At 42.1% G+C, this 56,970-nt stretch overlaps 1 protein-coding gene across 1 annotated transcript; it reads right to left on the bottom strand.

Annotated features, from left to right (window-relative positions):
- Window positions 1-7,156: 7,156 nt before the first annotated feature.
- Window positions 7,157-40,058, bottom strand: actr5 (actin related protein 5). Its single transcript, XM_043710734.2, has 9 exons — window positions 39,359-40,058; window positions 36,268-36,491; window positions 34,984-35,153; window positions 26,623-26,840; window positions 22,913-23,095; window positions 16,440-16,565; window positions 14,114-14,262; window positions 12,448-12,580; window positions 7,157-7,487 (listed from the first exon to the last, which is right to left on the bottom strand). The coding sequence occupies exons 1-9, from the start codon at window positions 39,746-39,748 to the stop codon at window positions 7,302-7,304; spliced, it is 1,779 nt and encodes a 592-aa protein (XP_043566669.1). The 5' UTR covers window positions 39,749-40,058; the 3' UTR covers window positions 7,157-7,301.
- Window positions 40,059-56,970: the final 16,912 nt, after the last annotated feature.

Genomic DNA, 56,970 nt, shown 5'->3' with positions numbered 1-56,970 from the left:
CCCATTGTTGGGATGTTGGTGTCACCAACTGGACCAGCATTTATTGCCCATCCTTAACTGTCTTTGAGAAGGTGGTTGTGATTGCCTTCTTGAATCATGGTACTCCATGTGGTAGGTACAGTTAGGTCTTCTATAAAGCATTGGTTGTGTACTTGTGCAATCCTGCATTATAGAAAAAGTGCACTTCAGAAACAGTGATTAAAGTGTTGGCATTATATAAACAGTTGCATTATAGCCAACACACATTTTAAAAGTTTGCACTTCAGAAAGTATCCCCAATTTGTCAATCATGTTGCAGCAAATTCACATTAACAAAACACAAGTTATAGCAGAATGACTTATAGACACACAATTAGGGAGGGAATTCAAGGATTTTGACCCAGCAACACTGAAGGAATGGCAATACATTCCCAAGTCAGGATGGTGAGTGTCTTGGAGGGATACTTGCAGATGATGGTGTTCCCATGTATCTGCTGCCCTCTCCTTCTAGATGGTAGTGATTGTAGGTTTGGAAGATGTTGCTTACTATCTAACCATCACGTCTTGACATCCAATGGCATTACCATCACTGAATCCCTGCTACCAACAGGCTGAGGGTTACCATTGATCAGAAACTGAACTACACTAGCCATATAAATACAGTGGTAATGAGCAGGTCAGAGACTCAGAATCCTGCAGCAAGTAACTCACCTCCTGATTCCCCAGAGTTTGTCCACCATCCGCGTGGCACAACTCTGGAGTGTGATGGAATAATCCCAATCTTCCTCGATGGGTGCAGCTCCCAGAAGTTTGACACATTCTAGGAGAAAGCAGTCTACTTGATCAATATCACATTCACAAACATGCAGTCTCTCCGCCACCCCGGCTCAGTAGCAGCAGTGTGTCTAAACACACAACTATTATCATGGCAATGGATAAGGGCAGCAAATACATGGGAACACCATCACCTGAAAGTTCCATTCCAATTCACCTCATCATCCTGGATTGGAAATAAGAGCATTATTTATTCAGTATCATTGGATCAACATCCTGTAACTCCTTCCCTAACAGCATTGTGGGTCTACCTACATCAAATGGACTGCAGCGGTTCATCAAAGCAGCTCACCACCACTGTTTTAAGGGTAACTGGGAACAGTTAGTAAATGCTGGCTCAGCCAGTGACACTCACGTGCCATGAATTAATTTGAATAAACAAAACACGGCAGACAGTCTCGTCAATATGAAGACAGGACTTTGTTTCCATAAAGACTGGGCAGTGGTCACTCCTACCAATACGATCATGGATATATACATCTATAACACGCAGATTGTTAAGGATGGGGTCAAGCATGTTATTCCATCTTGTTGGTTGCTTCACCACGTGCCACAGATCCAATCTAGCAGCTAAGTCCTTTGGGACCTGACCAGCTCAATCAGTAGTGCTGCTGCTGAGCCACTCTTAGTTATTGAGGTCTTCCACCCAGAGTACATTCTGTTTCCTTCTATCCTCCAAATGGTGTTCAAATTAGGAGAGTACTGATTAATGGAGCAGCATTCAGTGGCAGGATGTGGTAATCAGGAGGTTGCCTTGCCAAACAAAAACAAATTGCTGTAAAAACTCAGTAGGTCTGACAGCATCTGTGGAGAGGAAGCAAAGTTAACGTTTTGGGTCCAGCGATGGTATGGCAGTACTATCCCTGAACTATTAATCTAGAGACACTGGTAATGTTTTCGGGACCTGGGTTTGAATGATGTCATTACAGATGATGGAATTTAAATTTAATAAATATCTGGAATTAGGAGTCCAACAATGACCATGAAACCATTGTTGATTGTCAGGAAAACCCATCTGGTTCAGTAATTTCCTTTAGGGAAGGAAACCTCCATTGTTACCCAATCTGGCCTACCTATGACTCCAGACCTACAGCAATGCGGTTGACACTTAACTGCCCTCTGGGCAATTAGGGATAGGTAATAAATGCTGGCTGGACCAGTAACACCCATACCCTGTGATGATTAAAAAAAAACTCTGCAGATTCTACCAGTCCTGCTGAGTTTCAACAGCAATTTGTTTTTGTTTTGAAACTGCAGCATGCACAGTTGTTTTCTTTTTAGTCTTTCCTTGCCTATATTTGACCTGATACCATGTGACTTCATTGGGTACAGGGTCAATGTTGAGGGGTCCCAGGCAGCTCCCTCCAGATTGCATACCACTGTACTGTCACTTTTGCTAGATCTGTCCTTCCCGTGCGACAGGGCATACCCGGCAATGGTGATGGTGTTGTCTGGATATTGTAAGAGGGCATTTGGTCCAATTTGTTGCCACATCGAGAATACAGAGTATTTGATGATGTCAGGTTGTGCTTGACTAATCCGAGACATCGCTCCCAATTATGGTACATGATCCCCAGCTAAGAAGGATTTTGCAATGGCTGTGTTTTATCATTCTCCCCCCCCCCGCACCCTCCTTACTTATCTCTCCACCCTTCAGGCTCTCTGCTTGTATTCCTGATGAAGGGCTTTTGCCCGAAACGTCGATTTTACTGCTCCTCGGATGCTGCCTGAACTGCTGTGCTTTTCCAGCACCACTTTAATCTAGACTCTGTGTTTTATCATTGTCATTTCTAGTGCCTAGGTCAGTAGCAGTTGGTCGGTTCAGTTTTGTTCCCTTATTGAGACATTTTAAGCAGTCAATAAAAGTGAGTGGCTTACTAGACCATTTTGGGAGGTCAGTTATGACTCAGCCACATTGCTATGGATGTAGAGTTATGTGTAGGCCACACCAGGGAAGGATGGTAGATTTCCTTCACCTAATCCTGCCAACAGCAGATAGTGGAATTTGAATTCATTTAAAACAAAATCTGGAATAAAAAGTCTAATGATAAGCATGAATCCATTGTTGTCATAAAAACCCTCCTGGTTCACTAAGGCCCTTTAGGGAAGGAAACTGCCATCCTTATCTGATCTGGCCTACATGTGACTCCAGGCCCACAAAAATGTGGTTGACTCTTAACTGCCCTCTAGACAATAAGGAATGGGCAATAAATGTTGGCCTAGCCAGCCATGGTCCCATCCTATGAATAAAAAAAGGGCTTTTATAACAATTGACAATGCATGGTTGTCATTAGACTTACAATTCCAAATATTTTTAAATCCAAAAATACACCATCTGCTGTGGTGAGATTTGAATCAGATCACCACAACCTGGGTCTCTGGATTAATAGATGAGCAATAATAACATTACGCCATTGGTTTCCCTTATAATTGCGTGCACGGTTGTGTATTGGAATGATGGGGGAAGAAATTAATATGCATTTAAAAAGGGATGGTCATTTATATTCCCAGGCAGATGATGAATGCAAGCTAGATCCCTCCTCACCCCCATCCTGCCTTTACAGCTGATTGTCAGTCACCCTGACATATTTTGTGTCTCGTATAACCCTCAGCTCGGAACCCAGCTCTTTACAATTCAACTGCTAATCTCCTTAACCCAAGTGAGTCAGAGGGGAAACTGGAATCCACCTCTAGGTATTTTCCCTTAATGGAAAGTTCAAGTTGCAAATAGCCTCTGAACAAAGATAACAGGTTCTGAAAAGTATTATCTTTCTCCATAGGTGTCGCTTTAAGGCTGAGCATTTCCAACATTATCAGTTTGTTTTCCAAATTACATTGTTATTTGCTTCCCCCTGCCCCACTCCTCCACCTAGGCAAGTTACATCATCTACACAATCGCCATGTCTTTCAGGGGATGTCTCCTAATATTCGCAGTGGTCCTTAGCTATTTTATAGTGTTTGTAACCATGTGACACCAAATGAGTATATAAGGAAACTAGCTATGGCCTTTGCCAAATAAGAAAACAGACAATAAGTAAGAAACTTTCATCATCCCCACACATTTGTTACCAATAGACTTACAATTTCAACTTACTGCTGATCTTTCTTATTCTACTCTCATAAACTAGAGGTCATCTGAAACTCCATTTCCCATGTCCTCTGATTACACCCCACTCACTCATCACCCCAGGGCTCACTGGTCTCTGAGAGATCCTGGTCAAGCAACATCCCCAGGGCATTTCTCCTCCCTATCTCTATGATATCGTTCCGTCTCTCAATGCTCTGAGGTACATAATTGTGGCCTCTTGAGCTTCCCCAATTTCACTTGGTTGGAGGTCAGAGCCTGGGCATATGTTTTTGCAATTCATTTCACCCTCTCTATCTCCTTTAATATGGACAAAGTTAAAAATCACACACCAGGTTATACTCCAACAGATTTATTTGGAAGCTCTAGCTTTCGGAGCCCTGCTCCTTCGTCAGGTGGTTGTGGAGCATACTCAACCACCTGGTGAAGGAGCGGCGCTCCAAAAGTGCTTCCAAATAAACCTGCTGGACTTTAACCTGGTGTTGTGTGCTTTTTAAATCTGTCCACCCCAGCCCAACACTGGCTCCTCCACATCATTCTTTTAATATGCCCCTTAAATCTACCTCTTTCACTCTTCATCTGACTCCTTGTGAGACTCAGTATCAAATTTTGCCACATGAATCACTCTCAATGTTTTCTCATGTTCAAGACATTATTTAACGAAAAGTCATTGAATTTTTGGGTTGTTTTATTCAGCCTCCCTGATCTTGTTCCAAGATTTTTAAAATTGAATTATTTCACCATATGTTTGAATGTTGACCACTTTATATTTCCTTTCACAAATCTGGTAAAAATAACATGCAATCAGCTCTGTCTCACTTGAAAAGAAAAAAGTAAAACAGCCTGCTCTATATAGCAAGCCACTAATAAATGGTATTTGCATGGCCAGAATGAACATTGTAGTAATTTTACTGTAATCAGTAATCTGAAACATAACCAAGGTGAGCAATGCATCAACACAATTCAACTTATTGAAAACATAGTTCTTAAAAATTCCATGGAATACAGTTGCTTAAAAAAAGCACATTTTCATAATGGGGAGGAGACGGCAACAGAAGAGATGAAATAATGTAGATAATCAGACGCTGGCCCAGAATTTCCTGCATTATTTGTGCCCAGATACACATGCTGTTGATACCCAAACAAAAAATGCAGACAAATGATGCCTAAAACACACATATATAAAAATATTAAGAACGCAGTGTTCTTTCCTTTGTAGCAAATACACTTTGTCCATGAGGAACCAACATATCCAACAGCAATGTGACAATTTAACATTAAATCACTGTAGTACACTCCATTTAATCTCATCCACAACATGGTGTTTGTGAAGAATTGGAGAACTTCCCATACTATTTTAAGATGTATTCATCCTGCCTGTAGTCTCAGTAGTACACTAGGCTTTCTGAATCCTTTGAAGATGAGCTTTTAAATAACTTCAGCCGGCAGCAACAGAGGCACAAGCTGTGAAAATTAACAATTTCCATTCCCAATGGCCATCCTTATTCTTTTACTTCACTTTTAGCCAAAGGTTTTAGCTTTTTTGATGCATTTGTTACGACAGAGCTTGGGTCCCAGATGTATTAAGCCTTTAAGATTTCCAATAATTCTAACACGTTATAAAAATCATGTTGTTCAAGGTTTTTCCCTTGGGGAGTGGGTTGTTTGGAAATTACTCTACCATATGTTTCTTTTGTTCCTGTTTCTTTCATGATCATTTTAAATGCTTTTCATCCCTCATTTTTGAAGGGTTTGATGTGGCAATAGATACGCTGGTTCAGTTGGTAAGCGTTTTCATCTTTGAATAATAGGTTTGTATGGTTCAGGACCTACACTTGAATGTATAATCCAGGTCTGACATTCCCAGTGCAGTACTGAGAGATGAGACAATAAGCCGAGCCCCCATCTGTGCACTCAGATCGACATAAAAGATATCATGGCACTAATTTGTCAGAGGGGAGAATTTTCCCTGGTGTCCTAGTCAAGATCCTGGTTAATCAACTTAACTAAGAAGTGTTAACTGATCGTTTTCACATTGGTGCTCACTGAATCTTGTTATGCTTAAATTGACTGCTGTGTCTCCTACATTACAATAGCGACAACATTTCCAACTTTATTGACTGTATTGCACGTTGGGGTGACTTGAGGTTGTGAAAGGTGCTACAGTAACCCAACTTCTTTCTTTTTTATCTTGGCTGGATCTTTATCCTTTGATACAAGGGAGGGAAAAAATATGCGCTAAACACAAACTTTGCTTATCTACTGTTTCCCATCCCTCAGCCTATTAAATTGACTTTCACTAGTCTTTCTGAAAAAAGCCCATCTTCCACTCATCCAGTCTTTAACTTTTCTAAAGTCTCTCTGGCAGCAGCAATGGAAACACTGTGCTACATTAGACAGTGGGGTTAAAAAAAAGCTGGTGATCCAGACCTGAGTTACCCTGAAAATGTTTGGCTGTCTAGACTTATTAATGAAGCATTGTTACTTGCAAACCGAGAAACAATTCTAACAACAAGCTAAATAAAACGTAGCCCAAAGAAAGCCAGTGGCTTTAGGAAGTAAAAATAAAGTTTTTTTTTTAAAAATCCCATTTAAATGTTTTAATTAAACAAAAATATAATCAAATCAAATATAATATTTGGTCTGCATTCCAGGTAAGCAATTCTGAGATAGGAACATGATTGTGATGTTGATAGCTCTGTATAGACTTACTGTATTCTGCATCTTATAGAGGGCTCACGGCAGTAAGTGATAATAGTCAAAATCAAAGATTAATCTAAATTAATAAATAAGTTGAAACACAGCATTTGGTTTGAAGTTTGGATATGAAGCTTCACTTTCTCCATCTTTAAATATCCTGTGATTTCAGTACACCTAGCATGATCCTTCAGAACATGTCCAAACCAAATTGTGCAAATGCTGAACAAAATCTCAACTTTCATAGCCATTTGTGACTGTTTGTGACTGGTGGATTATGCGTCACAAGACCAAGGTTGGAGAGGAAGAGTATCTCCACATTCAGCACCAGGGATGGCCATTGAGTGAACACAATCAAATTCATTGGGATGAATTTCATCTGTTCCTTGTTGCAACAAACAGCAATAGTGATTTGTTCCATTCCATGAAAAGTGATTAGAAACTGGCAAGTATAAAGTTTTTCTCAGTCTCTTCATAGACAATCTAAGATGTAGCACTGAATCATGAATCATAGGATATCTAATATTTCTGAAGAGTATAAAATGTGAGAGCAGAATAGAGTTGTTACAAAAAGTATTTATTTTGTACACTCTCCAATATACTGAAAGTTTCAAACCTTTGAATTAAAAAGGCCTTCTTTTTCTTTCCAGCAAAAGAAATGTCAAGAGCTAAATGTGTCCGGGAGTCCTTTTACATATCAGCACTCTTAAGTTGGTTTCGTAAGGCTCATTGGCACGTAAACATTGGAAGCAACATGTTCACTTAAATACTCTCCTCCCTTCTCTTCATAGTCAGCTAAGGTTATCCAGCCCTCAGCTTGACCCTTATACTCAGCAGCCCAATCCCGTGCACCTAACCAGCTATCCAGAACAGGATCGGCAGCCATGGTTACCTGAAAGACATGAGGAATCCATATTAATATAAAACATTTTTGTTTGGTAATCCCAGTATAGAATTATCTCAAAGGGATAAATAACTTAATAAGTAGAGTCATAGAGATGTACAGCTCAAAACATACCCTTCGGTCCAACTCATCCATGCTTACCAGATATCCTAACCTAATCTAGTCCCATTTGCCAATACCCGGCCCATATCCCTCTAAATCCTTCCTATTCATATATCCATCCAGCTGCTTTTTAAATGTTGTATCTGTATCAGCCTCCACCACTTCCTCTGACAGCTCATTCCATACTCTCTGTGTGAAAAAGTTGCCCCTTAAGTCCCTTCTAAATCTTTCCCCTCTCACCCTAAACCTATGCCCTCTAGTTCTGGACTTCCCCCACCCCAGGGAAAAGACTTTGCCTATTTACCTCATTATTTTACAATAGACAATAGGTGCAGGAGTAGGCCATTCAGCCCTTCGAGCCTGCACCACCATTCATTATGATCATGGCTGATCATCCACAATCAGTAATTTTGATCAGAATGGTGCTGGAAAAGCACAGCAGGTCAGGCAGCATCGAAGGAGCAGGAAATTCGTCGTTTTGGGCAAAAGCCCTTCATCAGGATTCCTGATGAAGGGCTTTTGCCTGATACATCGATTTTCCTGCTCCTCAGATGCTGCCTGACCTGATGTGCTTTTCCAGCACCACTCTGATCTAGACTTTGGTTTCCAGCACCTGCAGTCCTCACTTTTATCCACAATCAGTATCCTGTTCCTGCCTTATCCCCATAACCCTTGATTCCACTATCTTTAAGAGCTCTATTCATCTCTTTCTTGATGCCTTCTGGAGCAGAGTATTCAATATATCCACCACTCTCTGGATGAAGAAGTTTCTCCTCAATTCTGTTCTAAATTGCCTACCCCTTATTTTTAAACTGTGTCCTCTGGTTCTGGACTCACCCATCAGCGGAAACATGCTTCCTGCCTGCCGAATGTCCAATCCTTTAATAATCTTACACATCTCAATCAGATCCCCTCTTAACCTTCTAAACTCAAGCGTATACAAGCCCAGTCGCTCCAATCTTTCAACATATGATAGTCCCGCCATTCCAGGAATTGACCTCATGAACCTACACTGCACTCCCTCAATAGCCAGAATGTCTTTACTCATATTTGGAGACCAAAACTGCACACAATATTCCAGGTGTTGGCTCACCAGGGCCCTGTACAGCTGCAGAAGGACCTCTTTGCTCCTATACTCAATTCCTTTTGTTATGAAGGCCAGTATACCATGAGCTTTTTTCACTGCCTACTGTACCTGCATGCTTGCTTTCATTGACTGATGGACAAGAACACCTAGATCTCGTTGTACTGCCCTCTTCTCAGTAATCGGAAACTGTGAATCAGCAACGTTACACCATGCTTCAGAAGTTAATGTATTATTCCTCGGGGACAAAGATGGAGTTCTAGACCTGCATTTCTAGTAAAGAAACTTGCTATTTCATGGTAGAAAAGCAATGAATGGAAGCAAATGGGTTTCCAATAACATGGAAGACATACCTACTAACGTGAATTGCTCCTAGATATTTTCTTGTAGTCAGTTATACAGACATTAATGTAGCTCCCAAAGACTACTCTTTATGCTGGTGCAAACATGTGGGAATTGACACAAAAGAGAACCGACATCCTTTGTGGAAATCTAAGTACCTTCGATTTCAATGAAAGAATTGACAAAGTACTGTAGGTGACAATTAGTGACCAAGGACAGAAATAAAACCATGTGACGGTCTAGTCCCAACTGCATTTGTTTATCCCCATAACAGCTTCATGTCTCCTACAGAGACCTTCAAGGCTGGGGTATTAAGTGTTTTCAATGTTGAGATAGACAGATTTTTAATCAGTGAGGGGATCAAGGATTATGGGGAAAAGGCAGGAATGTGGAGTTAAAAATGATCGGATCAACCATAAAAATCACACAACATCAGGTTGTAGTCCAACAGGTTTAATTGGAAGCACACTAGCTTTCGGAGCGACGCTCCTTCATCACCTGATGAAGGAGCGTCGATCCGAAAGCTAGTGTCCTTCCAATTAAACCTGTTGGACTATAACCTGGTGTTGTGTGATTTTTAACTTTGTACACCCCAGTCCAACACCGGCATCTCCAAATCAGATCAACCATGGTATTAATGAATGGCCTCTGTTTAATGGTCTAAGCCCACAGCTCACCCTGCTAAACTTTAATCAAAACACAGCAGCAGCAAAACCTTGCTATAAACAAAGATACATTTGTCAAGCTACAGAAAATATTAAAGCTGAGGAGAGTTTTACTGCGTGGATTATCTAATATCACTGCAAGGAGGACAGTTTGTATTGAGGCAGCTGTGAAAAATGAACAATATTTAGAAACAGCTTCAAGGTTCATATCAATAGCTGGAACAATTTACACAGGAAAGCTATTTCCTTTTTTTAAAAAAGTACCCTTAGAACTAGCAGGTATTTAGCAAAATCTGCTGCGCAAACTGTCATGATTCACGGTTGTTTAACCTGAGAAACAGGAGGTGTTTGATGACAATGAATTTCACACTATAGAGTGCTATTCAGAGTGAAACGTTACTCATAGAATTGTGATCCAATAATTTCTCTTCAAATATGCAGTCTAATTTACTTCTTCAAATAGAAACAGAAAGTTTTCCCAGCATTTCGGCCAATATTCCTCCCTTAATCAGTACCATCCATATCAGTTTAACTGGTCATTCATCCCATCTGCTTCTTGTAGCACCTTTCTGTAGACAAATTGGTTGCCAACTTTGCCTCTATAACAGTGCCTGCACCTCAAAAAATAATCAATTGACCTGCAAAGTATTTAGGACATCTTTAAGACATGATGAGATGCAATATTAAAGCAAGTTTGTCTTTTCTTATCCACAAGTCTGGATAAAATAATTTACTGCAAGTGGTCTCTGTAGCCCATCAATTGCAACATTTAAGAGAGAATCATAAGAATTCAAAGGAAAATGTCCTTGAAAGAATGTAGGGACAAACAGCAGTACAGTATTAGGTCTAATATAGGGTTAAAACATGTTCATGTAGGATGGCTTCCACTTCTGTTAAAATTCCAAACATCTACGAATAACTTAGATAAATTCATCATTAGCAATCACTGGTTTGCTACTGGCCATGGACTCCATGGACCCTCATATGGCTGGAATGCCCAATCCCAGGGCCATGTCTCCTGCTTCACATTTGTCAGGTGATCCCAGGATGTGGAGGGGCTTCTCAGCCAGGAGATCATTGGCATTCCCTTCTCCAGTTCCTTTTCCATACTTCCTTTTGTCAACCGGTGTTTGTGACGAATTGTGTCCCTTCAGACAAAAGTTTCCTTCAAGTCACTTCCTTTTGAGTGTGGATCTCCCACGTGTTGACATCTATGTTGCATTTCTTGAGGGAAGCCTTCAAGGAGTCTTTGAAATACTCCTTTGTCCTCCTGTCCTTAGAGTGCCTTCCTTGAGCTGGGTGAAGATGATTTGCTTTGGCAGTCAGAACTCAGGCATCCGAGGCACATGGAGAAAGTGAGGTCTGCAGATGCTGGAGATCAGAGCTGAAAATGTGTTGCTGGAAAAGCGCAGCAGGTCAGGCAGCATCCAAGGAACAGGAGAATCGACGTTTCGGGCATAACCCCTTCCTGAAGAAGGGCTTATGCCCGAAACGTCGATTCTCCTGTTCCCTGGATGCTGCCTGACCTGCTGCGCTTTTCCAGCAACACATTTTCAGCTCATCCTAAGCACATGGCCAGTACAACGGAGTTGGTTTTGGATGGTCATGGTTTTGAAGCTCATGCTATTAGCTGCTTCAAGGACGTTAATGTAAGTAAGCCTGCCCTTTAGCTGATGCAGAGAATCTGTCTCAAACATCATCGATAGTATTTCTCAACAGTCTTCAGGTGGTGTCTATAAGTGCTCCGGATTTTGAAACCATATAGAAGAATGACTGCCTTAAACACAAGGATCTTGGTATCAGAACAGATGTCACAGTTTACGAAGACTCTCATCCTTGGAGTCCAAAGACATCACTCGCAGATTGCATATGCTGCTGAATTTCTGCACAGACGTCAGCCTTAGAGGAGAGACAGCTCCCAGGCCAAGAAAATATTCCATGTATGAGAAGACTCTCTATTGATCTTAATGGACCGGAACTTGACCTGGGACGGGTTGGTAAAGTCTTCTTGAGGTTGAGACCAACTCTCTGGGATGCTACCACAAAGGCATTGAGGCAGAGATGACATTGTCATCTACGTACTGAAGTTCCACGAGTGAGGTCAGTGTTGTTTCCTTCTTCAATTTCTGCTGGGTGAGGTTAAAAAGTTTCCAAGACCATTACACGGGACCATTTTTCCCATTGAGATTGTGCCATTTCTCTGCAGCGGAATCCACTCTGTGCAATTCCCCCTGCTCTTTACCTGTAACCCTGCATGTTTATGTACCTTAATTGCTGATCCAATCATCTCCACTTCCAGCATCCTCATAAGCAGAGAGTTCCTTGTTATTGTGGCTTATTGCATAAAGGAAATTCTTCCTCACAAACCTGTGCCTCTCTCTGTATGTAAATCTTTTGAAACTGAATGGTCAACGAATTAATGTCAAATTGGTTATCTCAAATGAAACTGCCACAGCAGTAGAAAGCAGAAGGTGATACAATGAAAATGGAAATGATTACAGAGTCAGAGATCTGCTCTGTATCCCAAGCTTTCGGCACTACTCATAAATGACATAAAGGTCGTCCTAGTATTTTGTTTTGAAATGTGCAAAGCTGTGTTTTAATCTAAGTGAGACTAGCATTGAAAATTATGCAACCTCTGCCCTTTCACATTCAGAAATGAACACTATGTAAATAAAAATCATCTCCTTTTTCACGTTTGTCATTACTGTTCCTCCCCACAGCCCACACAAACATCACTTTGAATTCAGAGCACCTGGAAAGTGGATTGAAATGGTCTCATGGTAAGTAGCTCCCTCTCCATCCGGGTCTTCATCCCAGGGTATAGGATGTTACCACCAGTAAGAAACACATTTTGTACAAGCTCATCCTGTTGATCCTTGGGATATCTACAGAATCAAAACAAACTTGTTCTTTAGAGAGTTAATAAGAGAAAGTTAACTGGTTTTCTACATCTTTCTCAACTCTTCTTCAGCCTGGTGACTGCAGCTGGATATGAATCAGCTTCAGAGACTGAGATGGAATCCAGTATGGGTTTGCAGTCCATTAATGATTGTTTCAAGCTTCTGCTTACACTGCAGTTTTACCCTATTCCAGGGCCATCAACACCTTATGGAAGTGTCCACTGCAGTTCCTGCGCAAGGAAAGTCAACTTGCTGGGCTCTGTTCAATCTAGAGCAGAAATGGCCCACTGTTTTGACAAGTATTTGGATTACATACTAGCCATGATTGTCTAAATATACAGGGGGGATACAAGAGGGAAAGTATCCTGCTCTCATTGATGGCAAAATTGGAGGTGGGAATTACAATTATTTGGGGACAGATTGGGACCTGAACCCTGGCTGCCTTCCTCTCTCCACCAGAATTACGTCCCGGGCAGGGTGGCCCACAAAGCACACCCTCCAGCCTCACTGCCAAGTGAGGCCCCTAAATGGCCAATTCATGACCATTTAAGGGCCTGCTGCCAATGGGAGTAACTGAGCAGCAGCTGGGTTCATCGTCATGTGCTGGGGACGGCAGCTAAATTCGTGTCGCATCGCGCCATCTCCAGGAAGCGGATGTCCCTGCACCAAAGGCATCAGTGCCCGAGCAAAGGACTGGATATTGGGAAGAGCAACCCCTTAGCCCCATCTCCTCGGGATCCCCACCCGAGGACACATCTTCCCCTCCCCCCCCCCCCCCCACCTTACACTCCCAATCCTGTGTAAGTTATCTGCAGCCTGTGTCACTCCGCAACATGGAACTCTGTCTGTAGCAGCCATGGCTCCTGAGCATAGCTGTTGGCTGTCTGCCCCTTGTGTCTTCATTCAGGGGAAGGTCCACCACAGGTCCCAGGCATCAGCGTGCTAGTAACATTGTGTATAGTTGCCAGGTAACAGAAGCATTCGGGACCCCTTGTTCTCGACTTCAATGGCATTATTATCTTTCTAAGTGAAGGCATTTTAAAATTATGTATGTCTCTGTTCTGGAGGACCTGTATTGGACTTTTAAATAAAAGATTTTGACACTATAGGAGGGAGGGAACAATAGTTGATGGTTATGAATTCTAAGGATCAAAAATAGAACGGGTTAAAACAAAGTATTGCAGAGTTAGTTTGGATTTCAACAGAGTGAGGGCAATTGTTTCCCCTGAACTGGACAATGTGGGTAAGGAATGTTGTGAACCCACATCCCATTAGTTCATGGGAAGGTTCATCAATGTAATCAAGAGCTGTGCTGCTGGTCTTATCATAACGCACTACTCAACACAAAGTTATGGGAAAGAATGTGACCGACGCATTGCAGAAGAAGGGGGAGTGCAGTTTCTGGTGTTTACCATGAGTATACAGGTAACATGTAGGATTGACAGTGGAGAAGGGAAGGGATTTAACAGATTAGTTACCAAATGTAAGCAAACTGCTGAAAGACTCCTAAGGCCATACCTGTCCAGGACATATTGCAGGGTTTCTGCTATACCAGCCTGCTCTTCACCAATCAAAGATGGTTGAAAGATAATCTCAGGAACTCGGATTCGCTCACTGCCCAGGTGCAGCTGATGGTATTCAGCTAGATTGAACATCTGTCCAACTGGCTGAATCAAACAGGATTTGTTAAGAAAAGGAAAAAAGAATACTGATTATAGTCGCATTCTGATATTATCATCCTTTCAATTGACTAACTGATTTACTTGTTACATAGTTATGAAATTTGGAGCTCAATGCAGCAACACACTAACTTGAGGCTGTTATGGGCTGTTCTGCAAAATATTTTTGACTATGTCAGATTTCTCATTCTCAAGCTGTTTGAGTGTAAATTGAGGAATAGAAATCGGATTGTAAACTTCAATAAAACAAAGCAAGCCATTCGCTGCAAAAGGAATACTCAAGACTGAATGCACATGCTTGAACTTTGTGGGATATGTGTAAACATTTTCAGACAAGTCTATCGTTTTTCAGATGTCATGCGTTATGACAAATTGCAATCAGTTTCTTTTGATGTTTACAAGAAGTCAAAGTCAAACATTTCCTGTTTGCTTTCCTGACCATAAGATAATTTGGGTTCTTTTCAAAGAGGAAGAAAATAACTATTAATGTAGAATTCTTTCAAAAGACACAGTGATTAGCCTCCCAATGATCATAGGATACAGTTAGTTAAGCGACCTCCACACAGGGAATGCCCGATTATTGACCTTATTGCTAGATGATAAAAAGTCTTTGACCATCTTAGTAGTTACATGATGCAGTATAGTAGAGACTATTGACTCTTTGCAATCAATCTCCATCAATTTCCCTGCAAGGGACCCTCCATATGACACATGGAGAACCTCAGTAGCAGAGAGATTTTGGAATTAAAAGTCCAAATTCTGTAGATTAACCACACCCTCAAGGAAGTATCAGCTGCAATTTTATGCTCCCTTGCTGGCAAGTATGAAGTCAGGGAGGGGCTCTCATTAAATGGCTGCTGCCTTCCCAATCTCCCCCTCACCCTATTCCCCTTTTTTGCAGTGGAACAATGGAAGTGTCCAGGAGCCTGTCTGCCCTGTGGCTCGTGTAGTTCCTTAATTAATGGCCACATAAGTGCCTCACCCCATGCCTGCTTGTTATTTTACCCTTGTCAGGAAAGGTCTATAACCAAGTGGGTAGCTCAGTAGCATTAGCAGTGCAGACTGGTGTCAAACAAGAGGTGGGAGGGACCTGCGTAGAATTGCTGACATCCATCAGAGGCTCCTTTGTCACCTCCCAATAAAGTTGTATACCACCTCCCATTAACCAGTCCCCCATCCCCACCCCATCCCCAATCACTGTAGCCCACCTCTACCCCAAAACTGGACCGAAAGTTTCCCTCTTAGCCAAAGGAAGTGTTAATTGGCTGTGGGGCAGCTCGTATCAACAGGATGTATTCCCTTCCATCTTGCCAAGTAGCAGCGCATAAAACTCTGCCACATAAAAGACATCATGACCTTTGCTTCGTTGATTAGTTTTAAAACAAAACACTGCTCCCAAACAAACTTCAAACTCTCAGTCCACTGTCCTGGACATTAAAAATAGTTAGCTATGTGAAACATCTAACTGCCGAATATGGGAACTAAGCTCCAGAACAAACATATGGTACAGTTACATCAAGTTTGTAATCTTATCTTCAATAACTATATGAAAACACATATTCTAAAACTCTCAATGAGATTTACAGTTTGTGACCTACACCCAGCCATCCATTGTTCTATATGCAGAATCAGAGAATCCTTACAGTGCAGAGGAGGCAATTTGGCCCATCAAGTCCACACCAACCCTCTGAAGATCATCCCACCCAGGTCTATCCCTGTAAGCCTGTATTTCCCAAGGCTAATCCACCTAGCTTGCACATCCCTGAACACTATGGATAATTTAGCATGGCCAATCCACCTAACCTGCACATCTTTGGATGTGGGAAGAAACCGGAGCACGCAGAGGAAACCCACACAGGAAACGTGCAAACTCCACACGGACGGTCACCTAAGGCTGGAATCAAACCCAGCTCCCTGGCACTGAGAGGCAGCAATGCTAACAACTGAGCCACTGTGCCACCCAATAATTGTAACTTCCCAAAAATCCAAGGTAATGCTCAAAGACTTTTTAATCACAAAGTAAATTTCTGCATGCATATTTTTGCTGTCATCCTATCGTGTTAGTAGCCTAGATTTCAGTTTCAAAACTCGAATGCAACTTCCAGTCAGCTTGGTAGAATCAACGGTGTGTTCTCACAGAGCAGCAGTTCTACTAAAGATAATACCTGAACTACGTTGGTTTGCTTGCCAAAGTCATTCTGATATTCAGGGAAAAGTTGGTCCAGCTCATTCACTCCTTCCAACTCGTCCATTGACTGATCACAACTCAGCACTTGATCCAGATCAGAAACCTGTTCATAAAATAATCATTACAATATGGGAATAAAGCAATTACAGTACACCTCTTAATAAAGGCTCTGTAACATGCCCATCCTATTAAATTACCCTTCAAACAAGCACACTCAGGACAGTACAGTTCAAACTTCATGGGAATAAAATACAAACAAAGAAATATTGAATCTGTGGAGGTATTTCAGGTAAACGGCAAAAGGTAAGAATTTACTCAATCTAATTTTATGTACAAACATCAGCCAACTCAGCAAGGGATAGGGATTCAACCTTTAGATTAGTAATACATCCTTCTGTGCACCTATGTAGAAGGGGAACCCACACTAACGTATTTTCCTGACTCTCCTGCTCTCTATACTGAACTAGGCATGTCTCTTTTTACTCACTCCCTCTAATGTACCTTGCAGTATCAATGGGTTTACATTCCACCCCAGAATATTCCAGGTTTCTTCTCAATAGCTACTCAACCACATTCTTCTGTTCTTCCCACTCCTCATGAATAGCATGTCAGTCCCAAATTGGTTCTCTCTCCCCAATTTCAAATATGTTTGCTTCTCACTTTGCCTCTTCTTTGACTGGCTTCATGGGCATCTCTCTCACTCTTTCTCCCTTCATGTTTTCTCCATTCAGGGTCTTCCTCTTTTCCTTTGTACATCTAGAGGAGCCCAAGCCATGGAGCTGCCCTCGAGACTGGGATCACGTTCTATCAGAGATGATGAAGACGTGTGGGCTCTGAGTTTACGACAGGAACCACAAACTGAACCTCTAGATAAAATATTCATTGTTGAGAGTGTACAAAGGTTGCATCACAAATGTGGCATTCAAACTCAAGATGTGGAGGTGCTGGTGTTAGCCAGGGGTGGACAAAGTTAAAAATCACACAACACCAGGTTATAGTCCAATAGTTTCACTTGGAAATACAAGTTTTTGGAGCTCTGCTCCTTCATCAGGTAGCTAGTGGGGCAGGATCATAGGATACAGAACTTATAATATACATGATGAAGGAGCAGCGCTCCAAAAGCTTATACTTCCAAATGAACCTGTTGGACTATAACCTGATGATGTCTGATTTTTAACTTAATTCAAACTCAAGTTAGGGAACAGGGATATTGGTACAACCATATTTATGATCAACTTTGTCATAGTTATTTTGTTACTTTCCACCTGGTTTACATTCCAATACTAGAAGCAGGCATGGGACTGGAAAGGACTATTGGGCTGCATTTTGATTACTTTAACCTGAACGTGGGCAGAAAGCATGAAAGAAAACCTTGTATTCTTTCACAGCCACAAGGCGTCTCAACATGCTTTCCAGCCAATAAGGAATTTCGAGGTGTAGTGATTTACTTTTACAGAATCTGACTAAAGAGGAATTGAAATTGCGTGGCACTGGAAAAGCACAGAGGTCAGGCAGCATCCAAGGAGCAGGAGAATTGACGTTTCGGGCATTAGCCCTACATCAGGAAGGGCTTATGCCCGAAACGCAATTCTCCTGCTCCTTGCTGCCTGACTTGCTGCGCTTTTCCAGCGCCACACTTTTCGATTCTGATCTCCAGCACCTGCAGTCCTCACTTTCTCTGAGGAATTGAAATTGGCCAGCAACAGAGGTTGAAAATAACCAATTGGAAAGGAGAAAGACCAAAAATTCAACGAATGAGGAGTGGAAAATTCACAGATTCAGAAGCCAAGATTTTGGCAGTAGTCACAATAAGGGGGACATTTTATGATAAATATGGTCCCCTTGCCTTTCCCTTTTCTTCTTAAGAAAGTAAGTAAAAGCAGGAATAGACCTACAGCTTGCTCAGCCAGTTTTAACATCTAATAGACCATAGATGATTGTGGACTTCAATTCCCTGACATTTCAAAGATCTGCCTATCACAGCCTTAAACAAATACAATGACGGAACATCCACCATTGTCTGAAGTATGGAATTCCAAAGTTTCACAAGCCTTTGAATGAAGAAATCTCTCCTTAGTCCGAAATGGAAATGTCCCCTATCCTGAAACAATCCCCCCTTGTTCTAGGCTTGTCAGCCAAGGTAAATAGCAACATTGTCTTAATCTCTCTCTGGCAAAACCAAAACAAAAATCCTTAATTTGCTATTGTTCAGATGGAGTATTGTGTGCAGTTCTGGGCGCCACACTTTCGGAAAGATGTGAACACATCGGACAGATAGAAGAAGAAATTTACAAGAATGGCTCCAGGAATGAGAAAGTTCAGTTTTGAGGATAGATTGAAAAGGTAGAGACTGTTCTTCTTGGAGAGAAGATAGCAAAACAGAGCTCTGCTAGATGTTTTCAATACACCAAGGCGGCTGGAGAGACAGGAGAGGAAGACACAGTTTCCATTCACAAAAGGATAAAGGACATGAGCAGACAGATTTAAAATGATTGGCAAAAGACAAATTTGATGTGAGAGAAAAACTTTTTCATTCATGGAGTGTGTCGGGTCTGGAACAGACTGCCTGGAAGTGTATTGGAGGCAAGTTCGTTTGAAGCATTCAAGAGGGCACTGGATGATTACTGGATATAGGGAAAAAGCAGGAGAATGACACTATGTCATAAAATCATAGAGATGTACAGCATGGAAACAGACCCTTCAGTCCAACCCGTCCATGCCGACCAGATATCCCAACCCAATCTAGTCCCACCTGCCAGCACCTGGCTCATATCCCTCCAAACCCTTCCTATTCATATACCCATCCAAACGCCTTTTAAATGTTGCAATTGTACCAGCCTTCACCACATCCTCTGGCAGCTCATTCCATACACGTACCACACTCTGAGTGAAAAGGTTGCCCCTTAGGTCTTTTTTATACCATTCCCCTTTCACCCTAAATCTATGCCCTCTAGTTCTTGACTCTCCCACCCCAGGGAAAAGACTTTGTTATTTATCCTATCCATGCCCCTCATGATTTAATAAACTTCTATAAGGTGACCCCTCAGCCTCCGATACTCCAGGGAAAATAGGCCCCGGCCTAGTCAGCCTCTCACCAAAGCTCAAATCCTCCAACCCTGGCAAAATCCTTGTAAATCTTTTCTAAACCCTTTCAAGTTTCACAACATCCTTCTGACAGGAAGGAGACCAGAACTGCATGCACTATTCCAAAAGTGGTCTAACCAATGTCCTGTACAGCCGCAACATGACCTCCCAACTCCTGTACTCAATACTCTGACCAATAAAGGAATGTATACCATATGTCTTCTTCACTATCCTATCTACCTGCGATTCTACTTTCAAGGAGCTATGAACCTGCACGCCAAGCATGATGCTTATTTGGAGAGCTAATGCAGACACTATGGGCTGAATGGCTCTTTCTGTACCATAATAGGTCTGTGATTAATGATGTTGGTTCTTTAGGGGTAGATTTATACCAGAGCTGGTAAAGAAGACATAGCACAGGAAATCAAAATGGTTTGCTGCAAAAGGTTTGGGGACAAACTTTTGTCTTTTTTTAATCATAGCACATTGCCGATTCTCTTAGTTATGCCATGCTTGGAGTACTCTGTACAGTTCTGGTCTCCGTATTATAACAAGGACATAAAGGCACTACACAAGGTGCAAAAAAGATTTACCAGAAATAATAGCGCATTTATAAAGTTACAACCATTAGAAATGATTAATATCCCTTTCCTTTAGAGAAAACACAGGGGTGGCCTGAAGAGGCCTTCAAGTTTGTGATAGGATAAACAAGGAGGTGATTCCTCAACCTCCCGGCAAAATCAGGACTTGAGGCCATGAATTTAAACAATCGCATGTAAATCTAACAGTGAGTTAAGTGGAAATTGCTTCGTCCAGAGAGTGGTTAGAGTCTGAAACTCACTATCTCACTAGTTGAAGCAATGGCACAGCTGAAAGGTAGATAAAGGAGAAAGTGACACAAGGGTATGTTGACAGGGTTAGATGAAGAAGGTCGAAAGGACACTCACTCGGAGCGTGAAACTATTGGGTGGATATTATCTGTTTCTGTGCTGTAAACACTCTGTAATACTGGCATTAGCATTGCCTCTTTGTTATCAATGTCAAAGGCATCGACTTCCATGTACCGTGCATCAGTTTTCTTTTCTGATCCTTGCTATTTTTAGAGTTCATCCAGCATCAGCTCGCATGCGTTACCTCCAGATTCTTCACAGGAACACAGTCTCCCTCGTATACTTACAGTTCCGGTCACTGAATACTCTGGGTCACCAAGAATTCTACTGAACACATATTGGCGTTAGAAATAAAGCTGCTGCAGCTTCCATTTAATTAAAAGGATAAATATTTTAAAATGTTTTCTTTACACTCATCCAATATTCTTTCTTCTGCTTCTAAAATTAATTGCAGATACTCGGGTAGGCTGGAGATTGTGGGGCGATTTAATTACAGTGTTTAAAATAATAAAAGGATTCTCTGTGATAAATAAAGAGGAATTATTTCATCTGGTGAAAGAATACTGGAGAAGCAGCTTAACATTAGAGCTAGGCCATTCAGCACTGAAATCTGGGACTAATTCATCACACAAAGGGTGCTACAAATTTGGACACCTCTCGCTCAAAATACAGTTGATACTGGATCAAGAGGTTGTGGATTTCATCAAGCAACACAAAGTCCCAATTTACCTGTCTGATGGAATCAAGTTACCACAAAACAGGTTCCCACACTGTTACTTATTGCAAGTAGGTAAATTCGAATCACAGGTAAATGGCTATCAACCATCAACATATGGCTCTCTGAGATAAAGCTCTTTTAAAACTGCTGCGAAAATATACAGTCAGACTGGGACAACGTAAAAAAACTATGATTTTATGGGTGGATGGAAAATAAACTGGGAAGCACAGTTCAATAGCACCAGTCCACAAAGTTTGACAGGACAATCCTTGTGCTTGGCCAAGACTTTCTGTTCTTCAATCTCTGTTTTTCGAGTTTCTTTCAATTCTTCACAGAAAGCACAGGTTATACTAACATAGCGTCATGGCATCTTTCACATCCATGTCACACATTATTGACCAACAGCTCAGGCAGTCTGCTCTGATCTTTCTGGTTACACCACTGGCAGCAAAGTCCTGTAACCTGATTCCACTTCAATTCTAACTTGATGGGGACAAACTAGTATCTCAGAAATGGGAAGATTTACATTCCTTTGCACACCTTCAGTCTACTTCCATTTGCAATTTCATGGAAATCTTAATTCAACCAAAACGATTTGCCGCCAAACTCTTTCTGTTCTCAGCAGGGTTTGACAGTAATAAGCCAGCATAACTCGACATATTGTGCCAACTCAATGCACCTCAGCATTTTAAAGATACGAAGGGGTTCAATTTAACTCATAGGGAAACGCACAGGATCCGATGTCAGGCGGTTTTATACTCCAGTGAGATTATCAGATCACGTGACAGATGCTCCCACAAAATCTATTGAATTTTCTGCCTTGCCAGTAGTTTAGGTTTACCCTGAAGCCATTATTTAAGTAGAAGGCAATGTCAGTATAAAAGTTATAACATTAAAACATTAATAAGCTCATCCACGCCTTATTGGGTTAATGTACAATGCGAGATATGAAGTCCTGCTAATCCCATTCCAAGAACGGATAGAGTTGCCGCTTTTAGAAGAGACTTTAAACTAAAAACCTGCTTGCCTTCCAAAGAAGATACAGGAGAAAGTGAGGACTGACTGCGGATACTGGAGATCAGCGTCGAAGAGTTTGGTGCTGGAAAGACACAGCAGGTCAGGCAGCTTCCGAGGAGCAGGACAGTCTCCAGCTCCTCCGATGTTGCCTGGCAGGCTGTGCTTTTTCAGCACCACACTCTTTGATTCCAAAGATGTGAAAGATTTATTGGCACTATTTCACAGAAGAGCTGAGGTGTTCTCTTGGCTGTCCCACCAACATTCATCGCTCAACCAACACCAGCAGAAACAGAAGAATTAATCACTGAGTTCTGACAAGAGACCATCAACCTGAAACGTCAGTGTGAAGCTGTGCTGTGTGCAATCTGCCTGCTGCATTTCCTACTTTACGAGAAAAACTATATTATAAAAGTACTTTACTGGCTGTAAGGCGCTTTGGGAAATCATGAAAAGTTAGAGAAGTGCAAGTCATTTTTATCACTCGGGAACATAAATCAAGAAATAAATAAATCAATTCTAGTTCCAACAGCCAATAATGATCTAATAAGTGTCAGGCTGAATGTATCGGTGTTGACTAAGCACAGGACCAAGCCTGCAATCAAACACGTTGTCAACACAGCCTTAACACGTAAAGGATGGCTACTGTGTTCCAAACTATTTGCTGATTTCCATGAAAGTATGCGCAATTACAGTCAGAGGAAGAATACAAGGGCATGTGACCAGAAGATCATCATTACTCACATCTGGCTTCGTGTCAACAACGTCCACCTCCACATTCACCTCCGCCTGCAGGATTTTTTGCTTGGTCTGCTCGATGGCCAGGCTGAGCTTGTTAACGTACGACTGCAGCTCCTCTGCAGAATCCATGTTCATTTCTGACAGAGCTCGCTTGAAGCGCTCAGTCATGCCTTCTTCCAAAAGCTCCTAGGGGAACAAAGATGAGAAAGCAATATATTATGCAGTGCAAACTTGCGTTTTGTACACATCAGCCCCATTCTGCCAAGGTAAGTTTGCTCAATTGTGGAAAATGGATCACATATTGCCAAATTAGACCCTGTCGTGGCTAGATCCTAAATTAAATACTAGCCCAACTCAGGAGGATACTTTCTATTTCCTCAGTCTGACTTTCCTACTTCATGTACCCAACTTATCACAAAAGGATCACCCATTAGTGGTAAGTTATGGTCACATTTGTCCTTCCAATGTTCTGGGGACCTAGGTTCAAATCCCACCATGACAGATGGTGGAATTTGAATTCGATAAAATTCTGGAATTCATGTCTGATGATGACCATGAAACCATTGTCAATTGCTGGGGAAAGCCCACCAGGTTCACTAATGCCTTTCAGAGAAGGAAACAGCAATCCTTACCTGGTCTGGTCTATATGTGACTCAAGACCCACAGTAATGCGGATGAATCTTAATTGCCCTCGAGACAACTAGGGATGGCTAATAAATGATGGTCTAGCCAATGATGCCCTCATCCTGTGAATTAATTTTTTTTTTAAATTCACATATGAAGGGCAGCATGGTGGCTCAGTGGTTAGGACTGATGCCTCACAGTGCCACAGACCAAGGTTTGATTCCAGCCTCCTGTACGCACTCTCCCAGTGTCTACATGGATTTCTGGTTGTGAACAGTAGTTGACAATTAAACAACGAGCTAGAGGAGAATATTCCACAAATATTCCCAGCTCAAGAGTGCAGTATAAAAGGTGAGGCATCCCCAAACATTCAAAAACACAGATATACACTCTCTGCAGAAAGAACTTGCATTTATTAAGCATTTTTCAAATGCAAGTATTTACTACTTTCACAATCAAACAGTGAATGGAGGTCTTTGATCCTCCTACAATTTCCACAGGCTGCATTCAGCAGTTTAATTATAGCCAAGGTACTTCACTGGAGTGTTATCCTGCAAAATCCACCCAGAGTTAGAATCAAGTCCCAAACGTAAATTACAAAATTCCAAGCAAGCATCAGTGTTAGCACTTACATGGGAGTGGTTGAAGTATTTGCCTGATTAGACTGAAAGGTTTTTCTCGCTGGCTGGCTGCTTCTGTAAGCAACTCACACAACCAATTAACTTGCAGAAAACAGCAATCAAGGAGATGTTATATAAAGGGTTAGATCTGTTCACTTGGGCAAGTTACTGGAAGGTAGTCAACTCGATTACATATTTTCGCAGAAAAACAAAGGTAACCTAGATAGTTCCTATTGTCAAAAGATTTTGACGGGAAGCCAGATTAACACGAGGGTGAAAGGAATGGAAAGATATGCAGGCAGAGTGAGAAGAGGAGGTTTCTGTGGACTATGAACATTAGAATCCAGTTGGGTCAAATAACCTATTTCTGGCTGTGCTACCATTAATGTTCAAGCTTCCACAAGCCCCTTTTCTGCTGCACAGCCCCAGGTTACAGTCAAGTTTGGATTGGCAATGAACCAGTCTTCACCCTCTAGTGGCAGAAAATCAGTACTGCAACGGCCCCGCAGTATCACGGCAAATGTCAGATACACTAGAGAGACAAGAGAAAGTACTTTTCTAGCCTTCTGATAGCGTATTCCAATTCCCTCACCAATTTCTTAACAGTGCAACAGTAATAATGTTGATTTATCTTTTTGTTTGAAATCATAAAGCACTCTCTAATATCAAAAGCAATATGTGAAAAATCTGCATAACTTATTTTCATTTTAATTTTCACTAATGCAAAGATTAAGCAAGCTTCATATATGAGCTCATATGCAACTGTGCCACAGGCTTCACAAAAATAACAGCACAGTGCAAGAAGAGATTCAGGATCCTGTCTATAACATGTCCATATTCTCTATAACAACATCCAGTGCAGATTCTCTTCTCTGTTAAGTGTCCATTGTGCATCTAATTCTTAGAGGAGAAAGTGAGGACTGCAGATGCTGGAGATCAGAGCTGAAAATGTGTTGCTGGAAAAGCGCAGCAGGTCAGGCAGCATCCAAGGAACAGGAGAATCGACGTTTCGGGCATAAGCCCTTCTTCAGGAATGAGGAAAGTGTGCCCAGCAGGCTAAGATAAAAGGTAGGGAGGAGGGACGTTGGAAATGCGATAGGTGGAAGGAGGTCAAGGTGAGGGTGATAGGCCAGAGTGGGAGTGGGGGCGGAGAGGTCAGGAAGAAGATTGCAGGTTAGGAAGGCGGTGCTGAGTTCGAGGGATTTGACTGAGACAAGGTGGGGGGAGGGAAAATGAGGAAACTGGAGAAATCTGAGAATCAGTAACTACAAATCCACCAATCCCTGTCATGAAGTTTTTTTAGTGCCTGAGCTTCCACAGCTCTTGAGGATATAGACTGACAAAGATACACCACCCTATGAGTGAAGAGGTGGCTCCTCATCTCAGTCCTAAATGTCTTTTAATCTCAAATGGTGTCCCTTGGTTGCAGACCCCATAGCCAGGGGAAACATCCTTTTTGCTCCTACTCTGTCTATCCCTTGAAGAATTTTCTAAGTTTCTGTGAAATCACCTCTCATTCTTTTAAACACCAGAGAATGCAGAGCCTCCATCTCTCTTCACTAGATAGTGCCACCATCCCTGCAATCAGTCTGGGAAATACCACTGCACTTCCCTATGCCAAGTAGATCCTTCATTAGATAAGAGCTCACACATTGTTAAGCTTTGATCTCTCGGCTGACACATTCTCCAGCTCCAAGATATCACAGTAAAAATTGAACCCTCATGATTAAACAAATTAGGAAAAAGTTAAAAAGATACAATGATTTGTATTTGTTAGTCTGGCTAGGTAACATGGAAATAATTATATCACTTGCATCCCAGGTCATTTACAGAGCCACTAATACACAGTGATTGGTAAAGTCGCTGCATGGAAACTTGAGCTTTTTAAACAGGGATTTTGGAGGCGGGGGGGGGGGGGGGGAACTCACTGTTCAATTCCACCTATCGCTCCTCAAACATCAAGCATGGAAAAAGAATGCAATGGTTCATGTGTCAAGCACAGCTCAGCTGATCACACTCTTGCAATCTCCTATTTCCCATGCTGCTCAAGTCAGAAGGTTGAGGGATCAAACCCTATCCTGGACAACACATTGCTGTGACAGTGAGGGAACATAGCATCAACAGCGGTTCCATCTTTAGGGTGAAAGACTAAATCAAGGTCTTGTTCAGGTGAACTTCAAACATCCCACAGCCTTTTAATGAGGAGACTGAAGCTTTTCCAATGTCCTAGCCCTAACCAAAACCACTATAAAAAAATTAACTGATTATTTGCTGCATCTCGCAGCTTACCATATCTGGCCATCAAAAAAGTGAATGATTCATCAATGATGGAATGCTTGGGATACCCTAAAGAGTGTAACTTGTTTATTTTTCCAAATAAGTTATGGGCAGAGCCTTGGGAGCAGTTTGTTCATGTTTATGAAATAGTGAACTGAGTATCTGTTTTAAACTGTGTCCCTATTCCTTTACCTGGATGCTGAGCAGTCTCTCGAGTCTTTCCTGATCGAGCTGTAGTTTTTCCTCCCTGCGCCGTGCGTTGAGCTCCTGTAGCCTGCGAATCTGCTGCTGCCTCCGTTCCATCCTCTCTTCGGCAGTCAAGGTGCTGGCCAGCAGCTTGTTGTTAAAGGGCAACTGCATCCTGTGTATATTTTTCTGATAGAAGTCCGGCTGCTTCCACAGGTTGAGCTCTGCAAACAGGGAAACAATTACATCATACCCACTTTTCAATCCAGACTCAAAAGTCAAGATACAAATTTAGATTCATAGTCTTGTGTATTTCTGTGAAACTAAAAAAAGAACATTTATTTTCTTCCTGATATTTAGGTCAATGGATGCATTTAAAAAAAAATTAATTTATGCGGCATTGGCATTGTTTCACAATAGCTGACCAATCCCTAGTTGCCCTTGAGAAGCTAAGGGTAGGCCTTCTTCTGGAACTACTTCAGTCTGTCTGGAGAAGGTAGGCTGTAAAGGAGGGATTCGAGACCTTCGACCAAATGACGGTCAAGAAACAGCTGATGTGGTTCCAAGTCAGGATTATGGGTGTTTTGGAGATGCTGCAGTTTCCGTGCATCAGTAGCTAGGAATGTGATAGGTAGATGAAGGTGGGGGAGTGATGGTGATAGGTCAGAGTGGAGGGTGGAGCAGATAGGTGGGAAGGTAGATGGACAGGTAGGATAGTTCAAGAGGGTGGTGTCAATTTGGAGGGTTGGATCTGGGATGAGGTGGGGGGAGGGGAGATGAGGAAACTGTTGAAATCAACATTGATTCCATGTGGTTGAAGCATCCCATGGCAGAAGATGAGGTGTTCTTCCTCCAGTCATCGCGTGGCTAGCATATGGTGGTGGACGATGACTTCAACTCCCCCTCTGACTCCGCCAAGGACATGCAAGTCCTGGGCCTCCTCCACCGATAGACTGTTGAGTTTTTGGAGTTTTTACTTTGTTGAAATGTTTTGAGGGGGTTTTGTTTAGTCATAACAAATTAAATTTCTAACGAGCATGAATTTGTGCATTATTCAGTACAACCAGCAATTATATTGCCAATCTTGTCTATAAAGGTTTTGAGAGTACAGTAAAAAAGAAGCACCATACTGAAGCAGGAGGCAATGAGGTCATAGATCATAGCAATTTATTGGCTATGGGGAACCCTAATTCTTTTGTAAACAAATCCAGTGTTATCATGTATTTGCATGCATTCAATGCTGATGCTAACATGAAAAAAGTAATCAAATTTCCAAAATTAAAACATGTTATCAGATTAGCATATGCAAAATTTAAAGTATGTATTTTATATGTTCACATTAACTACATAAAGGTTCAAAAAGCAGTGCAAGTAATACTGATCTGGATGCAGAAGATAAACAAATATTTGATTTCCTTTGACGTGATTGATATATATCACCCCATACTCTTTTAAAACTACTCCTGTATCAATTTTTATTATGTATCTTGAACACAAATATTTTCTCTTCATCATTGGTAATGCCATGTCAGAATCAAAAGGTTGCAGATTCAAGTCTCACTCCAGAGATTCAAGCACAAAGCCGAGGCGCTCACTTCAATACAGTCCTGATATCAGATGTTATACCAAGACCAAGTCAATCCCATCAGGTGGACACAAAAGATGTCATGGCACTATTTTGAAGAATATTAAAGCACTGGACAATGCACCCTGGCCTACATTTACATTCCAAAAGACATAATTTTAGAAAAGAAACTGTTTGTGTGGTCATTATTTCATTGATGTTTATGTGATCGACTGTGTAAATAGGCTGCTGTGGTAAATACAACAGTTACTACAACTCCACAAAGTAGTTAATTTTCTTTTAGTCATTCACAAGATGTGAGCATCACTGGCTGGGTCAACATTTATTGCCCATCCCTAATTACTCAGACAGTAGTTAACCATGGTGCAGTGGGGCCGGATTCACATGATGGCCAGACGAGTTAAGGATGGCAGTTTCCTTCCTGACAGGAAATAACTGAACCAGATGGGTTTCTCCAACGATCAACAGCAGTTCATGATCATCAACACACTCTTAGTGCAGCCAAATGGGTCAACCCAACGTCACGAATGCTGCTTTCTTTCTTCGTCTAATCTTGGGACCAACAATCTGATACTTAATCACTAAACTTTCTACATCAGAGAAATTCTGTAATGCAACAAATCTTCATTGCCCTTCAGATCATTGGATCAGATCCACAGCAATTTCCCCAAACTTGCACAATAAAGATTTGCTCCCAATGAAAATGAAGCCTTTTAGCAAGGACTTTCTAATTTAGTTCCTTGCTCAAGTTGTACAGGCACCAGGTATTCTATCTAAATGACTGTTCTCTATGTGCAACAATAACCAATAAATGTTGGCAGGATACTCAACTGTACAGCGAGGCTCACAGTTCCAGTCTAATTATGTTCTTAGTCAACATTCTCACAGATATATTATCATTATTACTGTTATTATTGTGTAGTAATCCACAACAGGAAACATGGTTTTTTTCATTTTATTTTGTGCCTCCACCAGGATGTACCACTGCTCGTCTCTGGTCTGAATCTGAATTCTTCCTTTAATTTTTGTTTCTCTGAGAGTGGATCTGCTGCCTCACATGGTACATGTTCAATTAGTCCTCACTTGGCCTCAGTCCTTCTCCTTTCCAGTTCTTTTCCCGTTTTTCATTACATCAAGCCCGTGGAATCCAGAAAAACATTCTCCCTGTTTAATTAAGCCCGAAATATCAAGACATTTCTTCAAGACATTTCATACTCCAGGGAACTGCTTAACTTTTGTTTTGCTTGAAATCAACCGGAAATTATCGTTCCAAGAGTAATGGCGTATAAAGGATGCTCCCCAAATAATGTAGAGAGAGAGAGCAGCTTGACCACATAACTCTCAAACTTCACTGAACTAACTAACTCAGTTACCGAGGTCACAAGGTAACTGCAGTCCATCGCTTATACCACACGCATATGTAGATTTAGATAGTTTAATCTGAAGTAAGGAAGTTCAATGTGAATAAGGGAACTCATGAAGGTATAAAGCACAAATTGGCTGATTTGGAAAAGGTGTGACTGTGCCTGGGCAATGAATAAAGAATGTTGAAGGACTATTACATGGCTTACTGCAGCTCAAAATTCCTTCAACAAACAAAAAAGGTCAGTCAATTATGGTTGATAAAGTAACTGATACCTATATAACGTGAGCAAGGATTTAAAATAAATGGCTGATAAAATAAGTTAGACGATTAAATGAGATTTAAAAAAAAGCTTAATATATTGCCAGAAACAGTAGTAAATATAAGGATTGGGAAGTATTTAGGATACAGCAAGAAGGACCAAAATACTGATAAGGGAGATTACAATATGCATGCAATCAAGCAAAAATCATAAAAATAGAGTGTAAAAACTTTCATATAACATATATATGAAAATGAAACTTCTGGTTAAGAATAATAGAGTCACAGGGAGGTACAGCACAGAAACAGTCCCTTCAGTCCAACTCGTCCATGCCAACCAGATATCCTAAATTAATCTAGTCCTATTTGCCAGCATTTGGCTCATATCTCTCCAAACCCTCCCTATTCATATACCCATCCAGATGCTTTTTAAACATTGCAATTGTACCAGCCTCCACCACTTCTTCTGGCAGCTCATTCCATACATGCACCACCCTCTGCGTGAAAACGTTGCCCTTTAGGTCTCTTTTAAATCTTTCCCCTCTCACCCTATGCCATCTAGTTCTGGACTCGCCCAGATAGACCTTGTATTTTTACCCTATCCGTGCCCCTCATGATTTTACAAACCTCTATAAAGTCACCCCTCAGCCTCTGATGCTCCAGGGAAAACAGGCCCAGTCGATTCTGCTCTCCCTGTAGCTCAAACCCACCAACCATGGCAACATCCTTGTAAATCTTTTCTGAACCTTTTCACGTTTCACAACATCCTTCTAATAGGAGGGAGACCAGAACTGCACGCAATATTCCAGAAGTGGCCAAACCAATGTGCTGTATAGCCGCAACATGACCTCCCAACTCCTGTACTCAATGTTCTGACCAATAAAGTCAAGCATACCAAACGCCTTCTTCACTATCCTATCTACCTGCAACTCCACTTTCAAGGAGCTATGAACCTGCAATCCGAGGTCTCTTTGTTCAGTAACACTCCCTAGAACCTTACCATTAAGTGTATAAATCCGGCCTTGATTTGCCTTTCCAAAATGCAGCAGCTCACATTTGTCTAAACTAAACTCCATCTACCAATTCTCAGCCCATTGGCCCATCTGATCAAGATCTTGTGGTACTCTGAGGTAACCTTTTTGCTGTCCATCACACCTCCAATTTTGGTGTCATCTGCAAACTTACTCACTATACCTCTTACGTTCACATTCAAATCATTGATATAAATGACGGAAAGCAGTGGACCCAGCACCAATCATTGTGGCACACCGCAGGTCACAGGCTTCCAGTCTGCAAAGCAACCCTCTACCACCACCCATTACAGGCAGAATTAAAAATATTTGGAATGGGGAATAGAGAAATAGCAGGGAAGCTAAATTATTACTTTGTATCTGTTTTCACTATGGAAGATCCAGGAAATTGCCTAGAATTAAAGAGGAGTTGAAAGAAATTAGTTTTGGTAGGTAGTACCTGAGAAATTAATGCAGCTGAAAGTTAATAAATCTATCGGGCCTGATATCTTAAATTCCAGAGAGATGAAAGAGGTGGCTGTAGAGATAGTTCATACATAGAGTATTGAGAGGTACAGCACAGAAACAAACTCTTCAGTTGAAATTGTCCATACCGACCAGATATCTAAATTAATCCAGTCCCATTTGCCAGCATTTGGCCCATATCCCTTTAAACCTTTCCTACTCATGCACCCATCCAGATGCCTTTTAAACGTTGTAATTGTACTAGCATCCACTACGTCCTCTGGCAGCTTATTCTATACACCACAAAATGATTGAGTAGAGAGGCAGTGAAGTCTGTTTCAATTGTATGTAAGTTTGGTCAGACAGTGCATGGGGCAGTGTATGCAGTTTTAGTCTCTACTTTGTCATAGCAAGAGTGAAATGGAGGTTCATCAGATTTGTTACTGCGATGGTGGGGCTGTTCTATGACTACACATTGGGAAAACTGAATCTGTGTTCTCCAGTGTTTCAAAGAATGAGAGGTGATCCTGTCAAAACCTACGAAATTCTTAAAGGCATTGTTTAAAAACAAGGAAGATGCCACTTGGGATCAAGATGACGAGAACTTTTTTATTTAGACGGAAATAAATCGTTGGAATTCTCTACCTCAGAGGGTTACGGAAACTCAGTCTTTAGGTATGTTTAAAGTAAAGATCAATAAATTTCTGATAACCGTTGGCATACAGGATTATGGGCATAGATTCAGTAAAGGGCATTGAAAGGCTGAATCAGCAATGGTCATGTTAAATGATAGAGCAGACTTGACGAGCTGAATGCCCTCCACCTCTTCCCATGAAATGAGTACAATTTCACAGATGAAAGGATTTTATACTGTGTGAGCAAGAATATCAACTAATGCTATCAATTAATGCTAACACATTAATAAAGCCTATCACCAGGTATGCCTGAATCACAGATATGGACACATGTAAGTTTGAGGGGTATAATCAGGGTATAATCTGTTATTATAGATATTAGATTGTGGATTCAATTGTAAAATGTGATTCAAATTTGACAACCATGAGCTAGCGACAGAGTTGGGGAGAATGTAGGGCTGAGCCACCATCTTGAACTGCTACAGACCCTCATGACAGCTTTACATTGGATCAAAAGACCATCAATTTGTTTAGACAGTAATTGAGAGTCAAGCATTTTGTTGTGGGTTTGGAGTCATAGTCAGGACAGACAGGTTTTCTTCCTCAAAAGACACCATCAAGCTTGTGTTTACTTTTAATCACAATCGGTAGTATCAAGATCACATTACTGACACTTGTTTTTTTTCCTCCAGATTTATTTTGAAATTATGGAATTTATTGGGATTTGAAATCAGGGCTATGGAACTGTAGTTTACCTCTTCAGTTTACTAAGCCCAATAACAAAGTCACTACATTATCACATCCAACAAAAGCACAAGATTCCAAAAACTTCTGTTATATATCAAAAGGATCTGCCACCTCACAAAATCATTACCTAAAACAATTTGACATTTTCAGATCACAAAAGAAATAGAGAAATTAAACAGTAAAGTTCAACATTTTACATAAGCATTTCATTTGCAGAGGTCAAATAACTCCATTGGTATTCCCATTTTCCAATTTCCTCTCCACTTCACCAGCAACCATTTATACCATATGAAATAGGAGCAGAATTACGCCATTTGGCCCATCGGATATGCTCCATCATTCAATCATGGCTGATATGTATCTCAACCCCATTCTCCTGCCTTCTCTCCGCAACCTTTGATCCCCTTACTAATCAAGAATCAATGTATCTTTGTCTTAACGAGACTCAATGACTTGACCTCAACAGCCCTCTGGATGTTCATCACCCTCTGGCTGAAGAAATTTCTCCTTATCTCAGTTCTAAACAGTCATCCCTTCACTCTGAAGCCGTGTCCTCAGGTCCTAGTCTCTCCTACTCGTGAAAACATCTTCTCCACATCCACTCTACCCAGACCTCTCAGTATTCTGAATGAGGACCTCTTTGTAATGTTAAAAAAATTAAATTGGAACATCTCTCTGGACATTAATGTAATATTGAAGAGTTGAACTGCACTGAGTGAACATTCTGGAAGTGGGCGGGGACGACAGTCAAGCAGGAGTGCGAATGACCCCCACCCAATTCAGACAGTCATGTGCAACTACTCCCCTATTATTACCAAATTAAATTATCACTCAATCTCTTCCAGTCAGAAATGCTTTCTAGCCATCCCCTGAAGCTAGGTATGTCGCACCTGCATTGTCTTAGGAAATCACTGAGTCAGGAGATTGTTTGCATAACGATTCCCCAGGATTGGGGCATTTACATTTGCATTATCTCTGAGGATGATGTCATCCTACCATTGTACCTGGGGTAACATGTGACTGTGAGGGAGTCACTGAGGGTTGTCTTGAATGGCATGTGACTGTGGAGGAGTGGCCAGAGTATCTGTGAGCATGACCAACTGACCTGTATAAAGGGGGATGTGTTTTCTTTATTCAGAGCCCCCTTTTGACTCGACGTCACATGCCTGCGAGGAGGGTCAAAGGGAGTCACGTACCTTGTACAGGCTTTAATAAACTTTAACTGTTTGCAGATGTTGGTGTGTGTGAATTGCACCTCATGTGTGAAACCTCGGGAAAAGAACCTAACACCTTCATCCTTCTAAATTCCATCAAATACAGAACCAGAATCCTCAAATATTCCTCGTATGACAAGCCCTTCATCCCTGGGATCATGCTCTTGAACCTCATCTGGACCTCTCCAAGGCAATCACATCTTCCCTTGGACATGGGGCCCATAACCGCTCACAATATTCCAAATGCGGTCTGACCAGATCTTTATAGAGCTTCAGCAGTACATCTCTGCTCTTGTATTCCAGCATTCACGAAATTAATGCTAACATTGCATTTGACTTCCTGAATCTGTCTGTTAAATCCTGAATTAGGACTCCTGGGCAGAGTTGGGGAGAATGTGGGTGTGAGCACCATCTTGAACTATTGCTATTTGACCTATCCTAATCTTCAGGTCATATTTGAACATGAGTCCTAGTTAGTGCATCAGACTGATTCAGATCTTGTCCACAACTGCATGTGCATACTTTTCAGCCCAGATCATTTGGGTGAGACAGAATCCTGACCACTGAAGCCATTTCTCACAAGTTATGACTGACTAATTAAAATCAGACATGCCAGCAGGGAATGGAACAAAACATCAGGCTTTCCAGCCCATCATATCGCGGTGGAACCTTTCCACTGCACCACTGGAGGACTGACTGTACTATTTAACAGGTGAATACGTCCAATGAAAGCTAAACCAGATCAGAACATCCCTCTTTCAGGATTGACTTCAGCCAATTTGAAACATGGGAAACTGACAGACAAGAAATGATCCACTGGTTTATCAAGTGACTCTATATGGCTGCAACTTCCTGACTAAACACATCTTCCACCTTAACCTGTAACCTTTGGGGAGAAGACAAAAAAATTGGAGGAAAACTTCAGGACAGCTTGAGGATAAAATATTCCAGAAAATCACCCCTCTGACCAAACATTCTAGTCCGGTGGATCACAATAACCACATGACATTTAGCCTTCCAAGTGACACAATCTCTGCCAAGTTGCTTATTTCAAAGAATGTATCAACAGGATAAGAACAAGAATTACCTTCCATGTAGTCGGCTGCAATGTAACAATGTTCGTGGAGAATCTCTTCCATTCTGCTGAGTGTTATAGCCGGCAAGTGGCCAGGATACTTTAGCTGCAGCAGTCGCTGCATGTATGATGCTGCCTGGCTTCCACCCAGATTAATCCTTTTACTGTTATGAGCGTCCAACCTAGGGTTCATCAAGGAAACATCCATTGGTGCACATACAGAGAGACATGTGAAATAAGATAAATACAAAAGTTCCTGATGTATAAACACCTGACTTACAAACGCTCATACTTAAAAACGTGATCTCACACAGGGTGTAATTTTAAAGATCTGTCTTATAATGACAAAATGCTATATTACGTTGCCCTGTGTTGTGTTCCTAACTTACGAACAGAATCCAGAAAAGAACGTGTTCACAACACTATGCTGTGTTCCTCTACAATGCTGACTACACTTTCAAAATAACTAATTTCTTGTGAAACACTTTGGGATATCACACAAGATGCTTTATTAATGTAAATGCTTTTCTTTCTAATTAGTTTTGGATAATAAATTTGAAACCAACAATTCAAAAGATTGTGAGCATATGAGTTAGGAGCAGAAGTAGGCCATTCTGCTATTCAACACGATCATGGCTGCTCGGATTACTCCATATTCCCACCCACTTGATCACTCCTTTGATTATCAAGAATCTATCTACCTGCACCTTAAAAATATTTAAGGAATCTATTTCCTCTGCCTTTCCAGGACAGAGTTCCAAAGACTCACAACCTCTGTGTGGAAAATGTCTTTTTATTTGTGTCTTAAATGGGCAACCCCTTATTTTGAACAGTGACCCTTCATTCTATATTCTCCCATAAGAGGAAGCATCCTTCCCACATGCTCCTGGTCAAGAGCCGGCAGGATCTTAAATGTTTCATATCCTTCTAAACTCCAGAGGATGTAAGCTCAGCCTATCCAAATTTTCCTCATAAGATAGCCCACCTGTTCCAAGCATTAATCTGGTAAACCTCCTCTGAACTGCTGCTAATACACTTCCTTGAATAAGGACAAAAATATTGCCCACAGTGCGGGAATGATACACAATCAAACTAATATTACAAGTCTGAGAGTGCATGAAAGAGAATGATGGAGCACTTGAAATATTAACAGTTCAAAGTCTGATTGAGCTGTTCTAAGTTTCTCACATTATTATTTTTTGTTTTGGATTTGCAACATTTATTATCTATTATTTTGTCTAATCTGCAGCTCCGTGTAGCATGTTTTTAAAGTTTTCATGTTTGTGCTTTACAAACCTGCCATGCAGCACAGGCAGAATGTGACAGCAGTGATACCCAGAGGAAACAATCAATCCAGTGGCGGGGTGTTTGTTATTGCGCCAAAAGCTATAAAGATCGTCAATTCCATATGACACCTTGGGAACGTGGTAGCACTCAAACAGGAGCTCGGACATCAACTGTCGTGAATACAGTGGATTACATGGTGCTTCTGTTAAAACGATTGGATGTTCCACGCAAAACTGTGATAGATACAAACAGTACCAATTAGTATAATGTGAATATATGAACAAGGAAGAAAAACTGGCCACTTCTCTCAACCCTTTGATCCTGCTCTGCCATTCAATAAAATCATGGTGGATCTGATTTAAATCTCAATCCTATATTCCTGCACATTCCCGACAATCTTTCATTTGCTTGGTCATCAAGAATTTATCCACCTCTACCTTAAAAATATTTAAAGACTGTGCACCCACTGACTTATGAGGAAGCGCACAGCCTTCTGAGAGAGAAAAAAATGTTTCTTCATCTCTGTTTCAAATGGATAACCTCTTATTCTTAAACTATGACTCCTACTTTTAGATTCTCCCAAGAGAGGAAACATCTTTGCAACATCCACCTCGTCAAGTCCCCTCAGGATGTTATATGTTTCAATTAAGTCACCTCTAACTCTTCTGAACTCCAAAGGATATAGGCCTAGCCTTTCCTCATAGGGCAAACTGCTTTTTTCTACATTGTAATCCACCTGCCAGATCTTGGACAATGCACTCAACTTATCTATATCCCTCCGTAGGCTCCTTATAACCTCTTCACAACACACTTTCTTACATATCGTGAGCAGAATTAGCTACCATACCTTTAATTCTATCACCCAAATCATTTATATAAGTTTTACAGTTGAGGGCCCAGCACCGAATCCTGTGGCAACCACTCAAGCCACCCTGCCAGCCTGAAAATGACCCACTTATTCCAGCTCTTGACTTTCTGTCAGCAACCAATCTTCTATCCATGCCAATACATTGCCCCCTACATCATGAGCTTCTATTTTCCAAACAACCGATGATGTGGCACTTTATCAAATACCTTCTGGAAATCTAAATACAATACATCCACTGCTTCCTCTTTATTTAAAGCACAAGTTCTTCTTTAAAGAATGACAATAAATTAACAACACATGATTTGTCTTGTTGGCGGTGCCTTGAATCTATCTAAATGCCCTGTTTTAATGATCGTATGATTGATGTTAAGCTCACTGACCTGTAGCTTCCTTCTTTCTGCCTTTGTCTCTTTCTAATTAAATTAGTTACATTAGTTATTTTCCAGTCTAAAGGAAGCTTCCCTGAAAGGAGCAACTGATGAAAAGTGAGTTTTCCAAAGTTAAAACCAAAGTATCAACAATTTCACTGGCTACCTCTTTTAACAAACTAGGCTAAAACCAATGGGATTAGATTAGATTACTTATCGAATCTAATCTAATCCCATTGGTTTTACCCAAAACCAAAGTATCAACAATTTCACTGGCTACCTCTTTTAACACGTTAGGATAAAACCAATGGGATCAAGGGACTTATCAACTCCAACAATTTACTCAGTACTATTTCCTCGGTAATTGTAATTTTCTTGAATTCCTCCTTCTCTTGCAATTCCTGATTTACAGGAATGCTACTTGTATCCTCCCTCGGTGAAGACCAACGCAAAATATCTGTTCAGTTCATCCTTCATCTCTTTATCCCCCCCTTTTTTTTATAGGGCCAAAACTTACAATCTTCAGAATTTAAAGCACTGCAGTCTGGTTAACATGCAGCTGAAGAAAAGTAATAACAAGTGATAAAGGAGTGACAAGCGAAGCCCAGCCAGCTCATCACACTTATTTGGCATGGCAAGTTCCAAGGCTGTATCATAATATGGGGCAAACTGACGATCAAAATGTTGTGATTCAAAACTTACTCTTTACTTGCCACAAATTATATTTTCTTTCTTACAGCGTACTGGCATGTGCGTTAAAATTACTGTTATTTTGCTATTAAATCCTGATCCAGTGTGGCATGGCACACCCTATGATGACACACTGAGGCAAGCAGCACCATATTGTGTTCATGCTACATCATATCACCATTGTTCAATGTATCAGGTCACATTATGCCCCGTCAGTTAGGCTTTGCCATGATAGAGTAACAGTTTACTATATCAGAGACATAGTTTATCATATTAGGGCACAGCTTTCCCCTTCCAGGACACAGCTTCTCATGTCAGCGGTTCAGTTTAACATGTTAGGGGTTGCAACCAGGGCACAACATGCCCCATGCAGGGTACAAGCCGACATGTCAGGGGTTCAACCTGATGTGTCAGGGGCACAGCATGCCTCATCCAGGGCATGACTTTAATCTGACATTCCTGAAAGGCTTTTGCCCAAAATCTTTGAGGAGAAAGTGAGGTCTGCAGATGCTGGAGATCAGAGCTGAAAATGTGTTGCTGGAACAGCGCAGCAGGTCAGGCAGCATCCAGGGAACAGAAGAATCGACGTTTCGGGCATAAGAAGGGCTTCCTGAAGAAGGGCTTATGCCCGAAACGTCGATTCTCCTGTTCCCTGGATGCTGCCTGACCTGCTGCGCTGTTCCAGCACCAGCAACACATTTTCAGTTTTGCCCAAAACGTCAACTCTCCTGCTGCCCGAACTGCTTACTTTTCCAGCGCCACACTTTTCGACTATGTCAGAGGTTCATCTTGACATGTCAGGGCCACATGTCTCATCCTGGCCACAACTTGCTCCACCTGGGGTAAAATCTGACATGTCAGGGGTTCAGCTTGACGTGATTTGAGGGGAGGGCAACACGCCTTCAGCAGGGCACAGATTGATGCGAAAGGGCACAGCTTCCCATGCCAGGGGTATCACCTGGCAGGCATGCTTCCTGAATTGCTGTGCTCTTCCAGCACCATTGATCCAGAATCTGGTTTCCAGCATCTGCAGTCATTGTTTTTACCATATCGGTGACACAGCTCACCCTGTATTGAGGCAGAGCCCGCCATTACAGGGGCACAGTTTATTGTGTTGGTGAGACTGTGAGGACATTTAACAACATTGTGACCTGTCCCCAGGGTGAACTCTGACCTCGGAGGTGATGCCAAGGTGCTGGAACACGTGGTCGAACACCTGCTCCTGAAGGTCGAAATTCACCACCACGTTCCTGTCGAACTGGGACTTGAGCAGCCAGCGGACCACCTCCAGGTTGCGGATGTCGTTGCCGACCTGGGTGTCGCTGCGGGAGGCGCCGCGGCTCCGCGCCGAAACGTTTTTAAACTGAAGCCGCGGCTTCGGGTCCAGGGCCCAGCCGGCCCGGCACTGGAAAGACCCGTTATCCACCACCAGAGGCACCTGGCCCGGACTCCATCCAGGGATCTTTCCCGGATCGTCGATCGGATCCGCCACCGGCTTCGGGTCCCGAAAATAGAAAATATTCGGCGGCGGTTCCGTGAAATCCGCACCGATGGTCGCCGCCATCTTGGCGCACCCACAAAAACAACCCCCCCGGGCTCCCGTGAGCGCTGACAATACGTTCCGCGACACTTCAGTTCCTACTGTAGACGCAAAGAGATACAGGCTCTGGTGGTGCAGTGGTAGTGTTCCTACCTCAGAGCCAGGAGACCCGGCGTCCAAGTCCCACCTGCTCCAGAGATTGTAATAACATTCCTGAACAGGTTGATTAGGAAAATGATTTGGAGATGTGTTGGACTAGGGTGTACAAAGTTAAAAATCACACAACACCAGGTTTCAATATATAATTTCAGTTACATCACATTGTAAAGTATTGCTGTAAATTCTGTGTCTTACAATTTTATTCTCCACAACCACCTGATGAAGGAGCAGTGCTCCGAAAGCTAGTGCTTCCAAATAAACCTGTTGGACTATAACCTGGTGTTGTGTGATTAGGAAAATACCTGAATAATGACAGCTCAGTGCTTTAGATTAAAGTCCCATGCAGTAAGTATCACACTGAGGAGCAGGTACAAACATACAAGCTGGAGTGGGCTGCTCAACTCCTCTAACCTACTGTGCCACTCAACAAGACTAAAGTTGCTCTCATGTACTCCAAACACAGACAGCGCTGGAGAAACCCAATAGGTCCAGCAGCATCTGTAAAGTCATAGAAATGTACGGCACGGAAACAGACCGTTCGGTCCAACTCGTCCATGCCGTCCTGATATCCCAACCCAATCTAGTCCCATCTGCCAGCACCCGGCCCATATCCCTCCAAATCCTTCCTAATCGTATACCCATCCAGATGTATTTTAAATGTTGTAATGGTACTAGCCTCCACCACATCCTCTGGCAGCTTATTCCATACACGTACCACCCTCTGTGTGAAAAAGTTGCCCCGTAGGTCTGTTTTATATCTTTCCCCTCTCACCCTAAACCTATGCCCTCTAGTCTGGACTCCCCCACCCTAGGGGAAAGCCTTGTCTATATACCCTATCGATGCTGCTAATGATTTTATCAACCTCATGAAGGTCACCCTTCAGCCTCCGACGCTCCAGAGAAAACAGCCCTAGCCTATTCAACCTCTCCCTATAGCTCAAATCCTCTAACTCTGGCAACATCCTTGTAAATCTTTTCTGAACCCTTTCAAGTTTCACAACATCCTTAGAGAAACAGACTTAATATTTCAAGTCCAGTATGACTTCCTCAGAACTGTGCATTCTCTGCACATTACTCTGCCCTCCCAAATATCCCCTGATAATCTTTCACCCCTATACTTCTCAGGAATCTATATATCTCTGCCTTAAAAAATATTCAATGATTCTGCTTTGACCTCTGCTTTTGAGGATGACACTTCCAAAGATTCAGTACAGCTCCTGTGAGTCCTCCATAATCATGCCTGCCTTGTAATTTAGTTGTATTTGTTGATATCAGATGGTAAAACATCTGGTTAACCAGGAAAAGTCTTCTGGGAAGCAACAGCATGAATTTGAATTCCATGCAGAGATCACCACCGCATGGAGTAGGAGGTCCATGCACATTTATGAAAAGATAGAGGCCTTGATGAAGAAGATCTTTTTAGGGACCAAGAGAAAGTTCTGGTTGTAAAATTAGGTATCCCTCAGGGACATGTGGATATCTTTATAGTACAGTGGAAGGACCAGAAAGGAAAGGCCCAGGGAGTTAGAGATCAGTGCTATCACTTCACACAATGAGCACCACCATCATGTCCATTAGTTTCTACAAGGTGCAACTATGAGAAGCCCATAAAGGGGCAAGAAAATAAATTTAGACCATGGCTGCCAAATTAAGAAGGCCTCAAAATTTATTTAAGCAAGAAAAGGGCAAATCTAAAGAAATCTAATGAGAGAGTCTGAGAAAACAAGAAAAGTCAAGAGAAGCTAAAAAATTATAGGGACTGGGATTTTAATTAAACTGGGATTTTGGCAGATGGATTTAGAAGGACTGCAGCCAGGGAACGATTTTTAGAAATTTGTGTAGAAGACAATGCATGGTGTTTTGGAATGTGAAACACAGAAAATCATCCATTATGCGTTACAAGAAGTAGGTAAAAGATGGGTGACAACCATTTTTGACAGGAAAACCCAGAAAGCAGTACAGAGATATAAATATATTACGAAGAAACATAATTTTAACGACAAAGCAGAGAGTTAATAGAATTTAAGTAGCAGTCAGAATTGACAGCAGACAGTGCTGGATGTCTTGAAACAGGTAAAGGTGGATAAATCCCCAGGACTTGATCAGGTGTACCCTAGAACTCTGTGGGAAGCTAGAGAAGTGATTGCTGGGCCTGTAGCTGAGATATTTGTATCATTGATAGTCACAGGTGAGGTGCAGGAAGACTGGAGGTTGGCAAACGTGGTGCCACTGTTTAAGAAGGACGGTAAAGACAAGCCAGGGAACTATCGACCGGTGAGCCTGACGTCGATGGTGGGCAAGTTGTTGGAGGGAATTCTGAGGGACAGGATGTTCATGTATTTGGAAAGGCAAAGACTGACTAGGGATAGTCAACATGGCTTTGTGTGTGGGAAGTCATGTCTCACAAACTTGATTGAGTTTTTTGAGGAAGTAACAAAGAAGATCGATGAGGGCAGAGCAGTAGATGTGATCTATATGGACATCAGTAAGGCGTTCAACAAGGTTCCCCATGGGAGACTGATTAACAAGGTTAGATCTCATGGAATACAGGGAGAACTCGCCATTTGGATACAGAACTGGCTCAAAGGTAGAAGACAGAGGGTGGTGGTGGAGTGTTGTTTTTCAGACTGGAAGCCTGTGACCAGTGGAGTGCCACAAGGATCGGTGCTGGGCCCTCTACTTTTTGTCATTTACATAAATGATTTGGATGTGAGCATAAGACGTACCGTTAGTAAGTTTGCAGATGACACCAAAATTGGAGGTATAGTGGACAGCGAAGAGGGTTACCTCAGATTACAACAGGATCTGGACCAAATGGGCTGAGAAGTGGCAGATGGAGTTTAATTCAGATAAATGCGAGGTGCTGCATTTTGGGAAAGCAAATCTTAGCAGGACTTATACACTTAATGGTAAGGTCCTAGGGAGTGTTGCTGAACAAAGAGACCTTGGAGTGCAGGTTCATAGCTCCTTGAAAGTGGAGTTGCAGGTAGGTAGGATAGTGAAGAAGGAGTTTGGTATGCTTTCCTTTATTGGTCAGAGTACTGAGTACAGGAGTTGAGAGGTCATGTTGCGGCTGTACAGGACATTGGTTAGGCCACTGTTGGAATATTGTGTGTAATTCTGATCTCCTTCCTATCGGAAAGATGTTGTGAAACTTGAAAGGGTTCAGAAAAGATTTCCAAGGATGTTGCCAGGGTTGGAGGATTTGAGCTATAGGGAGAGGCTGAACAGGCTGGGGCTGTTTTCCTGGAGCGTCGGAGGCTGAGGGGTGACCTTATAGAGGTTTACAAAATTATGAGGGGGATGGATAGGATAAATAGACAAAGTCTTTTCCCTGGGTCGGGGAGTCCAGAACCAGTGGGCATAGGTTTAGGGTGAGAGGGGAAAGATATAAAAGAGACCTAAGGGGCAACCTTTTCACACAGAGGGTGCTGCGTGTATGGAATGAGCTGCCAGAGGAAGTGGTAGAAGCTGGTACAATTGCAACATTTAAGAGGCATTTGGATGGGTATATGAATAGGAAGGGTTTGGAGGGATATGGGCCGGTGCTCGCAGGTGGGACTAGATTGGGTTGGGACATCTGGTCGGCATGGACGGGTTGGACCAAAGGGTCTGTTTCCATGCTGTACATCTCTATGACTCCATGACATGCTCTGCAGAGCAGCAGTTGACAGCTTTACAATGAATGATAAAGAATTTATTAGTGAAATTAAATTGTGGATATTTTCAAATCAACCAGTTCATAGTGGGGTGCTGAGACTTGAACCTTGGCCTTCCAGCTGAAAAGTAGGGATACTACCACTGTGCCACAAGAACCTTTGTGCTACATTCCCTGATCAGGGATCAAGTTGGTGATGAAAGTACCAAATCCTAACCACGAGACCAACAGGGAATTGAATTTTACACTGAGGCTACCATGATATGGTGGCTTGCTCTTCAATGTGCTGGTCAGGAATCTCCAAGATGACTGACTACCTCATAATGATTTGTGCTATTTGTGCGAGTCTTGAACAATGAAAGTCAGTATTGCCAACTATTTTCTCCATGGAAACAGACCCATTTATGTTTGATGGACACATTTACCTTATTGCTGCCAACCAATTTTTCAGTGGGTATAAGTGAAGTTTAAACACAGAGGTACTTATTATGGTCTTAGAACATAAGAACTCGGAATAGGAGTGGACAATTCAGCCCCTCGAGCCTGTTCTTGCTTTTAATGCGATCATGGTTAATCTCATCTTGGCCTCCATTTCCAATTTCTTGCCTGTTCTCCATAACCCTTTATCCCTTACTAATTAAACATCTGGCTATCACTTGCTTTATATTTTAAGTTTCCCATCATCCACTAAACTCTGGAGCAGTAAATTCAACAGATTTGCAACCTGTGACAAAAGTAATTCCTCCTCACCTCTGTTTTGAATCTGCCATCTCTTAGCTAAGACTTTGACCACAAAGGGAAGCATCCACTCTACATCTGCTTTGTCAATCCCTTTTAGCATCTTATATATCTCAGTTAAATCTCCTGTCGTTCTTCTAAACTCTAGTGAGTTTCGTCTAAATTGCCCAATCGATCCTCGTTAAAAATCATTCAACACCAGGTTAGATTCCAACAGCTTTATTTGGAAGCATTAGCTTTTGGAGCGCTGCTCCTTCATCAGGTGGTTGTATGATTTTTAACTTTGTACATCCCAGTCCAACACCAGCACCTCCAAATTTAATCTATCCTCATAAACAAGCCTTTAATATTGCATGAAATATTTGCTACATGTGGGATACCCTGATGTGATTGTGTCAACTGATGGGCCACATTTAGCTTTAGGGTCTTTCAGCTGGTTCTGGCAGTGGACTATAAGAGCACTATACTTCGTTAACAAGCTAGTTTATTGCATGATAGCAGTAAGTCCAATTACATTGTTAGTTAGATATAATTATTAGGACTCACAGGAATTGTATGGAACACATCTGCTCCCTCTGACGTATGTAAAACCCAGACTGTATGTGAACTCATCTGATTGGGCAGAGCTCAATGTAATAAGATGACCTCCTTCAGAACCATTACCATATACAATAGATTCTCCCCAAGTTGTTTTTTTTCTGTAGCTAGTTAATGGTTGTAAAGATAAAGTCACCACAGTCCCAGAGAACTACTCTCTCCTTAGAGAGAGATGGCTGGTGGTAGTTTAACTTAAGGGTTACCACACCTCAGATAAGGGACAAGGTTAAGAAAGCAGGTGAACTCAGCTGGCATAGGAACTGAACCCACGCTGCAACACAAACCAGCCATCCAGCTAACTGAGCTAACCAGCCCCAAAATAAGCTAGTACACACTGGGGATACATTCTTGTATGTAATTGTATTATATTAGCTACCACACCAACTCCCACCAAGTCATAGAGCTGAGGAACAGATCCTTTGGTCGAACTCAACCTTGTTGACCAGACATCCCAATCTGACCTGGTCCCATTTGCCAGTTGTTGGGGGCCATAATCTCTCTAAACCCTTCCTATTCATATACCAATACAAATACTTTTTAAATGTCATTATTGTCCCACACTCCACCACTTCCTCTGACAGCTAATTCCATACAGGCACCATCCTCTGTGTGAAAAGGTTACTCCTCATGTCCTTTTGAAATCTTTCCCTCTCACCTTAAACCTGTAACCTCTAAGTTTGGATTCCCCTACCCTGAGGAAAATACCTTGCTACCCATGCCCCTCATGAAGCTTCACAAATCCAGGTGATCTGGACATTTCACAATCTTTCCAGAATGTGTTATCCTTGAACTTGGAAGATAAATGGGTCTTTTATTTGAGGGTTGGTAATCTCGGTCCTGAACTTGACCTTGATTGGTCTGTGAACCATTAACATCACGGCATCCCCTCATTGGATTTGTCCCAGTCAAACATTTGGAATGATGGTTCCGTAGGCATATGGAGGATAGTGGGCTAGTGTAGGTTAGGTGGGCTTGGGTCGGCGCAACATCGAGGGCCAAAGAGCCTGTACTGCGCTGTATTCTTCTATGTTCTATGTTCTATGTAATGAGATAAGGATCTTGCAGTGCCTCCACACAACTCTCTCAGCTATATAAATAAGATACAATCACTGCTGGCTGACCGATCCTTGTGACGGCTATACTGTTCTGCTTGAGATACTTATCTCATATCCTTCGAATGCCCTTGGCCCAAGTGTGGCAACCATCATGCATTGTGACATCCATGATAATGAATATCTCTTTCTTCCTATAAGACTGATTTTTGATGTCTGGTCAGCACAAACGATTCGGACCGAAGGGTCAGTTTCTGTGCTGCATGACTCTATGAGTCGATGAGTCAATTTTTGTAGAATTAGAATTAGATTTATTGTCACATGTACTTAAGTACAGGGATACATGAGTACAGTGAAAACTGTACAAAGTCACCATTTCCGATGCCATCTGGGTACAAAGATACCTAGGTACAAAATCTTTGGTATGAATTAGAGGAATAAAGAAACAAAGGTGAAGGTTCAGCATTACAGTCCTTCTAGAGCAGGAAGTCCACGCTGGGCTTCCTCAAGTCTGGGAGTTCGCGCTGGGCTTCACTCGAGGCCAGGAGTCCTGTGTCGTCTGTGCACTCAATGGTGGAGTCAGCCTCTTTGGTAGTAAAGGATGTTGGACCTTCAGTGTCCTCCATACACCCTCTGTGTAAAAATATTGCCCCTCAGGTTCCTTTTAAATCTTTCTCCTCTCACCTTAAACCTATGCCTTCGAGTTTTGGACTCCCCCACTCTGGGAAAAAGACCTTGGCTATTCACTCTATCCGTGCCCCTCATGATTTTATAAACCTCTATATGGTCACCCCTCAGCTTCCGATGCTCCAGGGAAAACAGTCCCAGCCTATCCATCCTCTCCCTAAAGCTCAAACCCTCTAACCCCGGCAACATCCTTGTAAATGTTTTCTGCACGCTTTCAAGTTGAACAACATCTTTCCTATTGCAAGGAAATCAGAATTGAATGCAATATTCCAAAAGTGGCCTAACCATTGAGCTCTACAGCTGCAACATGACCTCCTGACCTCTCGACAAGGTAACAAAGGAAGATTGTTGGCAGTGAACTGCCTGAAACAACCTTTACTCTGAGCCACTTGGTGATAGAGGCAACAGGTACCATGAGGTGCCAGTGGTGGCAATCAGGAAAATATCCCATCGAGAAGGAGGCCATTCAACCTGTCTTTTTGGTGTGAAATATTGGCATAGCAATCCAGTCCAATTTTTGCACTCCTGCCTGGGATAATCTAGGGCCAAAGGGCATAGTTTCTCTCAGAGGGTAGTGAATCTGTGCAATTTTTTACTGCAGAGGATTGTTGAAGTTGGGTCACCAAGTACACTCATGGCTGACATTGACAGATTTTAATCGTTAAGGGAATGAAGGCTTATGTGTGGGAGAGAGATTGAGCCCTCTTTGGGAAAGGCCGGTGTGAAGCAACTGCAGGCCCATGGCTGAAGAAGGACTGTAACTTGGAACTTTTAACTTTATTTCTTGTTTATATTGACACAAAGTGTAATGTTGAACTTTTAACTTATTTCTTTATTTTTCTACTGGTTACCAAAGATTTTGTATCGAGTTACCTTGAACCTAAGATGGCGACATGAATGGAGACGTTGTAAACTTCTCACTGTACTCCAAAATCCCTGTACTTGAGTACAGGTGTCCCTCCCGCCCCTGTATCCACGGGTGATATGTTCCAAGACCAATCGTGGATGCCCAAAACTGCAGATAGTAGCGAAGCCTATTATTTAAAGGGAAAATTTACCTCCCCGGCAGCCCCCTGGAATGTTCCATGTAATATTATCGGGCCAAGGTAAACCACGAATAACTGAAACCACAGAAACCGAATCCACGGATACGGGGGTTCTACTGTACCTGTAACAATAAAACCTAACTCTGAATTCTGATGGTTACCAGGTCAGCCATGATTTCAATGATTGGTGAAGCAGACTTGATGGACTGAGTGGCCTACAACTGTTCCTATGTCCATTGTGTAATGGTCCTCTTAACTCCACACTTAAAGGCATGCTCGGCACAGGATTATTTATTACCAACATTGTGTACCGCTAGTATTCCCAGAATGCCACAAAGCAATCTTCCATCTGGTTATTGGTAAGACTAGAAAATGTATGCTGTGTTCAGTGCTAGTGTTTTTCCAGCCATTTTTTTCCTAACTTAATTCTATTAATAAATCAGTCTGCCTGGTCGGTCAATAGCAATCTGGAATACTCTCGACAGGTCCGTCTCTGATATCCACTGACCAATGTGTGCCTTTGCATATTAATTTGGTTCCAATCAGCAGGTACGTCAACTTTGAGCCTCTTACCCTCAAAGATGTACCAGGTCTCAAGAAAGAATGCCATTGGCTGATTACTTATCTGGAATTAGTGACCGTAAAGTAAGTTACTAGGTATTTACAAAGCTCATTTATCTGAAGGCATTAGGTTTCTAGAGGTACATCCAAGGCCCTAAAGGAAACTGTAAAACCTGCGCCCACACCTCCTCCTTCACCTCTATCCAAGGCCCTAAAGGAGCCTTCAAAGTTTTACCTGCACATCCACTAATATCATTTATTGTATCCGTTGCTCCCGATGCGGTCTCCTCTACATTGGGGAGACTGGGCGCCTCCTAGCAGAGCGCTTTAGGGAACATCTCCGAGACACCCGCACCAATCAACCACATCGCCCCGTGGCCCAACATTTCAACTCCCCCTCCCACTCTGCCGAGGACATGGAGGTCCTGGGCCTCCTTCACCGCCGCTCCCTCACAACCAGACGCCTGGAGGAAGAACGCCTCATCTTCTGCCTCGGAACACTTCAACCCCAGGGCATCAATGTGGACTTCAACAGTTTCCTCATTTCCCCTTCCCCCACCTCACCCTAGTTCTAAACTTCCAGCTCAGCACTGTCCCCATGACTTGTCCGGACTTGTCCTACCTGCCTATCTCCTTTTCCACCTATCCACTCCACCCTCTCCTCCCTGACCTATCACCTTCATCCCCTTCCCCACTCACCCATTGTACTCTATGCTACTTTCTCCCCACCCCCACCCTCCTCTAGCTTATCTCTCCACGCTCCAGGCTCACTGCCTTTATTCCTGAAGGGCTTTTGCCCGAAACGTCGATTTCGAAGCTCCTTGGATGCTGCCTGAACTGCTGTGCTCTTCCAGCACCACTAATCCAGAATCTGGTTTCCAGCATCTGCAGTCATTGTTTTTGCATTTGACTTTGTACCTTGCCCATATCTCTTTCCTCAGCATCACGTTAGTTGTTCCTTTTCACATAATTCTAGCTTCTTTTAAATGACCCTGCGTCGACTGCGCATTCCGGCTCCTAACACAGGCTTCCCAACGTGGGGTCAGGTCGGGACTCCAAATGGGGTCACAAGATACACTTTTGGGGTTGTGACATCCAAGGCAGCAACAAACACTTTGGAACTTGGACAGGGTTAAAACAGCTGTATTCACACTCTAACAAACCCCATGAAGGAGTCAAAACTTTCAAGTCTTGAAATGGGCTGATAGTGGGAGAAATGTTCAAATGCACTGTCATAGCCACTCGCTGTACGAAAGGCTTCTCCCTATCCCTTCCTTTGTTGATTATCAATATTTTGTGTCTTCTATTCTTTATAATTCCAGTATTGGAAACTATGTAGTACATCCCAAATTCCCATATTGAGGCTTGAAACTGTTCGGGATGCCTCAGTGACTACTGCAAGGTGGAGTAGGAGGGTTGCTGTGAAAGCAGGAATATATAGGAAAGGTGTTGGCCTAGTGGTATTATCACTTGTCTGCTCATGTAGAAGGTCTGGTGAATGTGCAAATCCCACCACAGAGCAATCTGAGATCAATTTTAATTAAAAGAAAATCTGGAAATGAGAGTCTAATGATGACCATACTCAGGTAAATCAATCTGCTTCTCTCGTGTCCTTTAATGACAGAGACTGCTGTCCTTACCTGATCTGTCTGGATTGGAAAGTTTGAGTTATAAGGAGAGGATGGATAAATTGGGACATTTTTCCCTGGACTGAAGGAGACTGAGGGGTGACCTTATAGAGGTCTATAAAATCGTGAAAGACATAGGTAAAGTAGATAGCCAACAGCTTTTCCCCATGGTAGGGGAGTCTAGAGGGCATAGGTTTAAGGTGAGAGAGGAAATATACAAAAGGGTGCAGAGGAATGGTTTTTTCACACAGAGGGTGTTGAGTGTCCAGATTGGGATGCCAGAGGTAGTGGTGGAAGTGAGTACAATTTTGTAATGTAAGAATAATTTAGGTAGATACATGGGTGGGATATGGATCAAACGCAGGTAAGCAGGACAAGTTTAATTGTGAGAAGTGGGCAGCAAGTCAGGCTGAAGACTCTGGATGTAGCTTTGCTCGCTGAGCTGGAAGGTTCATGTTCAGACATTTCGTCACTGTACTAGGCTTCATCCAGAGGCTCACAGAAGATGTTCCCTAATATGGTGACATCTGAATATGAACCTTCCAGCTCAGCGAGCAAACCTACATCCAGAACATCAACCTGAGCTACAAATCTTCTCAAAACTCGCTAGAGCCTGTTTCCATGCTGTAGACGTCTATGGTCGACATGTGACTCCAGACAAGTAGGAACCTGGTTGATAGTCAAAGAGTGTGGTGCTGGAAAAGCACAGCCGGTCAGGCAGCATCCCAGGAGCAGGAGAGTCGACGTTTCGGGTATAAGCTTTTCATTGGGAATAGAACATAGAACATTACAGCGCAATACACGCCCTTCGGCCCTCGATGTTGTGCCAACCTGTGAAATTAATCTGATGTCCATCTAACCTACACCATTCCATTATTATCCATATGTATGTCCAATGCCTATTTAAATGCCCTTAATGTTGGTGAGTCTACTACTGTTGCAGGCAGGCTGTTCCACGCCCCTACTATTGTCTGAGTAAAGAAACTACCCCGATATCTGTCCTAAATCTATCACCCCTCAATTTAAAGCTATGTCCCCTCGTGTTAGCCTTCGCCATCTGAGGAAAAAGGCTCTCACTGTCCAGCCTATCTAATCCTCTGATCATTTTACACATCTCGATTAAGTTACCTCTCAACCTTCTTCTCGCCACTGAAAACAGCCTCAGTTCCCTCACCCTTTTCTTGTAAGACCTTCCCTCCATACTAGGCAACATCCTAGTAAATCTCTTCTGAACCCTTTCCAAAGCTTCCACATCCTTCCTATAATGTGGTGACCAGAACAGCATGCAATACTCCAGGTGCGGCCTTACCAGTGTCTTGTATAGCTGAAGCATGACCTAGTGGCTCCGAAACTCAATCCCCGTACCAATAAATGCCAACACACCATATGCCTTCTTCACAACCCTATCAACCTGGGTGGGAATTTTCAGGGATTTCAGGAATGATTTGAACATTTCAAACATAAGCTCTTCATAAGGAATGACTCCTGATGAAGAACTTCTAAGAGAATGATGATCAGGGAGAAGGTAGGGCCAATCAGGGGTAGCGGAGGGAACTTTTGCATGGAGTCTGAGCAGATAGGAGAAGCCCTACATGAGTTTTTTGGTTCGGTTTTCATCAAGGAAAGGGAACTTGTTGTAAATGAAAACTTAGAGGAGCTGGGATACAATCTTGACCAAATCAAGATTAATGAAGTTGATGTGCTAGAAATTTTGGAAAACATTAAGATTGTTAAGTCCCCAGGGCCAGACCAGATTTATCCTAGGCTGCTCCGGCAAGTGAGAAAAGAGGCTGTGAAGCCGCTGGTGAGGATATTTGCCTCTTCACTCTCCACAGGAGTCGTACCAGAGGATTGGAAGGAGGCAAAGGTTGTTCCTCTTTTCAAGAAGGGCAATAGGGAAATCCCTGGCAATTACAGACCAGTCAGTCTTACGCCTGTGGCCAGCAAAGTTTTGGAAAAAATTCTGATGGATAGGATTTTTGACTATTTGGCAAAGCATAGTGTGATTAAAGGCAGTCAGCATGGTTTTGTGAAGGGCAGGTCATGCCTCACAAATCTTATTGAGTTCTTTGAGGAGGTGTCAAGACAGGTCGACGACGGTCGAGCAGTGGATGTGGTGTATATGGACTTCAGCAAGGCATTTGATAGGATTCCCCATGGTAGGCTCATTCATAAAGTCAGGAAGTATGGGATACAGGGAGATTTGGCTTTCTGGATTCAGAATTGGCTGGCTGACAGAAGGCAGAGAGTGGTTGTAGATGGAAAGTATTCTGCCTGGAGGACAGTGTTGAGTGGGGTCCAGCAGGGCTCCGTTCTTGGGCCTCTGCTCTTTGTAGTTTTTATAAATGACTTGGATGAGGAGGTTGAGGGGTGAGTTAGTAAATTTGCAGATGACACAAAGGTTGGAGGTGTCGTCGATAGTATAGGGGGCTACTGCAGGCTGCAGCGCGACATGGACAGGATGCAGAGTTGGGCTGAGAAATGGCAGATGGAGTTCAACCTGGATCAATGCGAAGTGATGCATTTTGGAAGGTCAAACTCGAATACTGAATATAGGATTAAAGACAGGATTCTTGGAAGTATGGAGGAACAGAGGAATCTGGGTGTACAAGTACAGAGATCCCTCAAAGTTGCCACCGAAGTGGATAGAATTGTTAAGAAAGCATGTGGTGTTTTAGCTTTCATTAACAGGGGGATCGAGTTTAAGAGCCACGAGGTTTTGCTGCAGCTCTACAAGTCCCTGGTGAGACCACACTTGGAATATTGTGTCCTGTTCTGGTCGCCCTACTATAGGAAAGATACAGAGGCTTTGGAGAGGGTGCAAAGAAGGTTTACCAGGATGCTGCCTGGACTGGAGGGCTTGTCTTATGAAGAAAGGTTGATTAAGCTTGGACTTTTCTCTCTGGAGAGAAGGAGGAAGAGAGGGAACCTGATCGAGGTGTACAAAATAATGAGAGGAATAGATAGAGTCAATAGGCAGAGACTTTTCCCCAGGGCAGGATTGACTGGTACAAGTAGTCATAGTTTGAAGATATTAGGAGGAAGATATAAAGGAGATGTCAGAGCTAGGTTCTTTACGCAGAGAGTTGTGAATGCATGGAATGCATTTCCAGCTGTGGTGGTGGAAGCAGAGTCATTGGGGACATTTAAGTGACTGCTGGACATGCACATGGATAGCAGTGAGTTGAGGGGTGTGTAGGTTAAATTACTAATATTTACATTAGGATTAAATCGCGGCACAACATCGTGGGCCAAAGGGCCTGTTCTGTGCTGTATTTTTCTATGTTCTATGTTCTAACTTATGCTGGGAATGTGGACTCTGCTGCTCCTGGGATGCTGTCTGACCAACTGTGCTTTTCCAGCACCACACTTGTTGACTCTGACTCCAGCACCTGCAGTCCTCACTTTGCAACCTGGTTGATATTCAACTACCCTGCACGCGATTAGGAATGAGCAAGAAATGTTGACTTAGCCAGAGACACTGTGAATGAATAACAAAATATAAGTCGGTCAGAAGCTTCTGCTGCTCTATTTATCTACACCGCGCAGATGATTTAGAATACATCCGAAATGAGCTGCAATTTAAAACCAAATTACAGAAAATGCTGAAGTACTCAGCAGGGTGGTTGACAAAGATATAAAGATAATTTTTCAGATTTTGCCTGCTATGAATTTCAACTGCTGGATAACTTTCCAAAAAACCTGCGCACGAAATAATTTCGAGACTTTTGCACACTATTCGAAAATGTTGCAATTTAAATTAGTCACATTTTGAAAGCGGGAGATTCTATTAGTGAAATAAAAGGGAAAGTTTAAATGAAATGACATTGCAGAATCAGTAAAAAATTGCAATGTAGATTTGGAGTGGCTCGTCACTCTCGGACACACCATTAGAATTACTCAGAGGGCAGTATTAGCTGGAAGTTTAATATTAGGGTAATTGCTAACGTTCTGGGTTAATAGACTTTAAATGCTCTTAGTTCGAGCCCCACACACGCGGTGTTGTTTATGTGCAGGCAGGTATGGAAAGTGAGAATGCTGGAGCAAGTCCGTGTTTCAGTATGTTTGAACATCCTGCCAAAAGTGATAAGTACAGCTGCTGAGTGTCCTGCTTTCTTTACGGTGAAAAAGTAGGTTTCCAAATGCCACTGACATTTTTCTTTTCTCAAAGCGCCCATTCCAGATGCTGCAGCGACTCCTCCTGGACAGACAACTTATTGAGAACACCAGCAATAGCATTAATGGTATAAGATATACATGACTTAAATAAAAGTATATCACAGTTCATATATGTGTTATTATAGTTATGAATTACCGTGTTTTAGTTTGTATTTTTGTTTTTATTTTGTATTTTGATACGAAAACATACCTAAAAAGTGTCTTATTTTCCTTTACGTTGTCTATATGTATAACGCAATTTTTATAGGAAAATATATTTACTTGTTATCGGTATATATTCGTTGAGTCAAAATACAAAAACAAAAACACAAACTAAAACACAATAATTCTGAACCATAGTCACATATATATAAGCTGTTGTATTTTGATTCAACGAATATATACCTAAAACAAGTGAGTCACGTTTTTCAATAAAAATTGCATCACACAATGTATAGGAAAACAAGAATCACTATTTTTTAGGTATATTTCCATATCAAAATAAAAACAGAACGTGCTGGAAACATTCAGAAGATCACATACCAACAATGAAGGATGTTGTGACAATTCCAAATTTCAAAAGTTTATAATTTCCCCAGACCTGAAAATGTGTTGCTGGAAAAGCGCAGCAGGTCAGGCAGCATCCAAGGAACAGGAGAATCGACGTTTCGGGCATAAGCCCTTCCTCAGGAAATTTCTCCAGACAGCAACTACCTGCAACTGGTACTCCAGCACTCTGTGAAGTCCTCACCCTTAAAAGAAGTATTCCCTAGGTTACAATTTCTGTATTGAATAGCATCATATTTAAGGTTATGCAAGTATGTGTGAGCCATAGAGGAAATTAAATATTGTTGAACTTTGCTCTTGCAGTACTAAAATAAAATTTCAAGAAACGTTTTAATATGTACAATATACAACAGGAATAAAAGATACAAGTGGGCAGAGAGATAAGAAGACAGCTTTTTAATGAAAAGAAAGTCGCCAGTACAAAACAAAATAAACCACCCAAAACACTCCTGAGCATTTCTTACAATTTAATCTTTTGTGGGGATTGGGCATTGCTGGCTAAATGAGCATTTTTTGCCTACCCCTAATTGCCCTTAAGAAAATGGTGGTGAGATGTCTTCTTCACCCTTTTTCAGAACAAATGAACCGTTCATCCTCATCATTTATTGTTCTATGGTCCTTAGTCTGTGCAAAAGTAGACCATGAGTAGGCCCCTCCAGCCTGTTCCATCATTCAATCGGATCATGGCAGGGTTTATTGGAAAGACTAGAAAATGCGTGCTGTGTGGTCCAGTTTGTGTTCAGTGACACTGAGGGAACACAGATACCATTCCATGTCAGGATTATGTGTGGCTTGGAGAGGAGCTTGTAGGTTAAGGTTTGTCCATGTATCTATTGCTCTTGACCTTTAAGGTGGTTAGGGGTCATGGGTTTAGATGATGCTATTGAAGAGGCTTTGGTAAGTTGCTGCAAAGAATCTTATGTATGGTACACCCTGCTGTATTTTGTGATCAAAGGGATTGAACACTCAAGGTGGTGGATGGAGTGCCTAGAGTTAAAAACATAGTAAAAGAAAGACTATGAGCAGAAGACAAGAGAATAAGAGGGGACATGTTGAAGTTGTCAGGGAGAATTTTTAAAAAAACCTTCTTTCTGTCAACACCTTTCAAAACTACAATCTAATGTGCTTCATAGCCAATTAAGTGCTTGTGGATTGTGGCCCTACTGCCAACATGGCAGCAGTTGAAACAAATAGGATTCTTAAGGTCAGTGACAGGGTAAATGCTGAGAGGATGTTTCCTCTCTTGGGAGTCTAGGACCAGAGGACATTGACTCAGAATTAAGGGGCCCCTGTTTAAGACTGAGCTGAGGAGGAATTTTTCTCTCAGAGGGTAGTGAGTCTTTGGAACTCCTTGCCACATAGAGCTATAAAAACAGAATCCTTGTGCATATTTAAAGTTAGTATGGATAGATTCTTGATCAGTTGTGGAACCAAGGATTATGGAGAAAGGGCAGGAAAGTAGACATGAGGCCATGATCCTATTGAATGGTTGGAGGGGTTGACTCATGTTCCTGAGTCTTGTGGCCTAATTGTTTTATGGACTAATTTTGCACAGACTAAGTATCATGAACAATAAATGATGAGGATGAACAGTTAGACAGTTCTGACAGAGAGTCACCGAAACGTTAACTCTGATTTCTCTCCACAGATGCTGCCAGACCTGCTGAGATTTTCCAGCAATTTCTGTTTTTGTAACAGTTAGATGATGTTGGCTGAATTTGGCAAGACACCTGATGATGTCCGTGCCCTTCAAGTAAGATCATAGAATGTTTTACATCCACTTGAACAAGCAGTTTAACACCCACCCAGAAAGGTAGCATACTTGATAATGTATCATTTCCTCATTGGAATATCAGAACATTAAATGCGAGAATAGGACTTCAAACCACAACCTTCCAATTCAACGAGATGAGAATTAATTATTTTTTCATACCAGAAGCAAGTGAGGTGATGTAGGTTTTGAAAAAGAAGGGTAAGGCTTGTTATTATGACTTATTTTCATTGTGTTTGAATGATGTGACAAATCAATTTAAACAAATGTTTTTCTTTTTTAAAATCAATATTGCTGTTTGAATGAAAGCAAGTGCCTGATTGAGAGAAAGTGAGGACTGCAGATGCTGGAGATCAGAGTTGAAGAGTGTGGTGCTGGAAAAGTACAGCTGGTTAGGCAGCATCCAAGGAGCAGGAGAGTTGATATTTTGAACATAAGCTCTTCATCAGCAATGAGGGGGTGGCCCAAGAGGGCTAAGACATAAATGGGAGGGGGGTGGGGCTGGGGGTAAGGTAACTGGGAATGCGATAGGTAGATGAAGGTGAGGGTGAAGGTGATAGGCCAGAGAGGAGGGTGGAGGGGATAGGCGGAAAGGAAGATGGCCAGGTAGGACAGTTCAAGAGG

This window comes from Chiloscyllium plagiosum, unplaced genomic scaffold (genome assembly GCF_037043375.1).
Source record: "Chiloscyllium plagiosum isolate Xiang-an unplaced genomic scaffold, Cpla_swu_hap1 HiC_scaffold_15, whole genome shotgun sequence".
Taxonomy (NCBI): Eukaryota; Metazoa; Chordata; class Chondrichthyes; order Orectolobiformes; family Hemiscylliidae; genus Chiloscyllium; species Chiloscyllium plagiosum.
This window is presented reverse-complemented; position numbering and strand designations above follow the sequence as displayed.

Bases quoted from the DNA above. Each gene is read 5' to 3' on its own strand.
- actr5 (XM_043710734.2), bottom strand. From the start codon at position 39,748: ATGGCGGCGACCATCGGTGCGGATTTCACGGAACCGCCGCCGAATATT. The intron at 16,566-22,912 runs GTGAGTAATGAT...TTTTATGAACAG, and splicing joins TTGTTGACACGAAGCCAGAT to GTTTCTGATCTGGATCAAGT. The intron at 7,488-12,447 runs GTGCTCTGAATT...CATGTCTTTCAG, and splicing joins CATTTCAATCCACTTTCCAG to GTAACCATGGCTGCCGATCC.